Genomic DNA, 72,089 nt, shown 5'->3' with positions numbered 1-72,089 from the left:
TTTGATCAATGTTTGACCAGTTTTTATAGTATAGTTTGTTGATTACTTTTGATGCCGTAATCGTCCCCGTCCCCCCCTTTGGCATTAAAACGGTCTTAAAAGTCCTTAAATTGTCACTGCACTGTCATCTGGGGATCCCCCAAAATCATGTGGGGGGATCCCGAACCACAGGTTGAGAACCACTGTGCTAGAGCAGTGCTTCACAAACCTTTTTAAGCTTTGGATCACTAGCAATATCCTCAAGGACCTCCCCACATCTACATGTTGTGAGCTTAGATCTGCTATGTTCAGCGCAAAACACTGCATCATGCATTAACGTATATCAAGCACTTACAGTAACAGTCATCAAGATTTTCATGCATAGGGTAGGAAAAAATCTTGAAATTAGATATTAAATAATCTTTCTTCAATAATTAAAGAAAACATTTGAACGTATATGTAAGTTAAAAAATGTTCTTGAATTTGAAGGACTTATATATGTATTTGATATATTTAAAGGGGAGCGAAACCCCAGGCTGGTTTTGTAGTTTTTTTTCCCAGTTTTGGTTAAAAACTACAGCAGATTAAAAACAAGTAAGCAACACAGCTGCGATTAAAAAAATAAATAATGAGTGTGTCAGATTTTCATAGGTGTGTCAAGGGCCACGGGCATGCCAATGTGCAAGAATGATGATAGACGGTAGCCTGACATTCAGCCTGAATTTTCATTTGGTTTCACTCCATTATTCAGTCTGAAAGCCCTTTCAGTGCAGCCGTTTTGGGGATGGGGAGATGGGGGCGTGGCCAAAGGGGGACTCTTTGGCGATTGGTTCATACTGGATTATCCAATCCCGATTGGGCCAGGTAGATTTTCACCCAAGAAAACTCCGCCTTTGACAGCGTCACCAGACCCTGAATGCAGTGGCGCTTCTCCCTACACGCACACTACGCACGCTGCGTAGGGCCCCGCCTACCCGCCGATCAAAGAGGCCCCCTCTCCGTCCCCACCCTTCAGCAGAAAATAACGTGCATTACCGCGTTCACATCCGCGCAGGCTGCGCAGCACACTAAAACCCAAATAAAGTAACAAAAAAAGTAACTTTATCCGCGGTAAACCCTAAAAAAATCACGCGCGCGCGGGAGGGGGACACATGCACGCGCGCTGCGTGCGCGTGCATGTGTCCCGTATCATGCGTAGAGCCCCTGTGGAGTCTAAAGCGGCACTGCCTGAATGCGAGGCTACCGATTCAGGGGCTGAAGCCAGGCTAGATAGACAGTATTGACACACCTAAAATCTAACACAGCCATTATTTATTTGATTAGCTGCAGGTATGTTGCTTACAGCACGGTGTACTTTAAAGTCAGTGTGATGCAGCCTGCCCATGCTTTACGCTGTATAGTTTTTATACTTTTTTTTTTATAGTGGAAAACAAACTACAAAATCACCCTATGGTTTCATGCCCCTTTAACAATGGTACATTATAATATACACACTAACTGTTTCCCATGGACCACCTGTAATTATGCCATTGACCACTAGTGGTCTGTGGTCCACTGGTTGAGAAACGCTAGGGAGTTAAAAACGGCTGATATCAGTACAGTTCTTGATCTGTTATTAGCACAGCATCTTTGTTTTAACACGTGTTTAAAACACATTTATTGTCACCCATTTTCTTTTTGGATGTAGGAATTACGCACTGCCTTTGAAGCGGAAGGCGAACTCAGTGGAGAACCAAGATTGCTGCTCACAGCTGCAGTTGCTGCTGGGAAGGAAAACATTGACCGCGGATATGAGATCGCTGAAATCTCTAAGTGAGTTTAATTGTCTGACAAAGCTCCTCATTCCACAATCGCAAGATTTATATTGTCATCCTTAACTCTACTGCCAAAGGGGAGAATTCTCCCCTTTTCAGTCAATGGTGTTAACCGCCAAAGGGGAGAATTCTCCCCTTTTTTTTTTTTTTTCTAAAATGTTTCTCTAATTTTTGAGTATCATTTTTTTTCGTTATTCACAACGAATTAGGAGAAAAAATAATAATAATAAAAACCCATTCACTTCAATGTTAAAAAATAGTAATTCACATTTTTTCTATAGAAAATGATAAAAAAAAATGCTGGCAGTGGGTGGGTACATTATGAATAAACTCTGGCAGTCAATGTGTTAAACTCTGCGCCGTTGTGTGTTCTGACAGGTACCTAGACTTTATCAATGTCATGACTTATGACTTCCACGGAGGATGGGAGAAACACACTGGCCACAACAGCCCTCTGTACCACAGTGCTTCGGAAGAGGAAGGCAGTAGCCACAATGTGGTGAGTAGAAATCTCACTACTGAGCAGTGGTGGAAAAAGTACTGCAACGTAGAAATGCTCTGTTACAAGTGAAAGTCCGGAATTTTAAATTTACTTGAGCAAAAGTACAAAAGCATTGGTATCAAAATGTACTAAATGTACTAATGTACTAAGTACCAAAAGTAAAAGTACTAAAATGTTTGAAAATAGACGATCGACAAGCTCACAACGCGTCGCGATGCGACGCGTTGTGAGCTTGTAGATCGTCTATTTTCAAATAGCCTAGGTATGAAAATGGTTAATGTATGTTTTATAATGTAATAATGTATATCTGCAAAGTAACTAGTAACTAAAGTTTTCAATTAATTGTAGTGGAGTAAAAGTACAATATTTGCCTCTGAGATGTAGTGGAGTAGAAGTAAAAGACTAATACCTCAAAATTGTACTTGATTACAGTACTTGAGTACATGTACTTACTAGTTACTTTCCACCACTTCTACTGAATCTACCTGTTTTCGATGTAACTCATTGCTTCCAATATATATGATGGACTCAGACAGCTTGTCTGCAAAGGGACACCACAGGGCTCAGTGCTTGGTCACCATTTTTTGATCTGTCCAGTGTCTTTGTCTGTTCGCCTCAGCTTATCATACTTGTAGAGGTTCATATAAAACTCCAAACACACACCACAGAGAGTGATATTCTCAGTAGGATGACTCATCACGCTGGCCACCTGTAAGCCTATATTCACTGGTACGCCTTCATCTATAATACGGCTATTCTTGGTCGGTCTGCATGCTTTCATCTTGTGTATACTAGTACACTCTGGGGTTTCTCTCCTGGTAAAACAAAGGCTTAATAAAAAGTATTAAAAGGAATCGTCCATTACACACCAGAGGAAATAATCTAATCACATACTGTAGGCACTTTAGCAACCTAAGTACATGGCAACTGATTAAGTACCGTACATGTATGTTTTAATTTCCCCTCCAGGACTTTGCTATGAATTACTGGAGAGATCAAGGAGCCCCTGCTGAAAAACTCATGTTGGGTTTTGCTACATACGGACGCACATTTCACACGGCTTCAGCAGATGCTGATGTCGGTGCATCAGCTGTCAGGGGGGGCTCTCCTGGAAGCTATACGCGGGAAACTGGATTCCTGTCTTACTATGAGGTCAGTGAATGTTGAATTTCAACAGAACACAAAGTCGGCCTGTGATTCTAACCTTTTCGCCGATACTTCGGCTTTCCTCGTCTCTCATTGTGATAAATTAGAGGTAATAAAATTAGGTAGTGCAGAACTCCACAAAACAAGCATATGGTTATTGGACTACAGTATAAGTTGTGTTTCCATTTTAGCAAAACAGAGTCTTGCTGTAGTGTTCCGTTTACAGTACCCATGTTGTCCTTAGCTTTACTTGTCTAACAGGTTGAACTTGTATAAATGTATTTTATACACACACACACACACACACACACACACACACACACACACACACACACACACACACACACACACACACACACACACACACACACACACACACACACACACACACACACACACACACACACGTTTGCACTCAAAGGACCTCAATGGCAATAGGCTCTCGATACAGATGTACAAAGACTGTACAGACTGTTCATTTATCAGATTTTCTTTAATGCTCTAACAAGCCTAAGAACACGTTAGAGATTGCAGTTATTAATATAAATCTAAATATTGAATGAATAGAAATAGATTACATTGCCACATCTTTTGGATTGTATTTAGGCCTGAGATTTACATTCTTCCAACAGATTTGTACCTTCCTCGAAGAGGCCAATGTCAACTGGATTGATGAGCAAAATGTGCCCTATGCTACCAAAGGCACAGAATGGGTTGGATATGATAACAAAGAGAGTTTTGGACACAAGGTAATATACAGCATAGCTCTATGATCCAATATTGTACAGATAAATTAAAGCTAGGATTGTAATTCATTAAAGTCATTGTTAGACTGATGATAGGTTATTGGTTTACTTATGGTCCTAGAGACTATTTCTAAGCATTTGATGTGTTGTCCTTGCTTACTATAAATCGCTCTGGATTAAGAGCGTCCGCTAAATGCCTAAATTGTAAATTGTGTTGTGTTGTTATTCCACAGGTGAAGTACCTGAATGACAACAATTTTGGAGGAGCATTTGTATGGAGTATTGACCTGGATGACTTCTCTGGGGAAGTCTGTAGACAGGGCAGGTACCCCCTCCTCAACCACCTACGGTCTCTTTTGGATTCAGGTAAACAAAAATAAATAAATAAACAAACAAACAAACAAACAAACAGACATCACTGCATCACCATGAGGCTTCACATGGAAAATCCCTTTTCTGTATTATTATTAACATAATAATATTAACCTTTGGTTAACATGAACCAACAATCCCTCAGATAACAACACCACGGTTGTTGCTGCCACTACCACAGTTGCTGCGCCTGTAGCCACAACCACGGTTGATGCTGCCAATGCCGCTGCTGCCACCAATACCACGGTTGCTGCCACCACTACCACGGTTTCTGCCACCACTACCACGGTTGCTGTGCCTGCAGCCACAACCACGGTTGCTGCTGCCAATGCCGCTACTCCAGCCACTACCATGGTTGCTGCCACCACCACTACTACTGCCGCCACCACTGCTCCTGCCACCACCACTGCTCCTGCCACCACCACTACTACTGCTACCACCACCACTGCTCCTGCCACTACCACCACTCTTGCACCCGGCAGTAGCTTCTGTGAAGGGAAGGCTAGTGACCTCTATGTAAATGTCGAGGACACCAACTCCTTCTATCAGTGTGCCCATGGAATGACCTACCTCCAGAAATGCGGCGCTGGCCTTGTTTACAGGGACAGTTGCAAATGCTGTGACTACCCTCGCAGTAGCTTCTGTGAAGGGAAGGCCAATGGCCACTATGTAAATGATGAAGATACCAACTCCTTCTTTCAATGCGTCGAAGGAATATCCTACCTCCAGAATTGCGCCGCTGGTCTTGTGTACAGAGACAGTTGCAAATCCTGTGACTACCCCCGCAGTAGCGTCTGTGAGGGGAAGGCTAATGACCTCTATGTAAATGACAAAGACACCAACTCCTTCTTTCAATGCGTCGAAGGGGTATCCTACCTCCGGAATTGCGCCGCTGGTCTCGTTTACAGAGACAGTTGCAAATGCTGTGACTACCCTCGCAGTGGCTTCTGTGAAGGGAAGGCTAATGACCTCTATGTAAATGCTGAAGACAACAACTCCTTCTTTCAATGCGTCGGAGGTGTATCCTACCTCCAGAATTGCGCCGCTGGTCTCGTTTACAGAGACAGTTGCAAATGCTGTGACTTCGCTCGCAGTAGATTCTGTGAAGGGATGACTGACGGCTTCCATGTAAATGTCGGAGACACCAACTCCTTCTATCAATGCGTCTATGAAATAACCTACCTCCATAAATGCGCCGCTGGCCTAATTTACAGAGATAGCTGCAAATGCTGTGGTGTGACTGGCATTTAGATAAATACGTCCAAGGTATACATGATATGATGAAACTTGTGTTTGTTTAATTATATCTCTGTTTACTTTACTGTACTGGCATTAGCCTATACTGTATCATATGTCATAGAAAGCTATCTTTTTCCCTTTAAAATGTACGTCCCCTTGTACATTTGTAATGAACATGCATTTGTTGGATGAGCAGCACAACTGCTTACATGTAAGTAATAAATGAATACGGTAGATCATAATACAAACATATTGTGGTCTTTTGTTTTGACATAATCTCTCAAGGTAGATTCAGAGCTCCACAAATTCAAAGGAAAAAACGTTTTCCCCCCTTTTTTATGTCAAAATTATATTTGCTGCTGACCACCATCTCAAAATATTTTGTCCTAGGGACCCCCAGAAGCAAAGATTTGAGTTACAAATATTCGCTTAAAAAATATATATATTCAAAGATTTGGCCACATTTTCATGATTTTTCAAAAATAGCAGATCTACAAGCTCATGCTATGAACTTGTAGATCTGCTATTTTTGAATAGCCAAAGTATACAATAATGGTTAAAGTGGTTGCACTACTGTTTTATATATGTTTTTGTTTATTTTTTATCTATTCCTAGATCAGTGGTTCTCAAACCTTTTAATTTCAATGACGCCTGCAAGTTACATACATGTAAGGGTCTATTTGGAACCCCCTCAAGGAACCCTGAGAGTCCCTGGACTTAGTTCACTTTGAGAACTACTGTCCTAGATAATTTGAGTGGTGCCAACCACTCCTATATCCGACTTTGTCCGTGTGTCCGTCCGTATGTATGTATGTCCAATAAACAAACATTGATGACAACATCAATACAGGGCTCATCAAAGGCACCACTCTCTTCACACAGGGTGTGATTTTTGGGGCGGTGTAGCCGCCCCCTATAAGTGAGTTTTGGACACCGACCAAAAGATTTGTATACCCCCTAACCCTTCCATTGTTAATGCAAATCGATACTTTTGCAAAGTCAGCCAATCACATTACAGCTAGTGTCATCACCACTAACTGTAATGTGATTGGCTGACTTTGCAAACTCAGGACTGTGATTGGCTAGCGAAACACATGACACATGTGCAGCCCTATGAATAGCAGTATGGACTTTAAAAAAAGTAATTTATCCTTTTTTTAAAGTGAGTCATGTTGTGATGACCACACACCGCCCACTTCACACTGGGTGTGATTTTTGGGGCGGTGTAGCCGCCCCCTATAAGTGGGTTTTGGACACCGACCAAAAAATGTATGTACCCCCTAACCCTTCCATTGTTAATGCAAATCGATACTTTTTTCATATCAGCCAATCACATTACAGCTAGTGTCATCACCACTAACTGTAATGTGATTGGCTGACTTTGCAAATTCAGGACTGTGATTGGCTAGCGAAACACATGACACATGTGCATTCCTATGAATAGCAGTATGGACTTTTAAAAAAGTCATTTATTCTTTTTTAAAAGTGAGTCATGTTGTGATGACCACACACCGCCCACTTCACACTGGGTGTGATTTTTAAATTACACACTAGTATCGGACAGGTACTCGGTAGAGACCATGGTATAGACCGATACGCAAGTTATGGGTATCGGAGTCGGTATCGGGAAGGAAGAAATTGTGCATCTCTAGTCTAATCCATGATGTCGCACTGTGCATGACATCATCAAAAAGCACCAAATTCTGAGTCTGTAAACAAAAGTACAGAATGGATAGGCAGCAGTGGTGGATTTTTTTATATTTTTTTTACTTAAGTAAAAGTATCAATACTGCAATGTAGAAACATTTTTACACAAGTAAAAGTCTGGTAATCAAAATGTACTTGAGTAAAAGTACAAGAGAATTGGCATCAAAATATACTTAAATGTCCTGTCTCAGAAGGTATCATATGTTTAAAATGTATTGAATCTTTTGAAAATAGCTTAAAGTTTAAATAGGGCTGAAGTAGTATGTTTTGTAGTAATAATCAAAATCTACAAAGTAACAAGTAACAGGTCGACTTCAAATAATTGTAGTGGAGTAAAAGCACAATTTGCCGTTGAGATGTAGTGGAGTAAAAGTAAAAGTATTGAAATGGGAAATATTCCAGTAAAAGTACCTCAAAAGTGTACCTAAGTGCAGTAGGCTGGCTCGAAGTGATGCTTAAATGGGCAGTAGACAACATTCAGCCACTAGATGTCGCTATAAGACCAATTATTTGTTTACAAACATTGAGACTGGACGCACAGGTGACTGTTTCATGTAATCAATTCCCAACAGATCCCGTTATATTATACCTCTATGACAGATCCCCAAACCTGCTGTTTTGGGGTGAGCTTGTGTGTAGACTAGTGGGGTGCGCCCTGGCACGCAACGGTATTGCGCACCGAGAACAGCTGACATACAAGCTCACAACCGCGTCACGGATGCGACCGCTGTGAGCTTGGAGATCTGCTATTCTCGGCCGTCCTCTGCGCGCAACACCTTCGCGGGACGGAGCATAAATTAGTCTTGACGGGCTGCAGCTGTGCGAGCCAAGCAGATTCTGATGCCATGATCATAGAGCGCTCCCTCCGTTCTTATGACAGTCACTGGAGGTGGAGTTTTGAGGACAACTGCTTTGAATTGTTATTATTGTTTACACACAACAGAAACCAAGGATTATATATTTCAAGAGCGAGAGATCACGTAAAAATCCTAAGCATTCTTCCTCCACACTGGGAGAAAAACAGCATCTGAAAGTTTGATGGGATGCATTTTTACACGTGAGGCTGTGACCACTTTTACATTGCATCTTATGAGCGGTGGGGTTCTTTTGCTGCCGACCTGCGTGCGCATACTGTTTCATATCAGTGTGACGTCGTCTGTTAAGGCGTCTATAAGGTTTGCTAATGTTAAAGGTAGGGTAAGTGATTAACTTTTGTTAAAATAAGTGTTGAATAGCTCTATATTGTGATAGTACTCATTGCTTTAGAGTGTTTGTTCAGTGAAATGAGTCCCATGTGTCTCCAGCTCTTTATCAAACAGAAAATGCATTTTCAGAGCTCTTTCCTGATTGGCTTAAATGTTGTCACCTACCTGAAAATGTACTATATTCTGTTTACTAAAGAGCTGGAGAGACCCCTGTGACCGAACAAACGCTCTGTAGCAATAATTACTATCAGAATATACTCTAACCTTAAAATAAAAAAGGCAAAAATATCACTTACACTACCTTTAAAGGACGACTTCACCACTTTTCAACATATCTTCATATAATAGGTCCTCACTAATGCTGATGATACAATTATACCATTTTTTTCTAATCAGTCTGGGTCTCAGAGGAGGGCTGTAGACAGTTCAGAAACCCGTCTACCAGTGACATCATCGATGGGGAATCCAAGTTAATAGAAACTGCAGGCTTTGTATTCCTGGAAAGTTGCAATGCAATAATAGATCCCATGGTTCTCGCCTTAATAAAAATCTGAATACAAAAATTGTAATCTTTTTGGGGAAAAAAATCCTGCCTAACGATGATGTCACTGGTAGACGGGTTTCTGGACTGTCCACAGCCCTCCTATGAGACACAGACCAAGTCGAAAAAAATGGTATCCTTTTATCATGAGCATTAGTGAGGACCTATTATATGAAGATATGTTGAAAAGTGGTGAAGTCGTCCTTTAAAGTTTCAAAGGCAAATATACCTGTAGCCTACAACTATTAGTACTGTACCATGATGGCTGCCTTCCAAAAAATATATTTTGGGTGAATATTAAACTAAAACAATGGCATCATCTAATTAAAGACTTTCAGCCAAGTCCAGACAGTTCTCTGACAAGATGTGTAACACTGTTAAATGTTCCAAGCATGGAAATGTCTACATTTCAAGGATTAACTTGATGACAAAACCCCTGCAATATATACACTAAACCCCCTTGACTATCAATGAAGTGAAGGATATAACATGTAAAGCAAGCTGTGACACTTAAATGGAATGTTACATTATTAGTTACATTGTTTGTTTTGCTTACTTTGCAACTGTCTGCTAGTTTAATGGTTTTATTGGCTTAAGAAGGCTACTGAGTACCGCTTTTATGTTCCGTGTTCATAATATGTTTATAGGATGATTTATTTGCACTTTATTAGCCCCATACTGGTGACAGTAGATTAATAGTGTTGTCTCTTGACAATTTGCTGATCTGTGAGCCCAGCCCACCTGCTATTTACAGATACAACTTCCTGCTTGACTCAGTTCCTTATGCAACTCTCTGGATTCTCTGACTAGTATTGTTTTCAATTCTATAGTGTGAAATAATACCAGTCAGAGTTCCAGATTTTTGGAGATTAAAGTCTGGGTCATTTTATCTCTATTTGTGAGTTTTATCCAACTTTATACCTTCAAGCCCTACAGTAACAGAAGGGATGTGCATACAATTCACCAGGGAACTAAAAAGGAGAACTAAAGTTTGTTGACTTTGCTTTATTGGGTGATAGAATCATACTTGTATACACTAATGACTATAAATAAAGTCACTCCTACACAGAAAGTTTCCACTGTCAAACATGTGCCTAAGTTATACTATGTAAAAACATTAAACAGTGTGCAGTTAGCCGTAATCAAAAAGCCTGTGTAGAAGATATCGTCTGGGTTCAGTGCAAACTGGAGTGTAGTGTTTCTGTGAACCTCCATGTGCAGGTGGAGCAGGGAGTAAAATGGCTATTTGCAGTCATCCTCTTGCTTCTCATGAGAGCACATATCTGCATGCGTCGCCCCAAACGCTCAAAGCAAAGCCTCATTATTTGTGGGTCTTATCTCTTGTTAAGGCCCATGTATTTAACTTTTTGCTGTATCTATTTCAACATTTACACATTCACTACTGCATTAAAGGTAGGGTAAGTAATTTACTTTGGTTAAAATAAGTGTTAAATATCTCTATATTCTCATAGTACTCATTGCTATCGAGTGTTTGTTTAGTAAAATGAGTCTCCCATGTCTATCCAGCTCTTATAAACAGAAAATGCATGTTCAGTGCTCTCTCCTGATTGGCTTAAATGTTGTCACCTACCTGAAAATGTACTATATTCTTAACAAGGCCAGCTACAGTATATATATATATATGTACTATATATAGTTTACTAAAGAGCTGGAGAGACCCCTGTGACCGAACAAACGCTCTGTAGCAATGATTACTATCAGAATATAGTACTTTAACCTTTAAAAACAAAGGGGAAAAAAGATAATTTACCCTACCTTAAAAGTTTCAAAGGCAAATATACCTGTACAACTATTAGTACCATGATGGCTGCCTTCCAAAAAATATATTTTGGGTGAAAAATAAACAATACGTCATCTATGGCATCATCTAATTCAAGATTCAGCCAAGTCCAGACAGTTCTCTGACAAGATGTGTAACACTATTCAATGTTCCAAAGCATGGAAATGTCTACATTTCAAGGATTAACTTGATTAGGCTATCATTAAGTGTGCCTGCCATGCCAATGGCAAAACACTTATTGTAATCTGCCATACTAACAATAATATTTATTTATTTGTTCCCGCAAATTTCAGCACGTCATGTCGCCCGCTTGACAAAACCCCCCGCAATATAAACATTAACACCCCCTTGACTTTCAATGGGAGGAAACAGAAAAAATCTGAAAACATCACCTCTCTTTGGAGCCACATTACTGGCAGACTGTTACGTAGAAATCATTTAAATGTGAAACAGCAGACCATAACAGGGACTTTATCGTGGTTCAAACGGTATTCGAATACATCACACGTTTTTACGCAATCACATCATAATATTAATGTGATTAGACATTAACAACATGTTGAAACCAAAGCTCAGAAAATACATTAAAATGATTCAAAGGCAGTTGAGTGCAGATGCAGTATGTGAATTAATATTTATTATGATATTGTCTCATATTGATAATGTCATAACTTGGTGTCAGACAAGCATTATAATTATAACACTGTATAAAGAGTTATAATCAATAAATGCTTTATAACAATCGTAACACATTATATTTTTTACAATAGTATCATAATTAATTAATTAATACATAATTGCAAGGATCATAGTGTATTATAATAATTATCATAGTTGTAATACATTATGATGACTAACATATTCTATAATCACTGTTATAACGCATTAATGAGTGATTGCTGAACATTTGACTTTTATCAGGGCGGCAGTGGCTCAGGAGTCAGTGTTGAAGTGCCATTGAGCAAGACACTGAACCCCCAACTCCTCCCGATGAGCAGGTTGGTGCATTGCATGGTTTCCTCTGGTGTGTGTGTGTGTGTGTGTGTGTGTGTGTGTGTGTGTGTGTGTGTATGTGTGTGTGTGTGTGTGTGTGTGTGTGTGTGTGTGTGTGTGTGTGTCCTGCTCTATTTGAGGCATTCACAGTGGTTAGCGTGGCCTGAGTGCAAAGGTCACGCCTATCGCTCTGCGTGAATGTTACTGGGATCAACATGTCTCCTCAGACAGGCAAGTCAGTGAGTAACCAGCAGTTACGAAGTACACTTGACCATATAATTACAAAATGCTTTATTATGCATTACGATTATTGTTCTAAACCACAATTATTACCACCATAATATTATTAAGAGGTATCATTTTCGGACATTTGAAAATATTCTGTTCATGTCTAATGTGTGTATTGTATAGAATATTCCTTCTTGTCCCTCCACCAATCTATAACAAACTGCAATACTGGCACACGGTCGTCAACAACAACAATTGTCCATTACAGGGCACTGTTTTGTCAAATTTAGATGTACTAAGTTCTACACAGTGGCGATTGTATAGGGGGAGCAGGGGGGGGGGGCACTTGCCCCCCTGATTGGCCAGCCCAGTTCTGATCTATTGATTAATAATAATACAAAAAAATCTAGCTATTTGAGTTCTCATACGGATTTGTCATTTGCATACAAGTGGCATTAGGCATTGCATATATGAAATGAAAGCATGCTAGATACTTATAACAAGGCATTAATAAAGTGACCACCATGAATGGAGCTCGCTCCATTTGATCTCTGCTCTGCCCTGCAGGAGTTAACAAGCATAGTTTTTTTCCTCTGAAAAACGATCAAACTACAATAATAAGGACTGTATCTATCACCCTGACATGTACGTGAAGGATATAACATGTAAAGCAAGCTGTGACACTTAAATGGAATGTTACATTATTAGTTACATTGTTTGTTTTGCTTACTTTGCAACTGTCTGCTAGTTTAATGGTTTTATTGGCTTAAGAAGGCTACTGAGTACCACTTTTATTTTTCCGTGTTCATAATATGTTTATAGGATGATTTATTAGCCCCATACTGGTGACAGTAGATTAATAGTGTTGTCTCTTGACAATTTGCTGATCTGTGAGCCCAGCCCACCTGCTATTTACAGATACAACTTCCTTAACTGTAGCAGTGTAGCCTATGCTTGACTCAGTTCCTTATGCAACTCTCTGGATTCTCTGACTAGTATTCTGCCCTGCCACGGTAAAGAGCAGTAACTACGTTTTGGGACACGCCGACTTATTTTTGTATCCCAAAGGTCAAATTAGCCTTTGTGATTTTGGGGGATAAACAATTACCTCAAGAACAGATGCAAAATTAGTGTAACTAGACCATACCCGGTGAAGGGCGCAGGCGAAAGTAGTTGCAAAGTTGGGGTTAATGCACGTCCTGTCGCGCGGTTTCTCCCCCGTGCGCGCCCCGTCGTGGCGCCCCCCTATTTTTAAGTATTTTTACTGTTTTTCTCAACTTTTAGGTATTTTTAGTGTTTTTATCAATCTTTAAGCAGTTGTACTTTGTTTTTCAACTTTGAAGTATTTTTACTCATTTTCAGTACTTTTAAGTTTTTTTACTCATTTTGAGTACTCTGAATTATTTTTACTCAAGGTATTTGAGTATTCTCTCCGTCCCTCTCTCTCTCTCTCTCCATCTCCCTATTTTCACAACGCATTGCGAGGCATTGTGAGCTTGTAGATCTGCTATTTTCACAACGCATGGCGACGCGTTGTGAGCCTGATGATGAGCTATTTTCAAACATTTTAGTACTTGTACTTTTGGAACTTTTAAGTATATTTTGATGGCAATGCTTTTGTACTTTAGGCCTTTTACTTGTGTCAGAGTACTTCTACATTGCAGTATTGATACTTTTACTTAAGTTGAAAATGTGAGGACTTTGTCCACCACTGGGCGTTTTTTTAATGTTATAGGGGGGTGTTGTGATTTATTTCATATAAATGTAATTGCAGGAGTAGTTAAAACAGTTAAAAAAGGAATGTATTAATTTAGAGTTTAAGAAACGCATATGATTATTTCATTGCATGGTGTGTGTATTTGTTGCAACCTTTATTGTGAAGGAACCACCGGAAGTGCTAAGCTATTCATTCCGTGTTTACATAACACTCTGAGATGGTACATCCGGTAGATGTGTTGTTGTCGTTCGTGCTGAAAGCACGTTGATTGGGGGACAGGGCCACTACCATGTTCCGAGGCTTCTGGTGGCGCAGTAGGCCGCGATTCCCGCGAGCTGCGTCCACGACATCGTGACATTGTGTCACAGTCAGAAACCCACAGAAGTCACCAAATTAACACTGTTCGACGTGCTAATTAGTTAGCATTGATGACATTGACCACACTGACGTTCATACAGGTTGTTGATAAGATGTTTAACGTAGCCGTTTGAGTGACGACAGCAGCGTTGGTTAACATTAGCGTTAGGCGCATGCTAATGCTACCCGTGGCTTGGCTTAGCTACATGCTAACGGCCCATGGATGAAATGGATTCACTTATAGGTTCTTGCATCGTCTAGTTCTCACTTCATGACTAAATAAGCGATTTAAACGGGTAGTTTCGCTGGCGACCTCAAATATTATGCAGCCGACCAAACCTTAAACATCCGTGCGGTTTAGAATCTACCATTAGTTTTGGGATACGATGTATACAAAAGGGTAAACAGCGGAGCCTTGGCGGACGTTCGCCCGATCCTGGAAGAGAACGACATAGAACCGTTCTTTATGGAGCTAATGTGCATCGTGTGTGGGGAAAAAATCTGGAGTGTTTACTTTCCACAGTAGAGAGTGGGCGGGGTCTATGGTGTAGCGTCGGCGTCGGTGTTGCCATGTCCGCCGATTGTAAGCGCTTTAGGGCCAATGTTGGTGTTATAGGGTTCGTTTGGTTTGCCCTCGTTATCATAGACCTTGCTGCTTGTTTCTCTCGCGAAACCTGGCAACGACACATGCGCAGTTTGATGAAGAGTCGAAACCTGGCAACGACGCATGCGCAGTTTGATCAAGAGTCCACCCTACCACCAACGAAGACACCACCACCACCACCACCACCACCGTGAGCTTACTAGAATTATAATAGGATATCACTTATATGCCGATATCTCATTTGGCTGACCAGTTGAATCACTTTTAATTTTTAATTTTGAATCACATTTTTCAGTGTTTTTTTTTTTTCGTAGTTACTGCTCTTTACCTTGGCAGGGCAGTATTGTTTTCAATTCTATAGTGTGAAATAATACCAGTCAGAGTTCCAGCTTTTTGGAGATTAAAGTCTGGGTCATTTTATCTTTATTTGTGAGTTTTGTCCAACTTTATACCTTCAAGCCCTACAGTAACAGAAGGGATGTGCATGTACAATTCACCAGGGAACTAAAAAGGAGAACTAAAGTTTGTTGACTTTGCTTTATTGGGTGATAGAATCATACTTGTACACACTAATGACTATAAATAAAGTCACTCCTACACAGAAAGTTTCCACTGTCAAACATCTTCTATGCCCAAAGAGGATGTGAACTAACTGGTGCAATGCTACCTACAGCATACGCATTATCATTGTCCCATACACTATTGAATAGATAATAATATATTATAGCCCCCTCTATGTTTTTGTCTGTATATATGTATTTCTTTTTTTGCTCTGCTCCATGTTTGTTGTCCTCATATGTTTTGAATTTATGGAGATGGACTCCAAACACTATTTTTAAGGAAGTGTCCAAGTCATAGATAAACAAATGTCAAAATTGATAAAATAAATTATTACATTGTTGATCCAAGGCCAGGTTTCCTTATGCCGAAAAGATAGTCCATTTACTTCTGATAATTACATCACTGCATATAGGTCGGTCGGTCGGTCGGTGCCTACTGTGGCTCTGTGTGGGCGTCGACTTGGCTTCCAGCTTTGGCACACCTGCCTATGGTCACCTCGTCTCCCTCAGCCTGGTAACCCTGCCTCCCCTTTCCGGAGGGGGGGGGGGGGGGGGGGGGTTACCAGGCTAGGGGTACACCTAATGACTATAAATAAAATGAATTATCCTCCGTCTGTGCCAAGGACTGCGGACCGACAGCCAGCACCGTAATCAGTGTCTGAGTGCAGTTGTGTATACAGTGTGTGTATGCATGAGTTATACAGCCTACCTGTACTGCTGCTTCTGTGTTATCGCCGACCTGTGAAGTGCTGTTATTGTGCCTGTGACGAGTACTGTAATCTGCCGTTCTGCCAGTAAACGTCCTGACTGGATATTCTCTTGTCGTGGCATTATTCCACTCACTCGCCTCCAACACCACACAGAGTGTACTCATAGAAGCCAAAGTAAGTCCACGACAATATCATAGTTTTGTTTTCAATTGTCTAGCCTTGACGACCATGCAGTCTTATGCAAAGGTTAAAATGTAAATTAGATGGCATGTTATTTAGACCGATGCCAGGTTCATTTGTTGACTTGGCTGGCATCCTAATAGTTTGTATATTATGTATTATGTTTCAATGTACATATTATTTATTTTTTGATATTATAATAATTAGACTGATGCTAGGTTATTGGTTTACGTATGATCCTAGGTTACTCTGAGGCACTACACTTCTCTATGCATTAGATAAATGCAGGTAATCTAGTGATTACCTTGCTTACTGTAAATCGCTCTGGATAATGCTAAATGCCTAAATTGTATGTTGTAATTTGGCTTTTGTATTTTACACAATGTCCTAGTTATTTGTGTTTGTGAAATAGCCTTATTTATTATCAAGTAGTTTATGGGGGTGGGGGGCCAGGTAAAATCCTGCCTATAGGGTACCAAATTCCTCAGGGTCGGCACTGCGTCAGTCTGTGTACAGGGGTTTAAGGAGGGATGAAGGTACCGGTGTAGAAAAACATGGGGAGGCAGAGGACCAGTGTTCATTTTGACAGCAAATTTGTACTTAGCTTTAGTCATAGTCTTTTGAATAAAATGTCATTTAGTTTTAGTCATATTTTAGTCATCTGAAACGTTTTAGTTTTTGTCTAGTTTTAGTTGACTAAATATCATAAGTTTATTAGGTCACAACGGGTCGCGGCACAACGCATTGTGAACTGCTATTTTCAGAGCGCAACACCCGAGTGCAACCAAACATAAAATGACTTATCTTTTAGTTCTACTGGATCTCTTCTCCACTATAGTCCCTCATTAACACTTTAGTCTAGTTTTTATTTGATGACGAAATTGGCAATATATTTAGTTTTAGTCATCACAGCTTAGTTTTTATTTAGTTTTCGTCAGTGAAAAAAGGTAGTCGACGAACATTTTTCGTCATAGTTTTAGTTGGCGAAATCAACACTGCAGAGGACTGAATCTTAGAGCAATAGAAAGAGGACTTAACAGTGTTGTAAGAACTCTTGTTTTATTGGATCTTGTTTATTCGATACACTTGTTTGTTTTAGCTCTTGCTCATTTGATTTGATTTTCCTATTTTGTCTAATCTGTTTATGAAAGTAGGTAGCTGATATATTGCACTTTTACTTTAGCGCTAGGTATACTCTTAGTTGCTTGTTTTAGAAGAGAATGCACTTCACTCTGGTGATTCGTTTCGTTCCCTACCTATGCACTTATTGTAAGTCGCTTTGGACAAAAGCGTCTGCTAAATGACTGTAATGTAATGTAATGTAATGGATGAGAGGGGAAAATGCATCACTGTAAGCATTTGATTAAATATGACATTAACTATGAAGGAACACTTTTCTTTATACTCATCAATTCATTTCCACTCTCTCTCTCTCTCTCTCTCTCTCTCTCTCTGTACTTTTTACTCCACCAAAATGTTTGAAAACTTTAGTAACTATAGTTACTTTATAGATTTTGATTATTATTACAAAACATACATTAACCACTTCAGCCCTATTTAAACGTTGGCTATTTTCTAAAGATTTTTTTTATAAATGTTGATGTATAAATACATAGAACTTGTGAAACAGGATATTTTGCAAAATGAGAACCTTTACTTTTGGTGCTTATATACTAAGTATATTTTGATGCCAATACTTTTGTACTTTTACTCAAGTAAATTTTTAATACTTGGAAGTATTTCTACATCGTGGAATTGATACTTTTACTTAAAGGGATATTTCACTTTCAAAAAAACTTTTGGTCATTTTATGGTCTACTCAGGGTTTTGTGAACCCCCCAGACAGTTTTTAAGTTGCTTGATTCAGTATTTAGATATTTGATATTCATTTTGCCAGCCACGCCCCCTTCCTATACAAACCCATTGTAACTTCAAACTCTATTTTTTACCCGTTTAACCATCAAAAACACCCGTCCTTGGTTCTGGTGACTCACCCTGCCCTCCTAATGCATGAGAGGGCCGTGTTTTTTTGATAACTTTTTTCATTTATTTTTAATATTTTTTTTTCGGAAAATAAAAAAATTAAATACAAAAAATATATATTAAAAATAAATGAAAAAATGTATCAAAAAAACACGGCCCTCTCATGCATTAGGAGGGCAGGGTGAGTCACCAGAACCAAGGACGGGTGTTTTTGATGGTTAAACGGGTTAAAAATTGAGTTTGAAGTTATAATGGGTTTGTATAGGAAGGGGGCGTGGCTGATAAAATGAATATCAAATATCTAAATACTGAATCAAGCAACTTAAAAACTGTCTGGGGGGTTCACAAGGGCCTGAGTAGACCATAAAATGACCAAAAGTTTTTTTGAAAGTGAAATATCCCTTTAAGTAAAGAAATGGCAGTACTTTTTCCACCACTGCATAACACTTACTTTTACTCTTTTCTCCCTCATCTAATGATCCCACCGGTCAGATCGGACTTCACAGCTTCACAGCCAGTTTGACAAGACAAGGTAAGGCAAGTTTATTTGTACAACACAATAATTATTTGATATCGCTATTTCAACAAGACAATTCAAAATGCTATATCCAAAAACATATAGAGCATTTTAACACATTATAAAATTACATTTGAATACAATTTAAAAAATATTATTGAGGAATTAAATAGGAATAAGCCAAAATAAAATGTTTACATATGACAATACAATTCAGGGGGTCAGCTCATAATTCCGACATCCCATTATTCCGACCATTAGGTTAGTATGAGGTTAGGGTTAGGGTTAGCGATAGAGTTAATTACAATGGGGCCAGGGGGCCCGCTCAGACAGAGACAACATTATGCCAAATCTTATTATACCTGTAATGTTTAAACACTGTGCTGAATAACAAACTACACAAGGAGTGTCAGCTACATCATAGGGGTTGGGGGACCTATAACACAGCATAAGAGACATTCATGTAGATACACAGTGTGGACCTTTTATAGGTGACACTACAGTGAACTGAACAGTTTCCATTTGAACATGACAGGACAACAGTGAACTGAACAGTATGGACTACATGTTGACATGAAACAACAAACAGAAGAACCACAGCTTACAAGTTAATGTAAGGTAAGTGTTTATCCCATTAAAACCGGGAAAGTGTCTGTGTCATTCTATACTTTGGCTATTCAAAAATAGCAGATATACAAGTTCATAGTGCGTCACTTCGTGCCACACTATGAACTTGTAGATCTGCTGTTTTTGAGAAATGTTTGCAAATCTTTGAATATATAAATGTTTCAAAGTGAACACGTTTAACTCCAATCTTTGCTACTGGGGGGTCCCTGGAACAAAATATTTTGAGATGGGGTCAGCGGCCAAATACATCATACATCATTTTGGGGGTTCTTGACATGAACAGTTTGAGAACCACTGATATAGCAAAATATATTTTTTCAGAAAACGTTTTTTTCTCAGTATAACCATAATGGGTTATACTAGAACCACTTGGTTCACACCAAAACACTTCTCAATTCGGTTTTCTGCTTCTTCCCCTTCCCCACTCTTCCCCTTCCTCTCTCATTGTGATCGTTATTATATGAAAAAACAGTGAAAGACAGAACAGAGTTATCTAATGTTGACATGTGGTATACAGTAAGTTGGTTTACAACTGTCCACTCTACAAGAGTCACCTTGGCTAACTGCGTGTCAACCGGCACACACGTGCACACGCGCACAGACACACACACACACACACCCCGACACACCCCGACACACACACACACACACACACACACACACACACACACACACACACACACACACACACACACACACACACACACACACACACACACACACACACACACACACACACACACACACACACACACACACACACACACACACACACACACACACTTCCCGGTCTGAGCTCTGCTCTGTTTACTGTAAATAACGGGACTTTATAGGGGAAGTTGGATGGAGGGAAGTTATCTTTGGGGCAGAGGTGGGCAGCATTTATTTACAGAGGGCCATACTGACTTCGATAAAGTGTGTGAGGGGCCACACATTGTACAATTGAAACTTGAAACACATAGTGCTGAATTATGTTCAAACTGCTTGAATTTGGCAGACATGCCAGACTATCTTTACAATAAGGTCCTTGCTTTCACAACAACAATTTTCAGTATACAAAATTATCTTTTTTTTTTCTTCCCAGCTTCACTGTACTGTATCACTCTGTACTCTGTAGGTGAAGGTTACAATGAAAAGATTACTGACATAAAACAATCCACGTCAATGTTGTATCAACTTTTAAATGAGCCTATAAATTTAGACAGTATCTTATCTTAACTGATATGCACCACTCCAAAGGTCACTGAGAAAACACATTGTATTATGTTATAATACATAGTCTCCGCCAGGCCGAAGGCATGGCGAGAGAGTATGTTTTGCACCCTGTCCGTTCGTCCGTGTGTCCGTCCGTCCGTGTGTCCATCTGTCTGTGAACAACTAATCTCCGGCACCGTTTGGCCCGCTCGCTGCGAAACTGTGCACACACTCTCCCTGAATGCCAATTCAGAACCTCTGCCCCAAATGTTTCACTTGGGCCTGTTATAGCGCCACCAGGAGGCCAATTTGTGCGAAACACATTTTTTTATATTACTCCTACAGATTTTAACCAAACGTCACGCAAATCGGTACACAGTCAGTATCTGAGTAGTCATGTGACCAACACGGATCGGTCCGATTTTCCATATTCCATCCTGATTGGCTAAGATTGGCTTCCAAAGTTTGCAGCATTAGTTCGTTTTGAACAAAATGCCTCAAATCATGAACGCATCATGCGGTTTCCGTGACATTGTGCACGCACATTCCCTGACAGAAATACCACTTAAAAATGTTCAAATCAGCCTCATGGTGGCGCTATAACAGGCCGATTTGTGTTTTTACCTATAACTGCACCGATCTGCGTTTACACGCACTCTCCCTAGAGGCCAAGGAAAAACCTTTGACATGCTTTTTCACATTTGCCTTTTAGAGCGCCACCAGGAGGCTGACTTTTGTAAAACAGATTTTTTGCTATTACTCATTCAGATTCTCTCCATAAATCACGCAAATCGGTACACAGTATCTCTATAGCCATGTGATCAAGATGGAAGTGTCCGATATTTCATATTCCATCCTAATTGGCTAACATTGGCTTCCAAAGTTTGCTGAATAGGTCCGTTTGAACAAAATGCCTCAAATCATGAACGCAACGTGCGATTTCTGTGAAATTCTGCACACACATTTCCACTAGGCCAAGGAAGAAATGCCACCCTTTTCACATTGGCCTGTTATAGCGCCACCAGCAGGTCTAATTTAGCAAAACACATTTTTCGAACAAAATGCCTGAAATCATGAATACAGTGTCAGATTGCCGTTCAAGGCTTAAGAAGAAATGGCGCCTCTTTTCACATTGGCTTATTATAGCGGCACCAGGAGGCCACAATAACCTACCTGACCTGGCGGAGACCTGTGGTCCGAGGAGCACTTTTTCTAGTTTGATTTTGATTTGATTGTCCTATTTTGTCTCATCTGTTTATGAAAGTAGGTAGCTGATATATTGCACTTTTACTTTAGCGCTAGGTATACTCTTAGTTGCTTGTTTTAGAAGAGAATGCACTTAATACTTCTGATAAGTAGTTTCGTTCCCTACCTGCTAAATGACTGTAATGTAATGTAATGTAATGTAATGGATGAGAGGGGAAAATGCATCACTGTAAGCATTTGATTAAATATAACATTAACGATGAAGGAACACTTTTCTTTATACTCATCAATTCATTTCCTCTCTCTCTCTCTCTCTCTCTATCTCTCTCTCTCTCTCTCTGGCTCTGTACTTTTTACTCCACCAAAATGTTTGAAAACTTTAGTAACTATAGTTACTTTATAGATTTTGATTATTATTACAAAACATACATTAACCACTTCAGCCCTATTTAAACTTTGGCTATTTTCTAAAGATTTTTATGAATGTTAATGTATAAATACATATGATAACTTGTGAAACGGGGTATTTTGCATAATGAGAACCTTTACTTTTGGTGCTTATATACTAAGTATATTTTGATGCCAATACTTTTGTACTTTACTCAAGTAAATTTTGAATTCTTGGAAGTATTTCTACATCGTGGAATTGATACTTTTACTTAAGTAAAGAAATGGCAGTACTTTTTCCACCACTGCATAACACTTACTTTTACTCTTTTCTCCCTCATCTAATGATCCCACCGGTCAGATCGGACTTCACAGCTTCACAGCCAGTTTGACAAGACAAGGTAAGGCAAGTTTATTTGTATAACACAATAATTATTTGATATCGCTATTTCAACAAGACAATTCAAAATGCTATATCCAAAAACATATAGAGCATTAAAACACATTATAAAATTACATTTGAATACAATTTAAAAATATTATTGAGGAATTAAATAGGAATAAGCCAAAATAAAATGTTTACATATGACAATACAATTCAGGGGGTCAGCTCATAATTCCGACACCCCATTATTCCGACCATTAGGTTAGTATGAGGTTAGGGTTAGGGTTAGCGATAGAGTTAATTACAATGAGGCCAGGGGCCAGGGGGCCCGCTCAGACAGAGACAACATTATGCCAAATCTTATTATACCTGTAATGTTTAAACACTGTGCTGAATAACAAACTACACAAGGAGTGTCAGCTACATCATAGGGGTTGGGGGACCTATAACACAGCATAAGAGACATTCATGTAGATACACAGTGTGGACCTTTTATAGGTGACACTACAGTGAACTGAACAGTTTCCATTTGAACATGACAGGACAACAGTGAACTGAACAGTATGGACTACATGTTGACATGAAACAACAAACAGAAGAACCACAGCTTACAAGTTAATGTAAGGTAAGTGTTTATCCCATTAAAACCGGGAAAGTGTCTGTGTCATTCTATACTTTGGCTATTCAAAAATAGCAGATATACAAGTTCATAGTGCGTCACTTCGTGCCACACTATGAACTTGTAGATCTGCTGTTTTTGAGAAATGTTTGCAAATCTTTGAATATATAAATGTTTCAAAGTGAACACGTTTAACTCCAATCTTTGCTACTGGGGGGTCCCTGGAACAAAATATTTTGAGATGGGGGTCAGCGGCCAAATACATCATACATCATTTTGGGGGTTCTTGACATGAAAAGTTTGAGAACCACTGATATAGCAAAATATTTTTTTTCAGAAAACGTTTTTTCTCAGTATAACCATAATGGGTTATACTAGAACCACTTGGTTCACACCAAAACACTTCTCAATTCGGTTTTCTGCTTCTTCCCCTTCCCCACTCTTCCCCTTCCTCTCTCATTGTGATGGTTATTATATGAAAAAACAGTGAAAGACAGAACAGAGTTATCTAATGTTGACATGTGGTATACAGTAAGTTGGTTTACAACTGTCCACTCTACAAGAGTCACCTTGGCTAACTGCGTGTCAACCGGCACACACGTGCACGCGCGCACAGACACACACACACACACACCCCGACACACCCCGACACACACCCCGACACACACACACACACACACACACACACACACACACACACACACACACACACACACACACACACACACACACACACACACACACACACACACACACACACACACACACACACACTTACACTTCCCGGTCTGAGCTCTACTCTGTTTACTGTAAATAACGGGACTTTATAGGGGAAGTTGGATGGAGGGAAGTTATCTTTGGGGCAGAGGTGGGCAGCATTTATTTACAGAGGGCCATACTGACTTCGATAAAGTGTGTGAGGGGCCACACATTGTACAATTGAATTGAAACTTGAAACACGTAGTGCTGAATTATGTTCAAACTGCTTGAATTTGGCAGACATGCCAGACTATCTTTACAATAAGGTCCTTGCTTTCACAACAACAATTTTCAGTATACAAAATTATCTTTTTTTTTCTTCCCAGCTTCACTGTACTGTATCACTCTGTACTCTGTAGGTGAAGGTTACAATGAAAAGATTACTGACATAAAACAATCCACGTCAATGTTGTATCAACTTTTTAATGAGCCTATAAATTTAGACAGTATCTTATCTTAACTGATATGCACCACTCCAAAGGTCACTGAGAAAACACATTGTATTATGTTATAATACATAGTCTCCGCCAGGCCGAAGGCATGGCGAGAGAGTATGTTTTGCACCCTGTCCGTTCGTCCGTGTGTCCGTCCGTCCGTGTGTCCATCTGTCTGTGAACAACTAATCTCCGGCACCGTTTGGCCCGCTCGCTGCGAAACTGTGCACACACTCTCCCTGAATGCCAATTCAGAACCTCTGCCCCAAATGTTTCACTTGGGCCTGTTATAGCGCCACCAGGAGGCCAATTTGTGCGAAACACATTTTTTTATATTACTCCTACAGATTTTAACCAAACGTCACGCAAATCGGTACACAGTCAGTATCTGAGTAGTCATGTGATCAACACGGATCGGTCCGATTTTCCATATTCCATCCTGATTGGCTAAGATTGGCTTCCAAAGTTTGCAGCATTAGTTCGTTTTGAACAAAATGCCTCAAATCACGAACGCAGCATGCGGTTTCCGTGACATTGTGCACGCACATTCCCTGACAGAAATACCACTTAAAAATGTTCAAATCAGCCTCATGGTGGCGCTATAACAGGCCGATTTGTGTTTTTACCTATAACTGCACCGATCTGCGTTTACACGCACTCTCCCTAGAGGCCAAGGAAAAACCTTTGACATGCTTTTTCACATTTGCCTTTTAGAGCGCCACCAGGAGGCTGACTTTTGTAAAACAGATTTTTTGCTATTACTCATTCAGATTCTCTCCATAAATCACGCAAATCGGTACACAGTATCTCTATAGCCATGTGATCAAGATGGAAGTGTCCGATATTTCATATTCCATCCTAATTGGCTAACATTGGCTTCCAAAGTTTGCTGAATAGGTCCGTTTGAACAAAATGCCTCAAATCATGAACGCAACGTGCGATTTCTGTGAAATTCTGCACACACATTTCCACTAGGCCAAGGAAGAAATGCCACCCTTTTCACATTGGCCTGTTATAGCGCCACCAGCAGGTCTAATTTAGCAAAACACATTTTTCGAACAAAATGCCTGAAATCATGAATACAGTGTCAGATTGCCGTTCAAGGCTTAAGAAGAAATGGCGCCTCTTTTCACATTGGCTTATTATAGCGGCACCAGGATGCCACAATAACCTACCTGACCTGGCGGAGACCTGTGCTCCGAGGAGCACTTTTTCTAGTTTGATTTTGATTTGATTGTCCTATTTTGTCTCATCTGTTTATGAAAGTAGGTAGCTGATATATTGCACTTTTACTTTAGCACTAGGTATACTCTTAGTTGCTTGTTTTAGAAGAGAATGCACTTAATACTTCTGATAAGTAGTTTCGTTCCCTACCTGCTAAATGACTGTAATGTAATGTAATGTAATGTAATGGATGAGAGGGGAAAATGCATCACTGTAAGCATTTGATTAAATATAACATTAACGATGAAGGAACACTTTTCTTTATACTCATCAATTCATTTCCTCTCTCTCTCTCTCTCTCTATCTCTCTCTCTCTCTCTCTCTGGCTCTGTACTTTTTACTCCACCAAAATGTTTGAAAACTTTAGTAACTATAGTTACTTCATAGATTTTGATTATTATTACAAAACATACATTAACCACTTCAGCCCTAATTAAACGTTGGCTATTTTCTAAAGATTTTTTTTATAAATGTTGATGTTCAAATACATAGAACTTGTGAAACAGGATATTTTGCAAAATGAGAACCTTTACTTTTGGTGCTTATATACTAAGTATATTTTGATGCCAATACTTTTGTACTTTTACTCAAGTAAATTTTTAATACTTGGAAGTATTTCTACATCGTGGAATTGATACTTTTACTTAAGTAAAGAAATGGCAGTACTTTTTCCACCACTGCATAACACTTACTTTTACTCTTTTCTCCCTCATCTAATGATCCCACCGGTCAGATCGGACTTCACAGCTTCACAGCCAGTTTGACAAGACAAGGTAAGGCAAGTTTATTTGTACAACACAATAATTATTTGATATCGCTATTTCAACAAGACAATTCAAAATGCTATATCCAAAAACATATAGAGCATTTTAACACATTATAAAATTACATTTGAATACAATTTAAAAAATATTATTGAGGAATTAAATAGGAATAAGCCAAAATAAAATGTTTACATATGACAATACAATTCAGGGGGTCAGCTCATAATTCCGACATCCCATTATTCCGACCATTAGGTTAGTATGAGGTTAGGGTTAGCGATAGAGTTAATTACAATGGGGCCAGGGGCCAGGGGGCCCGCTCAGACAGAGACAACATTATGCCAAATCTTATTATACCTGTAATGTTTAAACACTGTGCTGAATAACAAACTACACAAGGAGTGTCAGCTACATCATAGGGGTTGGGGGACCTATAACACAGCATAAGAGACATTCATGTAGATACACAGTGTGGACCTTTTATAGGTGACACTACAGTGAACTGAACAGTTTCCATTTGAACATGACAGGACAACAGTGAACTGAACAGTATGGACTACATGTTGACATGAAACAACAAACAGAAGAACCACAGCTTACAAGTTAATGTAAGGTAAGTGTTTATCCCATTAAAACCGGGAAAGTGTCTGTGTCATTCTATACTTTGGCTATTCAAAAATAGCAGATATACAAGTTCATAGTGCGTCACTTCGTGCCACACTATGAACTTGTAGATCTGCTGTTTTTGAGAAATGTTTGCAAATCTTTGAATATATAAATGTTTCAAAGTGAACACGTTTAACTCCAATCTTTGCTACTGGGGGGTCCCTGGAACAAAATATTTTGAGATGGGGTCAGCGGCCAAATACATCATACATCATTTTGGGGGTTCTTGACATGAACAGTTTGAGAACCACTGATATAGCAAAATATATTTTTTCAGAAAACGTTTTTTTCTCAGTATAACCATAATGGGTTATACTAGAACCACTTGGTTCACACCAAAACACTTCTCAATTCGGTTTTCTGCTTCTTCCCCTTCCCCACTTTTCCCCTTCCTCTCTCATTGTGATGGTTATTATATGAAAAAACAGTGAAAGACAGAACAGAGTTATCTAATGTTGACATGTGGTATACAGTAAGTTGGTTTACAACTGTCCACTCTACAAGAGTCACCTTGGCTAACTGCGTGTCAACCGGCACACACGTGCACGCGCGCATAGACACACACACACCCCGACACACCCCGACACACACCCCGAGACACACACACACACACACACACACACACACACACACACACACACACACACACACACACACACACACACACACACACACACACACACACACACACACACACACACACACACACACACTTCCCGGTCTGAGCTCTGCTCTGTTTACTGTAAATAACGGGACTTTATAGGGGAAGTTGGATGGAGGGAAGTTATCTTTGGGGCAGAGGTGGGCAGCATTTATTTACAGAGGGCCATACTGACTTCGATAAAGTGTGTGAGGGGCCACACATTGTACAATTGAAACTTGAAACACATAGTGCTGAATTATGTTCAAACTGCTTGAATTTGGCAGACATGCCAGACTATCTTTACAATAAGGTCCTTGCTTTCACAACAACAATTTTCAGTATACAAAATTATCTTTTTTTTTTCTTCCCAGCTTCACTGTACTGTATCACTCTGTACTCTGTAGGTGAAGATTACAATGAAAAGATTACTGACATAAAACAATCCACGTCAATGTTGTATCAACTTTTAAATGAGCCTATAAATTTAGACAGTATCTTATCTTAACTGATATGCACCACTCCAAAGGTCACTGAGAAAACACATTGTATTATGTTATAATACATAGTCTCCGCCAGGCCGAAGGCATGGCGAGAGAGTATGTTTTGCACCCTGTCCGTTCGTCCGTGTGTCCGTCCGTCCGTGTGTCCATCTGTCTGTGAACAACTAATCTCCGGCACCGTTTGGCCCGCTCGCTGCGAAACTGTGCACACACTCTCCCTGAATGCCAATTCAGAACCTCTGCCCCAAATGTTTCACTTGGGCCTGTTATAGCGCCACCAGGAGGCCAATTTGTGCGAAACACATTTTTTTATATTACTCCTACAGATTTTAACCAAACGTCACGCAAATCGGTACACAGTCAGTATCTGAGTAGTCATGTGATCAACACGGATCGGTCCGATTTTCCATATTCCATCCTGATTGGCTAAGATTGGCTTCCAAAGTTTGCAGCATTAGTTCGTTTTGAACAAAATGCCTCAAATCATGAACGCAGCATGCGGTTTCCGTGACATTGTGCACGCACATTCCCTGACAGAAATACCACTTAAAAATGTTCAAATCAGCCTCATGGTGGCGCTATAACAGGCCGATTTGTGTTTTTACCTATAACTGCACCGATCTGTGTTTACACGCACTCTCCCTAGAGGCCAAGGAAAAACCTTTGACATGCTTTTTCACATTTGCCTTTTAGAGCGCCACCAGGAGGCTGACTTTTGTAAAACAGATTTTTTGCTATTACTCATTCAGATTCTCTCCATAAATCACGCAAATCGGTACACAGTATCTCTATAGCCATGTGATCAAGATGGAAGTGTCCGATATTTCATATTCCATCCTAATTGGCTAACATTGGCTTCCAAAGTTTGCTGAATAGGTCCGTTTGAACAAAATGCCTCAAATCATGAACGCAACGTGCGATTTCTGTGAAATTCTGCACACACATTTCCACTAGGCCAAGGAAGAAATGCCACCCTTTTCACATTGGCCTGTTATAGCGCCACCAGCAGGTCTAATTTAGCAAAACACATTTTTCGAACAAAATGCCTGAAATCATGAATACAGTGTCAGATTGCCGTTCAAGGCTTAAGAAGAAATGGCGCCTCTTTTCACATTGGCTTATTATAGCGGCACCAGGAGGCCACAATAACCTACCTGACCTGGCGGAGACCTGTGGTCCGAGGAGCACTTTTTCTAGTTTGATTTTGATTTGATTGTCCTATTTTGTCTCATCTGTTTATGAAAGTAGGTAGCTGATATATTGCACTTTTACTTTAGCGCTAGGTATACTCTTAGTTGCTTGTTTTAGAAGAGAATGCACTTAATACTTCTGATAAGTAGTTTCGTTCCCTACCTGCTAAATGACTGTAATGTAATGTAATGTAATGTAATGGATGAGAGGGGAAAATGCATCACTGTAAGCATTTGATTAAATATAACATTAACGATGAAGGAACACTTTTCTTTATACTCATCAATTCATTTCCTCTCTCTCTCTCTCTCTCTCTATCTCTCTCTCTCTCTCTCTGGCTCTGTACTTTTTACTCCACCAAAATGTTTGAAAACTTTAGTAACTATAGTTACTTTATAGATTTTGATTATTATTACAAAACATACATTAACCACTTCAGCCCTATTTAAACTTTGGCTATTTTCTAAAGATTTTTATGAATGTTAATGTATAAATACATATGATAACTTGTGAAACGGGGTATTTTGCATAATGAGAACCTTTACTTTTGGTGCTTATATACTAAGTATATTTTGATGCCAATGCTTTTGTACTTTACTCAAGTAAATTTTGAATACTTGGAAGTATTTCTACATCGTGGAATTGATACTTTTACTTAAGTAAAGAAATGGCAGTACTTTTTCCACCACTGCATAACACTTACTTTTACTCTTTTCTCCCTCATCTAATGATCCCACCGGTCAGATCGGACTTCACAGCTTCACAGCCAGTTTGACAAGACAAGGTAAGGCAAGTTTATTTGTATAACACAATAATTATTTGATATCGCCATTTCAACAAGACAATTCAAAATGCTATATCCAAAAACATATAGAGCATTAAAACACATTATAAAATTACATTTGAATACAATTTAAAAATATTATTGAGGAATTAAATAGGAATAAGCCAAAATAAAATGTTTACATATGACAATACAATTCAGGGGGTCAGCTCATAATTCCGACACCCCATTATTCCGACCATTAGGTTAGTATGAGGTTAGGGTTAGGGTTAGCGATAGAGTTAATTACAATGAGGCCAGGGGCCAGGGGGCCCGCTCAGACAGAGACAACATTATGCCAAATCTTATTATACCTGTAATGTTTAAACACTGTGCTGAATAACAAACTACACAAGGAGTGTCAGCTACATCATAGGGGTTGGGGGACCTATAACACAGCATAAGAGACATTCATGTAGATACACAGTGTGGACCTTTTATAGGTGACACTACAGTGAACTGAACAGTTTCCATTTGAACATGACAGGACAACAGTGAACTGAACAGTATGGACTACATGTTGACATGAAACAACAAACAGAAGAACCACAGCTTACAAGTTAATGTAAGGTAAGTGTTTATCCCATTAAAACCGGGAAAGTGTCTGTGTCATTCTATACTTTGGCTATTCAAAAATAGCAGATATACAAGTTCATAGTGCGTCACTTCGTGCCACACTATGAACTTGTAGATCTGCTGTTTTTAAGAAATATTTGCAAATCTTTGAATATATAAATGTTTCAAAGTGAACACGTTTAACTCCAATCTTTGCTACTGGGGGGGTCCCTGGAACAAAATATTTTGAGATGGGGTCAGCGGCCAAATACATCATACATACATCATTTTGGGGGTTCTTGACATGAAAAGTTTGAGAACCACTGATATAGCAAAATATATTTTTTCAGAAAACGTTTTTTTCTCAGTTTAACCATAATGGGTTATACTAGAACCACTTGGTTCACACCAAAACACTTCTCAATTCGGCTTTCTGCTTCTTCCCCTTCCCCACTCTTCCCCTTCCTCTCTCATTGTGGTGGTTATGATATGAAAAAACAATCAAAGACAATGTCCACTCTACAAGGGTCACCTTGGCTTACCGCGTGTCAACCGGCACACACACACACACACACACACACACACACACACACACACACACACACACACACACACACACACACACACACACACACACACTCTGCTCTGTTTACTGTAAATCACGGGACTTTATAGGGGAAGTTGGATGGAGGGAAGTTATCTTTGGGGCAGAAGTGGGCAGCATTTATTTACAGGGCCATACTGACTTCGATAAAGTGTGTGAGGGGCCACCCATTGTACAATTGAATTGAAACTTCAAACACATAGTGCTGAATTATGTTAAAACTGCATGAATTTGGCAGACATGCCAGACTATCTTTACAATAAGGTCCTTGCAACAATTTTCAGTATACAAAAGTATCCTTTTTTGCCCCCAGCTTCACTGTACTGTATCATTAGTATCATGTACTCTGTAGGAGGAAGTTACAATGAAAAGATTACTGACATAAAACAATCCACGTCAATGTTGTATCAACTTTTAAATGAGCCTATAAATTTAGACAGTATCTTATCTTAACTGATATGCACCACTCCAAAGGTCACTGATAAAACACATTGCATTATGTTATAAATATGGACTCAAGGCAGACCGTTAAACTGTTACATTGTAAACATAAAACATTTGAGTACATATGGATGGAAGAATGCAGGTATGTACTCAAATGGTAAATATTAATTACTATTAATTTGGGTCGAGTTAAAAACCATTAACATACGGCAGCCTTTGAGAATGTAGATTCTATACATTCTAGAGGGCCATTTTCTTTTTCTTTGAGGACTTGGTGGGCCGAATTGAGATGGTCAAAGGGCTGGGTCCGGCCCCCGGGCCGTATGTTGCCCATGTGTGCTTTAGATTGTTTTTAGTCCTTTTGCATTTGTGAATGTCGTATTTTTCATGTAAAATAAATAGTTACACAGTCAATATAATTTTATCATAAAACATATAATGTCTCTTTCTTCTAAAGGAACTGTTGGACCAGTCAACATCTTAAATTCAACAACTTTGTTTAGTGAACAAAACATTATTTTAACCATGGTAGATTTTAATACAATAATCCAGCCACTGCTGTTGTTTTAGTTATAGTTTAAGTAATAGTTGACTAGTTATATTATAACTAAATATTATAACTAACACAACAGGATGGTTGTATCGTATGGTTTCCCTGCTCTTCTATTGAGACATTGTGTGGTTTGGTAGGACACCTACTGGTTGAATAGAGGTATTGCATATTGGATATGACGTCGATGATTGCCTCATACCAGGTTTAAAGTTAATATTTCTGATGTAATGTAATCACCCAAATTCCAAGTCTTTAAAAAAAACACTGCTACAGTCACGTTGTTTTGCAACCATACATTTATTATGTCACTTTTTTCACACCGTAAAGCTTTTCCCCCTGAAATTTAAACTTTTACTGGTGTAAAAAGTGGGTGAAATCTTATGTAGAGATGAATGTTTGTGTGCAACTGCATCCAGCATGATCTGTTTTCTGATCTAATGTATTGACTGTAACGTTGACATGTTTAATAAAGACCAAAAGATGAGTCAGTCTGTGGAGGCAGAGGAGGAGGGAACTGACAAACAGCACATCCATGGACGAGAGTCTCCAACACCCAGCTGTGTATCTATGAAAAGTGATGGGTCTAAATGTGAACCTCCTAGCTTCAGTGACAAACATGGACCTCCAGACTCAAAGTATGTATATCCTGAATATCCTCCTATCAATATACACAACACTATAACATGAAAAAACTCATATCAACATAAGTTATATGTGCAATTTCACCAAAAAACTACAAAAAAAACTAACCAAATAAACAACACAGTGTCTAATAACAGTGAAAAAAGCAAATTAAAAAGCCACGACCAAGATCAGTCACCAGATCAGTCACCAGACGCATGGACGTGTGTTTTCAGTTTAAAATGGTTAAAATGTAGTTTAAAGTTACAATAAGTTTGTAGGAATGGGGCGTGTCTGATAAAAAACAAATATAAAATATCAAATATATATTTGATATTTGTTTTTTATCAGACATGCCCCACTGTTGTCTGGGGTGCTCACAAAAGCCTGAGTAGTTAAAATCACCCATAAGTGTTTTAAAATGAAATATCCTTTAACTAATAATGTATTACACTTGGTTAAATTCACTATTAGTTAATGGTGAGGACCAGGAATTAATGATGAGTACATGATACATTTATGATGAATTGATGTATTGAGTTCATAATGAAATCATATTTAATTAAGGGTTAAAATTACGCGTATGAATTTGCATGCTCAAGTAAAGCGTGGTACCTATCTCTTATACTTGTATAATGGGACGTAATACACATGTATACACATTTTTATAATTCCGGACCTCTTTGCAGAGAGCAGAGTCTCCAACACCCAGTTGTGTGTTTATGAAGAGTGACTGGTCTAGACCAGGGGTCTTCAATAGGGGGTCCTCAGAGTTAATGCAGGGAGGGCCGCCAAATCTTTGTGTGATAGGATTTCTATCTTTTTTTACATGGACCACTTGAACCCTTTAGCATTCATATTCTGAGGGAAAGTTAGCCAAAAATAGCAGATCTACAAGCTCTCACACTGTGAGGTGTTGTGAGGCGTTGTGAGCTTATAGATCGGCTATTTTCGGCAAAGAGGTTTGGTGGGGAGGGAAAAAAGAGCAGACCAAGTACAGAGTGAAAGGTCAAGTTTACTTAGTATTGACGATTGAAGTGGTTAAATTAAAAACATTAACACAAATCCAACATGACTGTGCTGTCAAACAAGTCTATGAAACCATCTATGAAATCTATGAAGAGTTTAATCTGCAACACAATTTTATACAATATGTGGTGGGGTGGTCCCTGCTTCCTCTCTCTCTCAGCTAAGGGGTCCTTGACCTGAAAAATGTTGTACACGTCTTGTAGCACTGCTTTGAGCTGCATTTCATGTCATGAAAGGTGCTATACAAATAAAGTTTTTAAATGTATTATTTTTGGCAAAATTCAGGGTTCAAGTGGTTAATAATAAAAAAAAAACTCATATCACACAAAGATTTGACGGCCCCCCTGCATTAACTGTGAGGACCCCCTGTTGAAGACTCCTGCACTATGGGATATTTAGGATTATTATTGCACTACATTGTGTGTAAAATGATGAAACGCCGCCAGCCTGACTTCGGCTTGAGGCGCGGTGGAATCCCTTTAATAATGGTTAAAATGGAGTTTGACAATGGGTATAGGAAGGGGCCGTGTCTGTTAAAATGAATATCAAATATCCAAATACTGAATCAAGCAACTTAAAAGCTGTCCGGGGGTTAAACACAAAAGTCTAAGTAGACGTTAAAATTACCCCAAACATGTTTGAAAGTGAAATATCCCTTTAAGTATAATGAATTTAACTTAAAAGGGTTAAGATGATTACATTTTAATACAGTAAGTGCAGTATAACTATCAGAAATATATATTTCACAAAATAATGTATTGACAAATTACCAATTTCTGTACAAAGTCATATTGGTCTCAATATTTCTCACATTCAGCACTGCACTTCATTGATTGAAGTAAGGGTCACATGAATCACATGAGCATTCACAGATTAAAGGTTTTATTGTATTTTTTTATTTTTCATTATGAATTATGATTGGACTTGCAGTAATGAATGACTTGAGTCGATTTTGACGATGAGTTGATTTTACATGATTTAGGCTACATTTTTCATAATATATTTCTCTCTCACTCACTCGCACGTGCGTGCGTGACACACACACACACACACACACACACACACACACACACACACACACACACACACACACACACACACACACACACACACACACACACACACACACACACACACACACACACACACACACACACACAACCTGTCCCCAGGTTGCGGAGTTAAATCTATCTATCCATCCTTCCATCCATCCACACACTATGGAATATACGGTATATCTATCTATGCAACAAACTATGGGATATCTAGGATTATTTTTGTACTGCATTATTGTTACTATATTTAGCTTTTTCTATTCTTTTTTTGTTGCCGTTTTGCTTGTAGCTGTACTTAAGAGAAGCTGAAACCCAATTGTAATTTCCTATGCATGTCTGATGGGATGTATACAGGATCTTGAACAAACTCACTTTTCATTCACATGATAATTGTAGAAACATTTGTATGATTCCAGAAGTCTTTTCCTCAGACCAGAGTCTCCAACACCAAGCTGTGTGTCAATTAAGAGTGACCGGTCTAGAGTTATCCCGCCTTTCTTCACTGATGAACCTGGACCTCCAGACACAAAGTATGTGAATCCTCCATATACACAACGCTATAATCAGCCAATCAGCACAGGCCTATCTCTTATACTTGTATAATGGGACGTAAGAATTAATATAATAATTCATGTATGAGTTCATAATGAAATCATCATTAATTAAGGGTTAATTGTGCGTTTGAATTTGCATGCTCAAGTCAAGTGTGACCCCTATCTCTTATACTTTTATAATGGGACGTAACAATGAAGAATTTCGAACAATCTGACTTTCATTCACAGAATAATTGCAGAATATTTCTTTATGATTCCAGACCTCTTTACCAGAGAGCAGAGTCTCCAACACCCAGCTTTGTGTCTATGAAGAGTAACCGGTCTAGACATATTCCTCCTCTCTTCAGTAATGAACCTGAACCTCCAGACACAAAGTATGTGAATCTTACAATATAGACAACACTATAACATGACAAACTTATTTCATGCTCCAATCACTCATAACAGTGATATATGATCTGATCTCCAATCAGCACAGGCCTATTTATTTTACTTGTATAATGGGACCTAATAATTCATGTAATAATTAATGTATGCGTTCATAATGAAATCATCATTAAGGGTTAATTGTGCGTTTGAATGTGCATGCTCAAGTCAAGTGTGACCCCTATCTCTTATACTTTTATAATGGGACGTAAAAATGAAGAATTTCGAACAATCTGACTTTCATTCACAGAATAATTGTAGAATATTTCTTTATGATTCCAGACCTCTTTACCAGAGAGCAGAGTCTCCAACACCCAGCTGTGTGTCTATGAAGAGTGACCGGTCTAGACATATTCCTCCTCTCTTCAGTAATGAACCTGAACCTCCAGACACAAAGTATGTAAATCCTCCTGCAAAATATACAATATACATAACCAGGGCTGGACTTTCATCATTTTAGGGTCAAGGCCACTTGGCCTTTGGTGTTGTCCAACTTTTGAGGGCACAAAGGCCAATTACCAGGGCACGAAGGCCATCAAATAACACAATGATTTGAAATGGATATTTCACTTTCAAACATGGTTGGTGTCATTTTAACGTCTACTCTGGCTTTTGTGTTTCACCCCAGACAGTTTTTAAGTTGCTTGATTCAGTATTTAGATATTTGACATTCATTCATTCATTCATATGACAACATTTCCATATAAGGTTACATCATAGGGTTACAGATGACCTGACGAAGATGTAACCTTACATCGAAACGTTGCCGTTTTTGTTCTGTGCTTTGCACCCTGTAACCTAAATAAAAAAGGCTCAAATCGTCCGAGTTGCTCCAGAGCCAATTATTTATTCAGTTATACGTGTCCGCTCCTGAGACGCACCGGACTAGCCTGTAGTTCGGCTTGAGGCGTGGTGGGATATCCCTTTAATAATGGAAGGGGATATCTAAATACTGAATAAAGCAACTTAAAAACTGTCTGGGGTGAAACACAAAAGCCCAAGTAGAGTAGGTTAAGGATGATTACATTTTAATACAGTACAAGTGCAGTATAACTATCAGTAATATATAACCTCTTTATTTCTCAAAATAAGTCATATTGGTCTTAATATTTCTCACATTCAGCACTGCACTTCGCTGATTGAAGTTAGGGTCACATGAATGACATGAGCATTCACAGATTCAAGCTTTTGTTGTATTATTTTTATTTTCATTGAAGATGAATTGTGATTGGACTTGCAGTAATGACTACTTGATTATCATGATTTAGCCTAAACTATAGTATTTGTTAATTATTGCTTAACTTTATTTTCATTAATTTGGTTAGCCTAATACACATTAATATTATCCAACAAGGTTTTTATACATTTTTGGTGGATATACATTTTTGGGGAGAGGGAGAGAGCGACAAGACAGAGTGAGACGAGATAGCTAGAGCTGCTGTTTGTTTAACGTTAGCAGCTTAAATGAAACAATTGTAACAGACAAGAATTTTGACTGTAGCCTACCTGTATTGTATTGTATGTGGGTGTCACGAGTCCACGAGAGTGACATTATTATGTTTGAGGGGGAGCGCCGGGAGCGAGGTCCATACGTATGTCCAGAACTTCTCTTTGTCAAACTACGCGATTGATAATTGTAGAAACATTTGTATGATTCCAGAAGTCTTTTCCTCAGACCAGAGTCTCCAACACCAAGCTGTGTGTCAATTAAGAGTGACCGGTCTAGAGTTATCCCTCCTTTCTTCACTTATGAACCTGGACCTCCAGACACAACGTATGTGAATCCTCCATACAATAATACAACACTATAACATGACAAAATTATTTCATGCTTCAATCACTCATAACGGTGATATATGATCTGATCGCCAGTCAGTCTCTTTTACTTGTATAATGGGACGTAATGATTAGTATAATAATTAAAGATTTCATGACATTCATTTTCATTTATCTTTTTTTTTCTTTTCGTTTTGTTTTGTTTTATTACCTCAATTACACCCACAAAACCTGAACTTTGAACATTCAGTGGATTTTCTGTGGTCTGGGGTTTTCTGAATTATTAGGCTAAAAAGTTTAGGCTCTCCTCCTGATTTTTCAGTTAAAACATTTTAATACATGTTTGAAGGACCATGATAAAGACTTTTAATGTGTTGTAAAACTGAATGTCATGAAACCTTTAATGTATGAGTTCATAATGAAATCATCATTAATTAAAGGTTAATTGCTAGTTTGAATTTGTGACCAGTCTAGATGTATTCCTCCTCTTTTCAGTAATGAACCTGAACCTCCAGACACAAAGTATGTGAATCATCCTACAAAATATACACTATACACAACCAGGCCTGGAATTTCGTCATTTTAGGGGCACGGCCACTTGGTCTTTGTTGTCAGGGCACAAAGGCCAAATGCCAGGGCAGGAAGGCCATCAAATATAACAATGATTTTTAATAATAATAATAATAATGTTTATTGTCCCCAAGGGGAAAATTGTCTTCACAAGGTCTGTTCACAACAAAAACAACATAACAACAAAAACAACATATCACAAGACAAAGACATGAGGTAAAACCCTCCTATGGACGGGGCAGTTGGTTTAATGCCGCGATGGCTGAGGGGACAAAACTCCTGCTAAAACAAACCTTTTTCCACTTTAAGGTTCTGTATCTCCGACCAGATGGCATGAGGTAAAAGTAGCGATACAGGGGATGATCAGTGTCATTTGTTATTGAAAGTGTTAAGCGTGTGATGGCCTTATTGTTCATATCAGCAAGTGTGGGTATGGGAAGTGAGATGATTTTTGGAGGCAATCCGGGTGATACTGTAAAGTTTGTTCCTGTTAGGCATGGACAGTATGGTGAAAAAACATGCGGAACAATACAGTAAAACGGGCTGAATGATGCTTTTGTACAGTAATAGCAGAAGATGAGGGGCAACAGATAATGATCTTAACTTGCGGATCACATAAAGCCTTTGCTGAAAACGTTTATGGATAGATGTAATGCGTTGATCAAATCTAAGTCTGTCGTCCAGTGTGAGTCCAAGATATGTGAAACTGTCAACCTGTTCTACTGTTTTACCATGGATGAGGAGTGGGTTGAGTCCAGTTTGAGTTGTGTTAATGACCAGTTCTTTTGTTTTGTCCACATTCAACTCTAAGTAGTTGTCTGTGCACCACTGTGTGAAATGGGAGATGGTGTTATGGAAGTCCGTAATAGAGTTATTGTCATTGAGCAGTCCAAGAATGGCAGTGTCATCAGAGTATTTAAAGTATGTAATGTTGGTGGGTGAGGGGCTGAAACAGTCATTTGTGTATAGTGTGTAAAGGAAGGGGCTGAGAACACAGCCCTGAGGGGCACCTGTGTTTGTAATGACAGTTGATGAACATGATGAGCCTACTTTAACTGTTTGTGGTCTATTACTCAAAAAATTGTGAATCCAGTGGATGAGGAGTGGGTGGATGCTGAGGTGATGCAGTTTCTAGATTAAGTACACGGAAATAATGAATTTAACTTGAAGGTTAAGGATGATTTAATTTGAAAGAATATAATACAAGAATAGTATAACTATCTGTGAAATATAACCCATTTATTTCACAAAATAATGTATTGGTAAATTACCAATGTTTGTACAAAAGTCATAGACTATTGGTCTCAAAATTTGTCACATTCAGCCCTGGACTTCACTGACGGTAGGGGTCACATTAATCACATTAGATTCACAGATTATAGCCAGACAGGCTAAACCTGCACTAATTTGGGATTTAGGACTGTGCAAGGGGCGTTCCCCCGCAAAAGTTTTTGGGACACCTGCCTTACCCGCAAAACACCTGCACTACCTGTTACATTATGCATAGGTGTGGTTTGGGCGTACAATGATAAAACCAATCACCGTGCCAGATGCCATTGCCTTTTAGAGAGATTATCCCCAATGCAATCTTACGCTCTCCTATCTCCCTGTCTGCAGTGTTGCCAGGTCTGCTTATTATAAGCCACATTGGGCTTGTTTTTCTGTAAAGTTGCTTGTAAATAATGGTAGAACGGTTGTGAGCTTGTAGATAGACTATTTTCAAATAGCCAACATATAGATATACACATTGTTTAATGGCCGACATATATAGGTTTGAAGCGCTCACGTGGCCTATTATAGTCGCTTCTTTTGGGCGTGTTTTCATAGACCTGGTTCCTTATTCCTCTCGCAAATTCTGGCAACACAGCTCTTCAGCTCTGCAGCCGCACCATGGGGATTTAACATACACCCAACGTTTGGTTTCTAAGCTCTGGCCTTTGTTTGCCTTTAAAAAAAACACATTTGACAAACGTATCACCTATATTACTGATTAGAGAGAATTTAATATTGTTGTAATCAGTTAATTATTTCCTGCGTAATCGATGAATACAACTGAAGTGTGTAATTTGGAGAGCATATTGCATTGCGCGACGCACAAATTGTCTTCTTTGAATAGACTATCATCTTATATAAACACAATTGACACAAGGAATTGACACTCTCACTTCACAAAATTATAATCACAGAGATTTGTTGAGAATGAGGAGAGAGGGAGACCTCGAATGTTGTGCCACTGTGCGCCCTGGCTGTCTGTCCATTGCAGGCACGCCCTACCAAACCAAGTTGGCATTGTGAGTGGTTTTAGATTCCACTATGCGCTGTCCCAAGTGTGTGTGGTCAAAATAGCAATTTTGGGGATAATGCACTATATAAATAGTGGAGTCGGCATACTGAATAGCGGGTATGGCGGCCTCAAAATAGCATTTAGGGACAGTGCCAGCTCCCTTATCCCTAATTCACGGCTAATGGGCAGAAATTCACGGCTAGTGGGTCGTATAGCAGTGGCAAAAAAAGGGGCCCATATTATGTATTTTCCCCACAAGTTATTTTCATTCAAATGAAATGTGATTGAACTTGCACTAATAATGACTTCAGTTGATGTTTCACTATTTAAAATATAATATTTCTTAATTTTTTTAAATAATAATTCTTCCACCGACAGCGACAATATATCACTTGATGTTGAATATCAACCAGACAATGTGTCTACCGTATTGACAGGAAAATCAGCGTGGGCAGTGCAGGCAGGGGGCACCACGGCCACTGTGGCCGTAAGGCATGTAATTGTGGCCGCCGTGAAATTCCTGCCCTATAACACAACAAAGTGATCTCCTGCTAAGTTAAATGTGTAAAATTACTAAGAACAAGTAAGTCTAATAGCGTGTATATAGTGTGTGTGTCCTCCCTGTCCTTTTATAGCACCACCAGGAGGCCGACTTATGTAAAACATTTTTTTTTATATAAGCCTACTCCTTCAGATTTTATCCAAATATCACACAAATTGGTACACATGATCTCTATAGTCATGTGATCAAGACGGATCTGTCAGATTTGCCATCTTGATTGGCATTTAAAGTGTGCAGGAGTGCCTCCTTTTGACAAAATGCCTCAAATCATGAAAGCAGCGTCCGATTGCTGCAGAACTTTGCACACACATTCCCACTACGTTGAAGAACAAATGCCACCTTTTTCACGTTGCCCTGTTATAGCACCAAACATCACGCAAATTGGTACACATTACCTCTATAGTCATGTAATCAAGACGGATCTGTCCGATTTTTTATATTCCATCAACATTGCTGGCCCACAATAACCTACCTGACCTGGCGGAGACCTGTGCTCTGAGAAGCACTTATTCTAGTTTTATTTTATTTTATATAGCTGTACTTTGTACCCAATCATTGTATTTCCTTGTACATGTATAATGGGATGTAATAATGAATATAACATAATTAATGTATGAGTTCATTATTAAATAATCATTAATTAAGGGTTAATTGTGCGTATGAATTTGCACACTCAAGTGAAGTGTGAGCCTATCTCTTATACTTGACAAATGGGACGTAACAATGAATAATGAACAAACTGACTTTCATTCACACAATAATTGTAAACAAAAAAATTATGATTCCAATCTTTACCACAGACCAGAGTCTCCAACACCCAGCTGTGTCTCATTGCAGAGTGACCGGTCTAGAGTTATCCCTCCTCTCTTCAGTAATGAACCTGGACCTCCACACACACAGTATGTGAATCCTATACCATATGCAACACTTTAACACAACAAAATTATCTCATCAACACATGCTCACTCCCAAGACGGCAAGCGGGTGACGGCTTGGGCCGGATTTGACCGTGTCAACATGTGTCCCTGTGGGGATACCCGCAGGACCACATGTTGACTAGGGGGAACGTGAGATACAATTCTGTCCCTATCTGGACATAATCTCGAACCGCTCTGAGTCGGCTGAAGCGGACTTCGCAACACTTGGCACGGCGTCTCGCTCACCTAACGGCTCTGCAGGTGGTGCCTCTCGTGGCTCAGGTCCGCTTTAGACGGAGCCGTCATCCTTTTACGTCTTGGGTTTGAGAACGGCACTTCCACATTCCTGGAGTGCAGGACGTCGTCAGATGTCATTTGTCACTATAGGCCGTTTTGGGAGTGAGAGTGTGTTGCACAGACAGCAGAGCTAGTGACACTGCAGAGTTCCGGACCCTGATGCTGGCTAGGAGGGACTGGAGGGCAGTGATCCAGAAGTCCTGAGTTGGTGTCGGCTAGTCCACACTCTCGCATCTCATCACAGTCTAGTACTAAACCGTTTTAATAGTAGTAGTAGCCTAGTACTAAACAGGTTCAAAAGGTAACACACCTGGACCAAGTCCAGCCTGAACGTTGGACGATATTATTTTTTTTAATTTAGTTTTTGGTTGCACAATCTATCAAAAAGCCCCTCGGGATCGACTCATCCTCAAGACACAGTAGCCGACTCCTGATTTTAAATTAACTCCATAAATGTCCTATGTTATTAAAACATGAAATTAATACATAAGTCTACACGTTCAAAATTGCCACTTTTTAACTGTAGAATGTGTGCATAGACATTGGCCGGGTTTCCCAATAAAGTACTACTTAGGGAGACACAGTAGAGAGTTAAGTAGTACTTAACCGGTCGGAGCTGTCCCATCAATCGATACCATTCTAACCAATTGTTCCATGCAACTTCCGCAAGTACATGCTCGCAAATGAAGTTTGGCTGCAACAAGTGGGATTGTACTCGGCCCATTAACAAAATAATGCTGAAAATGAACAAGCTTTAACCGCTGTTGGTAACTTTGACTGCACAATACCCTTGTTTTATTTTTTAAACGCTTTAAGACTTCCTCTTTCGATATCAATGTAGGCTATAATATGAACCTATATAGACAGAGGTGTAGGGGAGGGCGGGGACAAACGGCGCACCCTTTTCTATTTCCCTCCCTGCACAGAGATTAATTAATTTCTTGTAACCATACTTTTTTGTGAACAAGAGACACTTGTCCTCTCCCATTACCCGCAGTCCATTTTAATTTTAGTGAAACGAGTCGAACGCAATCGGTAAGTTAAGTGATGCCACGATACTTCCGCACACGGCCGCCAGTCGGGACGAACGGTGCATACGGTGAGATGGCTTTCGACGAGGACAGTCGCACTTTTCCTGCTCTCCTGCATTCCACCCCGCACTCTATTCTTCGACGGCGAAAACAACATCTTCGCCTTAAAAGGATTATCACAGCCAGCAACTACCTGGTATTGTTCTACGCTGCTATATTGCAAGGATTCATTTTCATCGAATCCCACAATGTGCAGCTTCAACGGAGAGCGAGTGCAAACGGAGCTACAGTATACCACAAGACGCAGCGACATTACTTTTTAAAGTTTTCGACACGCGTAAATCGGTACAAACACGGAGAAGAACCCCAAGCCAGCTTGACGGCCTTACAGTAAGAAAGATCATTTGGTTGAGTCTATTGTTATCAGGAAATGTACATCCTAATCCCGGCCCAATGACCGTGAAGAGCACCACGGCGACTCGCTATGATCACAACTTCAATGGCCAAAACAACATCACAGCTGATTTCACACGCGACGGAAGCGCCCGACAAAGCCCGGTCCACAACATGCAGACAAATAACTTTGTTTGGCAACGGACCACCTCACCTGATGATAAGAACGAACCCCAGCAAAGAGCTGGAGAAACAAGGATGGATTATTTGTCCCGGTTAACGTCCGTGCTGGTTCCAAGACCTGCGTTCCCGAGCATACCACCGCCTGAAGGAATGTGGCCGGTGACGAGACAAGGGCTCCCCCAACAGCAACGTCATCAAGAGGATTTCCCCATGCGCCACATGGGCCCAAGACAACCGCAGGGTATCTCTCAGAGGGAAACACAGGAAAACGGTGTTTTTTCCCCTGTTTCTTCTATTCCCTGGCACCACTGCTTGGCGTTGACGCAGGACAAAGGCTTCACCCCTCCCCCACCCCCACCCCCCCTCCTCCTCCTCCACCACCACCACTGTATTTCAAGCGGTCACTGGTCAACTACATGGTTTTCCCCTGTGGGATCAGCGTGGAGATTTTTTTCTCCCTGAGTTTCCCATTCTCCCAAACAGTCCTTTGCCTGGGGGAATTTGGCAGAGATCGACACAAGGGTTTCCCCACATCACCCCTCCCCCTTCTTCAAAATCTTATACCCACATGCAGAACCACTGATAATTGGCGCCATATACAGACCCACAGATCAAAATGTTTTTTATGACTTGATTGAGGAACATGTGGCGGGTTTAGGAAACTCTGAGACGGTACTAATTGGTGACTTTAACACCTGTGTTCTGAAGGAAGACGCAGCTACCTTTAAGTCCCTCAGAAAGTTCTGTGACCTGCACAGCTTTACCCAGCTGATAAAGCATTTTACAAGGGTGGGCATTGCTTCTCAATCAATCATAGACCTAGTGTTGACGACGGACCAGTCCAGAATTTCCAGGAGTGGTGTGATTGAGTGCAGCTTAAGTGATCACAATATCATTTTCTGCACTCGGAAGATTCACAGACCTGGAGCTCATTGTCACAGGACAATCAGCTGCAGGTCTATGAAACACTACTCAAGTGATCTTCTAACAACAGCTCTTGAAAAAATGGACTGGTCCCATGTCCTAAATTGCACCTCTGTGGAGGAGTCCTGGTCCTGTTTCAAAAAAGCTTTTTTTGTGTGTACTTGATAACATCGCACCCACAAAGGTGGTGAGGGTCAAAGCAAGCACAGAACCTTGGATGAAGGGTGACATTTTGAATGCCATCAAACTCAGGAACAAAAGCTTCTCCGAGTTCAGGAAAAACAAAAGTGAGCAGCTACTTGAAAAGTGCAGAAAACTACGAAACGTAGTTACTAATTTGATCAGAAATGCCAAAAAGAATTTCTTAAATGAGAACATAGAGGCAAACAAAAGCCACACACAAAAACTGTGGGAGGCACTAAAACAATTAGGCTGCAACGGAAAAATTCAGACAAAATCTACAAACATTTACATTATTTCAAGTGGCTCGCTCACTACCGACAAGCAATTGGTAGCGGACTGTTTTACCAGTTTCTTCACCACAGTTGCAACCCAGTTGGTAAGCAAACTCCCTCAGCATTCAGGTCTGTATGGCCCCGACCACATTCAAGCTCACTATGAGAAACTAGGGGCTAAAAAAGATTCTTTCTCTTTCAAACCTGTATTGACTGATGATGTGCAAAACAAACTCCTCGCCCTACAGCCAAACAAGGCCACCGGCCTTGACAACATCCCCACCAGATTCCTCAGAGACGCAGTGGTCTCCATTGCTCCCATAGTAGCCCACATTACAAACTTATCCATAAGTCAGTGTCACGTCCCACAAGAATTCAAGTTGGCAAGAGTAATCCCTCTATATGAAAAAGGAAGCTAACTAGATCCTGGCAACTATAGGCCTGTTTCCATCCTTTGTTCCATCTCAAAGGTTATAGAGCGATCAATCCAAGAACAAATCAACAGCTACCTCAGCGAGCGTAAACTGTTGTTTGAATTCCAATCGGGCTTCAGAACATCCCACTCCACTGACACATGCCTACTGTATTTGACCGATTACATCAAACGTGAGGTAGACTCGGGCAAATACTGCGGCATGGTCATGCTGGACCTCTAAAAGGCGTTTGACACTGTAAACCATGAAATTCTACTTGGTAAGCTTAAGGCGATTGGTTTTGATTGCACATCACTAAATTGGATGAGATCTTACTTGGAGGGTAGAGAACAAGTGGTTGACATCAACGGAAACATGTCCTCATCCCTCCCGGTGAGCTGCGGGGTTCTTCAAGGCAGCATTCTAGGGCCGTTACTGTTTCTTCTTTACATTAACGACATGAATGCTGCCTGTAACTGCAAACTGTTCCTGTTCGCTGATGACTCGGCACTCCTGATCTCGAGTGAGGACAAGTTGCAAGTAGAGGAAGCTCTCAGCTCTGAACTCTCAAAAATCCGTACCTGGCTTACCGATAACAAACTGTCACTACACCTTGGGAAAACTGAATCCATCATATTTGGGACCAAACATTCCCTCAGTAAAATGAAGGTAAATGACTTCAAGGTCAAAGTCGATGACACAATCATCACTAGCAAAGAAGAGATTACCTATTTGGGATGTATTCTTGACAAATACCTGACAGGTGAAAGCATGGCAACAAAGGTGGTCAAAGGAGTAAACCAGAGAACCAAATTTATGGGCAGAGTTTCCTCTTTTGTCAACCCTCAGGCACTCAGGACCCTCTCAGGGGCCCTGATTCAGCCCCTTTTTGACTATGCTAGCTCCTCTTGGTACTCCAACACCTCAGTGTCACTAAGCTTCAAACCTCCCAAAACAAACTGATTCGACTACTTCTCGGACTGGGGCCCATGACCCACCTCTCTCCCACTCACTTTGCCAGCCTAGGCTGGCTCAGGGTGGAAGACAGGGTTAAACAACTAAAAATGGGACTGGTCTTCAAAATTGTAAATGCAGATTTGCCCGAAATGCCCCCTATACCCGCATATCTGTATAATTACCTCGAAAAAGTTAGTGACACCCACAGTCACAAAACTAGAGGGAGGGTAAACAACAATCTGGTACCACCTACGCATAAAACAAACATGGGCAAATTCTCCTTCTATAGCACAGCCACCAAGGAATGGAATAGTCTAACCCCATCCCTCAAAAAATGCAGTTCGCTGGGCTCATTCAAAACAGCCCTAAAAACTCATCTTTCTGGAGGCCTAAAGAGGAGCTAGTATCAGTTTCCCTGTAGACAGACGACCCCCCTCCCCTTTTTTTTGTACATATTTTTTTTTCTTTTCTAATGCTTTTTTTGTATATAATTTTTAATTTTCTCATGCCTTTTCTGTACATACTGTAGTGGTATATATTTTCCCCCCTATATTCTTATGTTGATTTTCGAACTGTTTGGTTGCTACTATATATGTCTATGAAATTAATTCAAGGACCCCAATGGAAACAAGCCCGCAAGGACTTTTTTGGCCGGACCTTTTAGACGAAAGCATTATAAATGTAACTGTGTAACTGCGCTGTTCGTCCCTCCCTGCTATGCCCTCCCGGATGTTTTGCTAGCTAGCACAAAAGCTAATGAATATTTTTCAATGGAACCTTCACTGAGAGTTAGGCCACAGATTAGCCTAACAGACAAATCCATTTACAATCGGCACCAAATAAACACAGCCGTACAAATGGAAAACACTCAAATAGGGTATTTTTTACTACAATGTGGATGTACACAAAAGTGGCTTCAACTCTGCCAATCTTGATCAGAACTGGGAAAGAAATCATCTCTGATGTTTTCGCCCGAAGAGGAAGAGGGTGGCGGCGCCGCATGTGACGAATTTTAAGTGTAGCATGAAAAAAGGTCCGACTTGCAACAGTCTCTCCGCGCCGTTCGTCCCGGTTATCCCCTACTCTGGATTTATTTTACTAGTGGAGTGCCACGTCGCGTGCACACGCTCGCGCATACACGTGCACATGAGCCATCGCCAATTAAAATAACCTCTGGTCGGTCATTCCTATCATGTTAATTCACGCTGTTGACACTCGGCAGCTTTTCAAGCATTGGTAAGAGGTGTGAATGGTTGTTTTTGATCTATACGCAAGGTAGACGCACTATCACAGGTTCGCACGTGCATGTCCATGCATGTGCGAGCATGCGTGCAGCTCAAACAAACTAGTCATCTGTATCTATCTATCTATCTATCTATCTATCTATCTATCTATCTATCTATCTATCTATCTATCTATCTAATTATCTATCTATCTATCTATCTATCTATAGGGGCGGCCATAGCTGAGTGGTTAGTGAGCCCGCCTAGGGAGCCAGAGGCCCTGGTTGCCCCAGGTTCGATGCCAGGCCAGGCCAGCATATGTGTCGATGAAATTAAATTTGTCCCTGAGCAAGACTCTTAACCCCTAATTGCTCACAGGTTCTCATTGGAAACAAGACCGCAAGGACTTTCATTAACGACCTGTTAAAAGGAATTACCTTTATCTATCTATCTATACATGTATATATATAGCCTATATACTGTATATATATATAGGCTACACTAGATTTTCAGGCCGCTGTGCAACCTATGTTGCATAGTACTATGTTGCACTGATAAGAGCAATGGTCACCGAAGTATGGCCATTTGAAGTGGTAAAGACTGCTATAACACTGCTGTGGAGCAGTAATGCACTTGGCAGCACCCAGGTCCACTGTCATACCTGTGCAACCTTGCGTTCGGGAGGTAGATGCTACCAGTAGGCAAATCCATTTAATTATATACTTATACAAATATACTATATAACATAATATAAATTAACCTCATTTCTACAGAGAGAGATTCAGAATCACACCTGGACTGGAGACACCCAATGAAACCAGAAGTGGACAAAGTAAGACTGGACACAATCCTAACCCTAACTAAACATCTATCAAAAACAAAGACAAATTATCACATTTTATTTTGTTTACTGGTTTTCCTGAAACAATTGAATATTGTTTTCATTGAATTAATATGTAATCAATTCATTGAAATGATACTGTACTGTATATTATGCGTTATATGATAAGTTAAGTTGAATTGTGTAAAATGTTGCCATTCTGTTCTCATAGCAGGTGACAGTCTGCAGGAGGATTTAAAGGATTATAAGATCAGTGTGAACAGTCTTGATCGTGTGACAGACTTCACTGAAGTGCCCTCCCTCACCAGCATCTACACAGAACTCTACATCACAGTGGGAGAGAGTGAAAGTGTTAATAACCAACATGAGGTGAGGCAGCTTGAGACTGTTATCAGGAAAGAGAAGACCCTCCATGACAAACCAATCCACTGCTGTGACATCTTTAAACCCCTCCCTGGCAGAAATACACCCATCAGAAGAGTTCTGACCAAGGGCATTGCTGGCATTGGAAAAACATTCTCTGTGCGCAAGTTCACTCTGGACTGGGCAAAGGGTTTGGAAAATCAAGATGTGATTCTCCTGGTTCCCTTTTCCTTCCGGGAGCTGAACATGGTCAGAGATGAGCAGTATAGTCTTCTCACACTGATCCATGTTTTCCACCCAACATTAAAGAAGATCACAGCGGAGCAGCTCGCTGTTTGGAAAGTTGGCTTCATCTTTGATGGTTTGGATGAAAGCAGGTTTTCACTGAACTTCCTCAACAATGACATTGTTTCTGATGCCACAGTGACATCATCAATGGATGTGTTGTTGACAAACCTCATCAATGGGAATCTGCTCCCCTCAGCTCTCCTCTGGATAACTACCAGACCTGCAGCAGCCAATCAGATCCCTCTAGCATGTGTTGACATGTTGACAGAAGTACGAGGGTTCACAGACCCCCAGAAGGAGGAGTACTTCAGGAAGAGATTCTGTGATGAGAAGCTGGCCAGCACAATCATCTCACACATGAAGAAATCGAGGAGCCTCCACATCATGTGTCACATCCCAGTCTTCTGCTGGATCAGTGCTACCGTTCTGGAGGACATGTTGAGGACAGACGAGACAGGACAGCTGGCCAAGACCCTGACTGAGATGTACTGCCACTTCCTGTATGTCCAGACAAAGAGGAAGAAGCAGAAGTATGATGAGACACATGAGCTGAATCAACAGCAATCAAGCTCAGTAAAGGGTGATGGTGACAGGAGGCAGAGTATGATAGCGATGAGTCAAAAACCAAGAGCAAATTCTATGCAGGGGAAGATGAAGACCTGGTTCAAAACCATGTCACAAAGATTTCTGGTAAATAGAGCAACAACTAGCAATCTTCCTATCGTCCACCAATCTTCCAATCCTGGTTTGTCCAATAGGTGGAAAGACATGGAGTCTGAGAGGGAGGTTCTTCTGAAGCTGGGCAGGCTGGCGTTTGAACATCTGGAGAAAGGTAGCATCATGTTCTACCAAGAAGACCTGGAAGAGAGTGGTGTTGATGTGAAAGAAGCCTTGCTGTACTCAGGAATGTGCACAGAGATTTTCAAGAGAGAGAGCGTGAGCTTCCACAGAACGGTCTACAGCTTTGTTCATCTGACCATCCAGGAGTTTTTGGCTGCTGTCTACCTGTTCCACTGTTTCACAGAGAGGAATATGAAGGTACTGAAGACATTCCTGGGATATGATAAATTGTACGATGAACCCATATATATGACATTGTACGATGAACCCAAAGATGATGAATTGTACAAGGAACCCGTCGTACAATCACAACGTACAATTGATGAATATGAGAGAAAGATTAATCACATGTCTATGGATGACTTCCTGGACAATGCCATCGAAATAGCCCTTTGTAGTAAAAATGGCCACTTGGACCTCTTTGTCCGTTTCCTTCATGGCCTCTCACTGGAGTCCAACCAATGTCTGTTAGGAGGGTTGTTGGGTCAGACAGAGAACAGTCCACAAAGCACCCAGAGGACCGTCCAGAACCTGAAGAAGGTTCTTGATGGAAGGGAATTATTTCCTGACAAAAATATCAACATCTTCCACTGTTTGATGGAGATAAACCACTCAGTACATCAGGAAATCAGGAGATCAAAGACAGAACTATCTGAGTACCAGTGTTCAGCTATTGCCTTCATGCTGCAGATGTCAGAGAAGGTTCTGGATGAGTTCGACCTGGACTCATACAACACAACAGTGTGGAGGAAAATAAAACTGATCCCAGCTATGAGGAACTGCAGAAAGGCTCGGTTAGTACTCATGTGAAAACTTGCTAGAAGAGTCAATCTACATTCACACCCAACACTATATAAATAAATTACGGCTAACCTAAAAGATCCAATAATAATACTGTTCAAGTCTCAAAAAAGGGCCAAATAAAGCCAGGTAAAAACAAGACGAAAGCTGGGATCAGACTACACAATTTCAGCCCGATTTTGCCACCACTGACCAATTTCCTGCGTCAGGCTCGATTATGAATTTCCTCTTGTAGTGTGACATGTCAGAAGACCAGCGATTAGGTGTCTGCGACGACCCACAACACCATGACAGATTTTTTTTAATAGTATTTTCTCACCTAGTGTGACAACGGCTACAATCCATTTATTGAGTTGATCCCTAGATGACCATAGAATGACATACTAGTGCCCAGGTTTACATACTGACTAGAAAAGTGGAATTGGAATGGAATCTGATCAAAATGGTGGAAAATCTAGTCTGGCACAAACCATATGATATGTCAAGATATTACAGATGTCTCTTGAGGAGACATTAGGCTATGGTGATTCTGACCACAGCAGCATGGCAACTGTTGGAATTTCCATGTGATGTTTTGGTGAGCGGAGATGTTTTGTTTCCCTCGCGTCTCCTGACATCATTACATCACATTTCACGAGTAAGAGACCAGACCTCTACTTAAGTTTAACAACGTTTATTGAATGAAATTAGTTGAATGTGAATTGGAGGAGGAACCCAAGGAAGGGCGATACTATAGGCTGGGCGTAATCTCAGGAGCTGGCGGCCATCGTTGCTCTACTCTGGGAGGGGTCGTTCATAGGTGGTGTGTCTCTTACCTTTCCTGGCTGTGCCCCGGGTTGGCTCCCACAGTGTCAGTGTTTGCTTGCCACTAGTTCCGGGTGCCTGACACAGTGCCCTGCCAGCCTCATCCTTCTGGACATCGAAGCAAGGATGCGTAGTAAATGATCTGAAAGGCCTTGCCTGGATGCAGTGGAGGTGGCACCGAAGTGGAAAGAGTGGCCGGAGTAGAGCTGAGGTGGAAGGCTGGACAGGGATAGGATTTGGCAGAAGGGATGGTAAAATCAGATGCGGTTGGCTGATGGAACCAGTCTCCGTGATGAAAAGGGGGTATTGAGGTGCAGCAATGAGGGATTGTCTCATGGAGATGTAACAGAGGATGGGTTCGTATGGCCTGAGGGGTGAGTGAATCTTGAACAGGTGAATGGTGGACGCCCTTGTTGATTCGACTTGCTCCGCTTGAGTGTGCAGGTGAGGGATTCAGAAGAGTGAAAGCGGAGGAAGTCTTGAACTCTCAGCAGCATAGGAAACCGAAGAAAGCAAGCAGAACATACTTTTAAGGTTGAGACGATCAGAGAGGATAAGTAGCCAGCGTGGAGGGTGCGAAGGCAGTTAAGGAGTATATCGGCGGTGAGAAGGTGGTGTCTGGGAGGAACCAGGGTTGTGCTGCGTTGGATTGATTGATTGATTGATTGATTGAATACTTTAAACAGCACTTGGTACAGTAAAACATTCAACAAGTTAAAAGGATAACACAAAAAAGTCCTGGGGACTTCAAATTGGGAATTCAATTCATCAACATATACGAAATTAACACGATGATACATGTCATCAACAAATATAAACACTATATGTACAAAAGAGATGGGAAAATTACATTTATCTCCCCTTTTGGTCTCCTGATAGATGTTTTTTCAGACATCAAAGCAGCATGGAGATATGGGGTGATAGATGGCTGAGCATGGAGATCCGCTGATTAGCTTGTGGAAGACATTTGCACCACCGAGGTAGACGTGCAGGGTAAAGGTGCAGAGATTGAGGTGAGAATGAGAGTAGGTGAATGCTGCAATGACTGTGACGTTAGTGGAAGGGAATGTGATGCCTGTGATGTGTGAAATTTCTCGAATGTGTTCCATGCAGTGAGATAGCTTGAGAGGGTCCTCGGTGTGAAGTCATTTAGGATGTGGTGACGTGCTTGGATGACGAGGTGTTGGAGCTGAGGGTTTAGGTGAAAGTAATCTCTCAAGACAGATTAAGAGCTCCGCAGCTGGATCTGTCGGCAACTTCGTTACAACATGTAGAGTTTGTTGTTAGTAGGAATGAAAACAAAGGAAGAGGAGGGCTGAAGGCGAGTGAACGGGCCAACATCCGGTCTCTACGCATGATCGCGGGTGATGCCCCCAGAGGCAAATTCAATGGATTCTTTTTCTTTTTTTTTGCCGATGGGTTCCCAGATTGAGGTGAAAGTAGTCTTGGAAAAAGGAGGAACTGGTGTAGGGTGAAGGTCTGCATATGGAGCCAAAGGTCTAAACCTATAGACCCCTTAAAGGGACATTTCGCCGATTTTGCAACCAGATCTTATTTTAATGAAGTTTAGGACTCAAGAAACAAGATCCTGTTTTTTTTGTGTGTATAATCTGTGTTTTTAGATATCTAGTAATCTTCGAAGATCTCGTGACGTCATTTACGTCACGACCATATGGTCTCATTCCTTTACGCACTACATGTTGTCTCGACGCGTCTGGGGTGTCCCCAAGATTTGGTCCAACCGTGAACCGTCTTGGACTCCACCCCATAGAGTTGAGGCAGCGGCGGATGCTGCTCATGCAGCCAGTGGGCAGCAAATGTCATACTGGCTCCAAATTAAACCCATTCTGTCAGGTCTCGCTAGGACGCGCTTCACTAGCTAACACACAAGAGGGGGTTGGGGTGGGCTGAAACCAGCGCACCCCAACGAAAGAGAATCAGTGATTAGGTTGTGGTGACTAGGGATATGAGCTGCACGGATAATGAATTGGTGGGCGACGGAGGTCGAGATGAGATGGCAGACGAAAGTCATGATGTCAGGGGATTTGGAACGGCCTTTATTCATTATATCAACTGCAGCTGTGCTGAGTGGATGAGGAAGCTCCTTCGGAAGCATTTGGGAAGCGTGGTTACTACTACTGGGTAGATTTTGTGGAGTGCAGAGGATGGGTTTTTTGTGGAGTGAGTGAACGTGTCAAATTCAGGGGGGCATGCAGAGGCGAACCAACGGCCATGGTAGTAACCACTATATTCAATGGATGGAGCTGCATCTGTATACAGCTGGACGTCGTCACAGTTGGTGATGAGGGTGTTGTAAAAAAAGTGATGAGGTGATACCAGTCTGTGCTGCAGGAGTCATCGATGGTGAAGTGATCATACAGGGAGGGTACGGGCAAAATTATGGCGAGGAGTTGAGAGATCCAGGGGGGCGGCCTTAGGGAACAATGTGGAGGGCGAAATTGAGGTGACAGAGGAGAGCTAGGAGTTGACGTTTGTGCAGCTGTGTGCTAGGAGGTATTTTGTAGCAGGTGGGTGATGGGTGAAGGGAAAAGACTTCGAAAGTGTTTGTTAAATGCTTTGGACAACATGGTTCCATGGCCTACAAGGTGAATGACGTTGATGGAGTGCATTGAAAAATCGTGACCGGGGACGAGGCTGTTAATACTGGGGATTAATGACTAGTGAGGAGAGGTCCAAGATGAGGCGCTTCTTCCCTGAGTACTTTCGTGTAGCTATTCCTATTGGATTCATGCAGTACACAGGAAATTGAGGTTTATCGAAAGACCCCATCATGAACCCCTTCTTGACCTCCTTAGCAAGCAAGGTGTCAACTGCTTCTGGGTCGAGGATTGTAGACTGAAGTTTGGACATGTGTGGGAGGTGGTGGGTGACGAGTATACCGGGGTGGAAACCATTTGTAAAACAATTTATGAGAAAGTTGACAAAGGACTGGTCGGGGTGGTTACGGATGGTGGTTGGTGAGGGCTAGAATTGTTAAGATGACGGTCATGAAGTAGGGTTGTGCTGGCAGGTGGGCTGAGAATGAGCTCCCCTGCAAAACGAACAGACATGCTGGAACCTGCACGTGGAAAGGGTGCAACCAAGAGGGTTATAATTGTTGCAATTATTGTTTGGTAGAGAATAGGTCTTCCCTGTTTGTCGGTTGCATTTAATGGCGTGATAAGGCGAGTGGAGTATGATGTGGGGGCTGGATTGGAGACAATGGAGGGGGGAGGGTCTGCGGAACAAAGGCGAGGGAATAGGGGTGGAGGATGGGCAACAGTGGATATGAGTTTAGCTTGGGGCTTCTGAACAGTCTTGGTCAGGGTGAGAAAGGGTTCCGCACATATCACATGATAGGGAGGTCCTGGCCGCAAACATTAGCCTTGATTAAACTGTCGGATGCATGCGGGTGCTTGTGTAGCAAATAAGATGTTATAGTTATGGAACCCCTGTTCAGGGTGGAGGTGCACCAAGTAGGTGCTTAACACGGTCTGTTTGCTGGAATGGGATGTGCCTTGCCAGCGAGAACCTGCTGCAAGGCAGCCACCATCCAATCCGATATGGACAGCAGGGGCACGGTATGCCCATGCCTACGGCTGCTGACAGCAGGCACATCGCGGTAGGGCGCGGAGGACCGACCGGATGGTGAAGCGAAACTGCTGCGCTGGTGTTTTCCCGATCGTCATCCCGCCTCGGCTGGGCTGGGGGGAGGCAACGCTCACCATCCGTTCCCTGGTGGACTGAGCCGAAATGGCTGGACTCTGGTACCATGGCCCATGAAGCGTTGAGAATGAGCTCCTGCTCATCCATCGCTGACAGGGCGAGCTAGTTGGTACTGTATTTCTGATTGCGCTATTGATTGCAAGCAATTGTAAAAATAAAGAACCAAATTAAACAGTAACTATCAATTTCAAGATCAAAGATAATGATGAGAAGGCAACAATAGCTACTACGTTCCATTCTAAACCACGTTAAGCAGTACAAACAAGTAAGTTGAACAATCACAGGTGTATTTATACTATGGTGATTGCGACGAGGATTGGCTGTGAGATAAGTGAAGGCAGGTGTAGTTGATATGGTGATTGCAAGTGGGGAGTGGCCGTGATAAGAGGGGTGGTCTCCACTCCTGAATTAGCACTGATCACAACTTAATTATTAATGCTGCTCCCTTCATGGGGGAAGGCAGTTTTTCTCAGCAGTTTGTGTCTCCTCCAAATCCATAATGTAAAAACCATTTGCGCTATGATGAAGGCACAGCTGTTCTTAAAGGTGATTGGACCCGACATCTGATTGGTTTAATTATGTAACGCCCAAAACACACCCACGACTAATTCAGAGCCTTAACACCACCCAGTAGCCACCTCGTAATTATGCAAAACAATGTGTCACCTAAAGAGTCAAATTTTAGCAAGAATATATGACCTACATTATTTTCTTTGTTCACTTTCTTTGAAACAAACTGAGAACCATTATTTATTGATTTTAAAAATGGTTAATTGATAAAACATATTTGTTAGCATGAAATATGACATTTTCCAGATGTTAAATGATGTCCTGAGATCCCATATGAAGTTAGTATTGTGGCTGTGGGGCAGAAATTTCTTTTATCTCCATATTTAAACTTTGTTATGTTTCTTCGTAAATGAATGCCCTTCTTCGTCATACTACAGTGTCACACAAAAGTAGCAAAAAATAGCCAATTGGTGCCAAATGTAAATGGAAGCACTGAAATCGATTTTTAAGTGGATGCCCCGCCTCCCCCCTCTTCCGTTTCATCTTTGAAGTTGCACAAATTTGTCTTAATGTAAATCTAATTAATCTAAGCATTTATAGCTTTGCTGCTTAGCAGAACGGACATGACAAACATACAAACTTCCTGTTCTCAGGAATAGTTGTCTGGCTATGCAAGACTATTCTAATGTGAAAACTGATTACATCATTAGTGGTAATTACAACAACATTTCAAACTTTGGAACAATGTTGACTTTCCAGGGAGACAAAGGCTGTAGTTTCCATTAGCTTAGAATCCCTATCAATGATGTTATTGGTAGGCAGTAGTGATGCACGGGTCGGGTTTTTTCATAACCCGTCCTGCCCACCCCGCCACGGAACCCAACCCACCCCAACCTGTCCTGCAAAACAATATATAAATTAATGACTCGGCCCGCCCCGCAACCCGCGGTTAAAAACCTACAGCTTTTATTTAGTTTTGTTAATGTTATACATGAATGATGGCGCAAGGGAGGTTGATTGCTTGCCTTAGTTGCCTGCACCAACGTTTGCCATTATTAAACACTTTATTCATTGCAGACAGTCACTGTGCTTGCTTGTATAATATCCACGACCCATACCCACCGAATGCGTTCTGTGCGTGGTTTTGACGGGTTTTATTATCGTCAATTGGGCCCGGCTTGGTTCAGATTCTATCACTTCGAGACCCTGGTTCTGTTTATCATAACACCCAAGCGAACCAGCCGTATGCAGCGCTGATTAGGAGGTGACGCAGCTGTGTAAAGCTTCATTTGTGCTTCACCGTATGGCGGTGTTGTTGCGTATCGAAAATAGCAGACCTACAAACTCTCAACGCGGTGCGTTGCGACGTGATGTGAGCTTGTAGGTCTGATATTTTCAACGTGCAACACCATGGTACGAAGAATAGGCTGATCTATCAGATAACTGCAGCAGGCTGTCGGGAATGAAACCACACTGACATTGTCAGATCATGATAACAACTTTAAATGATTATGATGGGTTTTAATGGTTGTACTACTTTATCCAATATTCTTTTTTGCGTGTGAGAGTGGTGTTGACCCGCTACACCCGCAGCCCGCATAATTGCCTCTGAAATCTTGACTCGTCCACCCGTACCGCGGGTTGACCCGTGGGACCTGCGGGTTACAGGTCGGCCCGCGCATCACTAGTAGGCAGGGTTCTGAACTGTCCACAGCCCACCTCTGAGACACAGGCCAAGTAGATGGAAATGGTGACATCTTTTGTTGAGCACAAGTGAGGACCAATTATGGAGATGGGGTTGAAAATGGGTGAAGTGCATCTTTAACTTACTTAACTGTGAACTTGGTCTAATCTGTTTTGATAATATCTGATCATACATTTAATCTGTAATTACAGACTTGTTGGCCTGACTGACTGCCTCGATGATACACACTGTGAAGTTGTGGCTTCAGCTCTGAGCTCTAATCCTTCCCATCTAATAGAACTGGACCTGAGCTACAACAACCTACATGATTCATTTCTCGAGCTTCTCTCTGCTGGACTGAAGAATCAGCATTGTAGACTGGAGATTTTAAGGTCAAATTAATTTACCAACCTTTTTTATTTTTAATTGTTCTGTTCTGTTTTGTTATTTATTGTGGATATAACATGAATTCTGTTTGATTGAATGATTGTCTAAAAGGTCCGTCCAAAAAAGTCCTTGCGGTCTTGTTTCCATTGGGGACCTTGGTATTCAATTCATAGACATATATAGTAGTAACCAAACGGTTCAAATATCAACACAAAAATACAGAAAAAATAACACTTTATGTACAACAAAATGGGGGTGGGGTCGTCTGTCTAACGGGAAAATGGTACTACCTCCTCCTTTGGCCTCCAGAAAGGTGAGTTTTTAAGGCTGTTTTAAATGAGCCCAGCGAACTGCATGTTTTGAGGGATGGGGTTAAACTATTCCAAACCTGGGTGGCAGTGCTGTAGAAGGAGAATTTGCCCATGTTTGTTTTATGGGTGGGTGGTACCAGATTGTTGTTAACGCTCCCTCTAGTATTGTGACTGTGTGTGTCACTAACCTTTTGGAGGTATTTAGACAGATATGCGGGTATAGGGGGCATTTCGGGCAAATTTGCATTTACAATTTTGAAGACCAATCCCATTTTTAGTTGTTTAACCCTGTCTTCTACCCTGAGCCAGCTGAAAAAGGTTGACATCGTGGAATCCAACATTGACTAGAATAATTATACGGTACAATATGTGTACTGTACTAAGTATAAGGCTGCTAGGGAATACAAAATCCAGTTATGGAATCATTTGACTCTAAAACAGGTGTAAATGCAGGCCACCAGCGCAAACTGTATGATGAATTGTGATCTCTCTTATGTCTGTAACAGTGTTTGTGCCATTGTTCCAGGTTTCGTTATATCAACATCCCATAGTTTTGAATATTATTTATAATGCTATTAATTCTTAATCTCTCAGAGGAACCATCACCTTATCATGGTAGAGAGGAGTGTTTGTCCCAACTTGGGAGCTGTGTTGTCTGGAGCCTTGTGTTCCTGAAACGGTCTTCCATTGCAAATTGGTCTCGGGGGAAGGGCTGGCTAAGAAAGGTTCGAGAGCAACCAATAACAGAATGAGGAAGAAGACAGAGTAAGATCAGTGCCCTTTTCTGTACCTGGGACTTTTTTTTGGGACCCAGAAAGAGGGCTCGACATCGAGTATCTGGTGGCTGGGCTAGTCTGTGGCCACGGCGCCCAGTCGGGCACAGTCCGAAAAAGACCTGTGGCCTTTTCTCCGTTCTGTGGGTGGCAGAGACTGACTTTGGGAAAATGGAAGTCACTAGCTATCAAATAAAAATATGATTGTATTTTGCCATTTTAAGATAAATTAATAAAATCCCATTGTTGAACCTCTGCCACTTTGATCCACATTTTCATTCAGACCAGTACAGGCGATCACAGGTCAGAGGATCGCACTCAGCATTTAGAGCAGGTTGTAGTTGAACAGGATGTGGAAGAGAGAAATGATCAAGTAACGTGAGGTCTGTGTGTGTGTGTGTGTGTGTGTGTGTGTGTGTGTGTGTGTGTGTGTGTGTGTGTGTGTGTGTGTGTGTGTGTGTGTGTGTGTGTCTGTCTGTCTGTCTGTCTGTCTGTCTGTCTGTCTGTCTGTCTGTCTGTCTGTCTGTCTGTCTGTCTGTCTGTCTGTCTGTCTGTCTGTCTGTCTGTCTGTCTGTGCGTCGTTAATTCTTCATGTAGACTGACTAACTGCTGGTTGTCACTGAGATGCTGTGAAATTCTGGCCCCAGCTATCAGCTCTACTCCCTCCCATTTAAGATACCTGGACCTGAATTTCAACATCCTTCAGGATTCAGGGTTGAACCTCCTCTCGGATGGCCTGGAGACTCTCAAGTTAGTAGACGTTGATGGGGGTTGATTGAATGAATTCAAATGTATGTTCTCCCCGTCCATTTTAGTAGGGCTAGGAGAAATGGCAATGAAAAAGTATCACGATGATTTATTTATTATTTATACGTTTTTTTGGGAGGGACAGTAGCCTACATATTAATGGACACCACACATATAATCGAATGTAAATACGCCAGATTTAGCAAGAATGCTAATTTCCATTCGTAGTACCCATACAGAAAACAAGTAACATTACAAAAAGAGCACGTATAAACATTACTATAAGAGGTACAAACAGAAGAGAAAAAAAGTAACGTAAAAAGTAAAGTAAAAAGGCATTTTTTTAATATTGATCGATATCATATTTGATATCATGTTTATTATTATATTATTTTAAAGGCTATCCTAATAATGTCTAAATGCTTTAAGGACGACTTCACCCACAGCCCTCCTCTGAGACACAGTCTGAGTAGAAGAAAATGGTACCATAATATCATGAGCATTAATGAGGACCAATTATATGAAGATAGGTTGAAAATGGGTGAAGTCGTCCTTTAAGAAACCAGAGGGTCCTTTATGCATTGGTTCTCACGGCTGGTTCTCCCAGGGAATCCACAGGTCAATGTAGATCAGTAGATCAGGCTTCAGTAGGAAATAGGCGTGTACTTTGACATGCAAGACCAAAAACAGCAGCTGTAACTGGAGTTAATTTCTGCTGTTTGATTATATAAAAACTGGTCTGTTGTCATGGTCCCCACTCCCGTTTACTTTTTATTCCCATCCCGTCCCAATCACGAGATTAATGCAAAATGTACTCCCATCCCACGGGAATCCCGTGACCTGTGGGAATACCGAAAAAATGTCATCCTCTAGTGAACAGCACATCTGTAGTGCTCTACCTTTGGCATAAACCCATACTGCTGCTTGTGAATTGTCACCATTCCTCCTAGCCTAGCTTCCACTACTCTATAGGCTTTATACCTGTGTAGTGTAGTGTGTACTACAGCACTGTACATCACCCTAACAAAAACTAAAGAAAAAGAAAAGAAAAGATCCAAGCTGGACATCACGTGCGTTTAGCCAGGTGGGCTGCCTGGTCAAGATAATGGCATATTAGGTACTCCTGCCAGTGCCCTTGACCAAGGTTCTGGAAGTTGGTCCCCGAACTTTGCACAGTGGCTGCTCACTGCGGGTCAAATGCAGAGGACAAATATCCCCAAAGGGGATAAATAAAGTACACTTTTTCACACCTTTTTAGGTAGTGGAGATGTTGTGTCAGTTGGATGTTGATGCATTGTTGTTCTACTTCCTACAGTGTGAATCATGGAGGAGAACTCTGGATTAAACCTCAACTTCTTACACAATGTCAGTATCTGTCTGTCTGTGTCAGTATCACTCATTGATATTTTACACACTGTTTTATCCTCTGTTTGATTGATTGCATAGCTTATTAACAATATTCTTAACAGTACATGTTGTACAGTAAAACGGTAAGCTAAAAGGATAACACAAACGGCCCCGGGGGGCTTGTTTCCATTGTGGTCCATTGTACTAAGTTCATTATTAAGACAGATAGAATACATACATTATACATAATGGTAAAAGCTCCAGTCCCAGAAAAAAATTCCACACATCAAATAGAGTATTACCGTATTCAGATAGAGTAGTGCCGGCTGAATACCAGTACCGTATTCAAATCATCAAATAGAGTAGTACCGTATGAATACCAGTGCACACACATCAAATGGAGTAGTACCTCTGAATACCAGCACCCACATCACATAGGGGTGTGCCGATACACTAATTTCATGATACGATACCATACGATATTGGGCTCACGACATCGATACGATACGATGTATGGCACGTTCTTATTATGAAAATATATGGGGGGGGGGGGAAGCTTATGAAAATATATGGGGGGGAAGCAAATGCAAACAAATACTGTTTTTGCATTATTATTATTGCAAAAAAAAAAACTATACATATCGTCACGAAAACGTATCGCGCTATATCGCGGGACGATATATCGGCACACCCCTAAGTAGTACCATGTCTGAATACCACCACTCACATATCAAATAGAGAAGTACTGTCTGCATACCAGTGCTTGCATATCAAATAGAGAAGTACTGTCTGAATACCAGCGCCTGCACATCTAATAGAGTTGTACCGTCTGGCTACCAGCGCTCGCATATCAAATAGAGAAGTACCGTCTGAATACCAGCATACACTCAGAGTAGTACTGCCTGCATACCAGCACACACTCATCAAACAGAGTAGGCACCGTTTACTCACGGAATGTGATTTTTTTTTGTTTACTGTCTTGTTTTCTCATCAGATTTCCATCATCTCACACTGGACACAAACACAGCAAACATGTCTCTCAACTTTTCTGAGAACTACAGAAAGGTGACTAGTTGGGATGAACCTGGACAGCTTCGTATACAGTTGTATCCTGACGATCCTGAAAGGTTTGATGAATGGCCACAGGTTCTGTGTACGGAGGGTCTGACTGGACGCTGTTACTGGGAGGTAGAGTGGAGTGGAGTTGTTTATATAGGAGTGACTTACAGAGGAATCAACAGGAGAGGAGGGGGTGATGACTGTGGGATTGGGTACAATGACAAGTCCTGGAGTCTGGAATGTGAAGACTTTGAAATTGGATACGAAGTCAGACACAACAAGAAGTTAACTGGCCTTCCGATGTCTCTCTGGATCCCACATGATTCTAATGTCTACCGAGTAGCAGTGTATCTGGACTGGCCTGCTGGGACTCTGTCCTTCTACACAGTGTCCTCTGACACACTGAAACATCTGTATACCTTCCGGTCCGCATTCACTGAACCCCTCTACCCTGGGATCTGTGTTAAGGGAGGCTTTGCGTCTCTGTGTGTGGAAAGATAGTGTGAAGGCAGGCAGTGTGTCTGCTTTACGACATTTACCAAATCCATGACGTGTCGACGTCATTAACACAAGTCTAAATATTTGTATATGTTTTTTTTATTAATATAAAAATGTTTATTAATTTACTTCATATTTACAGGTCGATTTAAGCTCTGGCATTTAAGTGAATCATACCCTGGTATTTCAAGATTGTGACTGTGGCATTAACACATTGTATTTGTAGATTTTTTAAAAAGGCAGGATTTTATTTTATTATATTTTGCTGTTGAAAAACACCATCTAGCAGGAGGACTCTGCCTGGTTCAAAAGGGGCCACATACTGTATGTGACTCACCTCGACACACAGCAAGGATTTGGGATTGTTTTTCATTTTCGTTTTATTCATGTCAAATATGAAAGCAGGGAATTATAGCTACAAATGGAAATACTGGTTGTGCAGTTTGGCCCACCCGTTTTGGAGATATGGCTTACATAGTGATGTCTTGCAGAGATACAGAGATTTGAGAAACAGCCCCCAAAGAGTCAAGTCCTTGGTCTGTGAGATTTAACACGTACCCCACAATACCTTGCTGAAATGTGGGGGTCTGAGGGGGGGAGGTAAAGAACTCAGAATCTGTCCCAGAGTGTATTGTTCTCAAATGGGGGTGTAGTATATTTTAAACCTTGGATATTGTATTGTATTCCCATGCTACTCTTAGTTGATTCAGCAATTTTTACCAGTCTGTCACTTGGCCAACTTTGGCAAGACCTTTTCATATTAATCTACAGTTGACATCCCATGCAGTGTTGCGCTGACACCTATTTGTGTATTGACAGGAAAACACATGGTTGTTTTTGATCTCTAGGTTACAGACAGAAGTCTCCCCTAAAGTTGTTTGGCAGCACAGACCTAACACTTGGGGCTCCTTTGTCTCACCCAGGGGGGCTTCACTCCCTCCCTTCCTGCCGCCATGACAAAGGGACAACATGGAACAAATTAGCAAACTGATCAAAGGTTGATCCAATCACTTTGTCTGGTGGTGTTTCACCTTTCAGGGTTGACACCAACACACAGACCCGCCTCTCTTTTACAATTCCAATGTATGAACCACTGCTATATAATAGGCTAACTGAAAATGTAACTGGGTACAACTGTAGTCCGGCAGACTGTCGGCAGGAGTCTCCATGGAATGCTGTTGTACTCTGTTTTTTTTTTTACCAAATAAATTGAAAAATGATATCTGTCTGTACGTTTCAACTCTTCTTCAGTCAAGGCCGACTATTCTTTCGCATGACTCTGTACATTTACTATAGTGGGTTGGGGGGTTTCAGAGGACACATGAGGGAAGGGGGTTTCCGTGAAATTAATGAATCTGTAGAGACTAGAGAGTTAACTCCAACTAAAAAGTATAATATTTGCCTACTAGATGTAGTAGACGTTTTGCCGTTTTTCTTTTTTTTTTCTATAACTTTTATCCTGTGATTTTTGTAACCCATTTTTTTTCACCCGGTGCCAATTTCCTAAGTGATCCTGGGCGCTGCACCAGCGCTACACCAGTCCGCCACAGCCTGGGAGGCCAGGGGGCTGGGGAACATACGCCTACCAAGGGGGGGAAGAGGGAAAAAAATGGAAGGGGAGAGGGGGAGAGGGGGAGAAGGGGGAAGGAGAAAAAAGAGAAGAAAGAGAGAAAGAAAAAGAAATAGTCAAGAAACATGGAAAAGATGAAAAATGCAACAGGCCCGTCTTTTTGTGCTTCTTCCCAGTTATTCATCCAAGTTCTTTATGAGTATACATGATAGATTAATGAAAATTGGGACTTTGTCAATTTTAGGTATGCTTGGTGAGGATCCAAAGGTCGGGGCTGGTCGTGGGTTCGATCCCCACCTACGCCGTGAAAAAAAACCTGCGATGATTTAAAAAAAGAAAATCCTTATTGTTTTAACCATCTAATAGACCAAGAAATCGCCTTTCTCACCATCACCTATTTGTACAATTGTATTATTACGATATGTAGGCCTACATTGGCAAACTTTGAGAGATGCCGGTTAAGCATAACCCTTCAGAGACTAGTCTGTACTTCATTCATGACTTATTATATTGTAGATCTATTCATATATTCACTGCACTGGTGATGTACTCACTACAGTATATATAAATGTATATATTCCCTGTACATTTTATATTATATTTAGTACATAATTATTTTCACTTATTCAGAGATCCACGTCTTATTATATATTAGCTATATCTAGATATATCTAGATATCTAGATATATCTAATCTATTATTTCATCTTGGTTTGGAACAAATTTACTTAAATGTAGGCCTACCTTGTATTTCATTCTAACTAATGCTGCTGCCATTATGATAAATCTACACACTTTTTACTACTTATTTATATTTTATCTTACTCTGTATGAGATGTAATAAATAAACATCTTGAATATTATGACACCTGAACTTATCTCCCCTCCAATGGGGATCAAACAAGATTTATCTGAAGTCTCAGAACACTGTTCCAGAGAATAATTTACAGCAAATAACTAATTGAACAGTAATGTAGTGGAGCAGGGAAATAGAGGAATGCATGTTATGTTACACATTGAAGTAATCTGGATCCTTGAGGTAAAAGTATAAAATTCACTAAATAAAAAAAGGTATTCAACGGCATGAAAAGTAAATATACTGTAATAAATGTGGGTTTTCTAAGGTTACTAATTGTAGATATAATGTCAGAACCTGAAAGCACAACAAACAAAGGGTATAAAGATATAATAGAGTGATCTTTATTAAAGTAAATACTCAGTGGGCTACATAATAATAAAAGGGTCAGGCAAAACAGTGTAACACAACAGGTCATTTCATAAGCACTAAACACTATAAAATACTCTATAAAATACAGGCCTATATGTACACACTCTACACAATATATACACATGTACTTAACTCGCCCTTAGTGGCACGACCCCCTGGGGTCTGAGCTGTGACGTCGTCCAACTCCCCAGGGAATAACTTTGCTGGACGGCGTGCTGTGCTGACAACACTTGGCTTTGTCAGCTGTCGGCGGAGCGAGGCGGACGACACTCCGCTAATTTCCCAGCCCTATCTTACTACAGGAGACCTTTAGTGTAGCCTCCCCTCCTGCTACGTAAACAGCTAGCTCCCCCTGACTATCTGTCTTCTCCGTCGGCAGGACTAAAACCAGCGAACGGCCCCTCCCGTCCCCAGAGTGCCGTACCGCAAGACGTGGTGCTCCGATCCTGTGCCCATGTCCAACTGACAGTTTTATAGTGTCAGTGTCCTCTCCCCACCTGAAACCAATGCAGTCAATCACTGAGTCCCTGCTCATCTTCCACACCTGAATTCAACAGCATCAATCACTGTGTCTGTGTTCATCCATATTCATCACACTCCTCCCCCTCTTGAAAAAGGGGACTCGTCCTCGAGTCTATAGTGACATGTCGTAATCCTGTGTCCAAACTGCTGGTCTCCGGTGGCGTGCTGATCGTCCTTGGTGTCCCAGGTGCCCAGGCACATTGCTGGTTGTAGCTGAGTCAGAGGCTGTGCAATATGTTGATGGGACTCCCCGTTGTCGTCGGGCATCCTCCAAGGCAGCATCCCTGTCCCTCAGCCTTACTGGTGGCATCCTCGCTTCTGCAGATGGGGTCCTCTGTTGCCTTCCCGCTTCCTTGGTCCGCCCCGCCGGTGTTGTCCTTGCTTCTGCAGGGACATCCCGGCTAGGTGGCTCAAGGTGTCCGCAGCTGGCACCAAACGGGACCCCTGGCTGCTGGCGTCGCCTCGGCTGAAGAGGACAGTTCCCCTGTTCACTTCTGCTGGATGTCTCCACTGCCTCTGGTGGTACTGGCAAAGAAGAAGTAAAGGGTTTGAGTCGATTGAAATGCACAATAGTCTCTGAGCCTCCCTCGACTGGTACTAGCCTGTACAGGACATCTGTCACGCGGTCCACCACTCTAAAGGGACCTTTATATCTTCTCTGGAGTTTGGGACACACTCCGCTTAGCCTTGTTCCGCAACCAAACTAGTTCTCCCTCAGTATAATATTGAAATTTGGCTTTAAAATCATAGGCCACTTTCTGATGTCCTGAGGCCCTGGCCTGATGTTTCTTATAACCGCCTCCACTACAGTAGACAATGTGTCCCTCAGCCTAGCCACATAATCATCCACTGAGGTAAAGGACTCCTGGTTGTCTATGTTTAGCATAACATCCACTGGCAAGACAACTTCTTGCCCAAACAATACCCTGTAAGGAGTGAAAAGGGTGCTAGCATTTACACTACTACGATATGCCAACATAACATATGGTAAAAGGGTGTCCCAGTTAGACTGATTATCTTCCACAAAGAGGGATATCATATCTAAAAGGGTACGATTAAATCGCTCAATCAACCCATCTGACTCCGGGTGATAAGGGGTAGTGTGGGTTTTGTGCATATGTAGAAGCCTACACAATTCTCCAAACAGATTTGACTCAAAGTTTCGACCTTGGTCGGAATGTATGCTACGAGCTGCCCCAAATCGACAAACCCATTGCTCTGTCAAAACTTTAGCAACAGTACAGGCTTCTTGATTAGGCAGTGGAAAAGCCTCGGTCCACTTTGAGAAATAGTCACCGATAACCAATATATACTTATTCTTCTCTGGGGTCACTGGGAGAGGACCAAGAATGTCAAGTGCTATTCGCTCGAATGGCCTAGATGAAACAGATGGCTGTAAAGGGGCACGTGGCTGTTGTGTTTTGCGGGAAGCACAATCTACACAGTCTTTTACCCATGTCTTAACATCTCCAAACCACCCCAGCCAGTAAAATCGGTCTTTAACCTTCCCTTGAAGTTTTTGCACTCCCAAATGGCCCCCAGTGGAAACACTGTGCAGCTGCTCCAAAACCTCTGGCACCATCGAATGAGGTAACACCACCTGTACCTTGGACGCAGCATCAGAATGGGCAGGAGGGATCCTCACTAACCTGCCTCCTTGTACCTTAAGCTGAGCCCAAATTTGAGCATATTTCTGTAGGTCAGGATCGTCTGGAATTAAGCTGTCAACAGACAGATTTTTACAGCTAATAATTCGCTGCAACTCCCTGTCTGCCATCTGTGCCCGAGACAGCTCATCCACCTCACTAGCCACTGTGGCATTTGGAACCTCCTGCACTACCCGCACCTTTGGATCAGTCTTGACTAGCGTTCCCTCAGGGGAATCCTGTTCAGACTGCTGCTTCTTTTCAAGGAAGCCTGGTAGCCTAGAGAGGGCATCAGCATTGCTGTGTAGCTTGCCTGGCCGATGGATGATGGTGTATTGGAAATTGGCAAGCTGTTCAAGCCAGCGAGCCAACTGCCCCTCTAAAGCCTGAAAATTGTGCAGCCAACGCAGTGAGTTATGGTCAGTTCGCAATACAAACTCTTTACCTAACAAATAGTGTCTAAAGTGTTTAGTATAGACCACCATGGCCAAAAGCTCCTTCTTTGTAGTAGCATATTTACGTTCCGGTTTTGTAAGGGCCCTACTGGCATATGCAACCACTCGTTCCATCCCTCCCTCCTCCTGAGATATCACTGCTCCAATCCCCACATCACTTGCGTCTGTATCCAATATAAAGGGTTTGCAGGGGTCTGGATAAGCCAACACAGGGGCAGTAATCAAACTAGTCTTCAGCCGATCAAAAGCACATTGACAGGCCTCACTCCACTGGAAACGCTTCCCCTTCTCTGTCAGTTTATGCAAAGGGCTAAACGAGCTATGTCTGCAAAACCCTTTACGAACCTCCTGTAATAAGACGCTAGTCCTACAAAAATGGAAACTTCTGTCTGATTGGTACTGCATTTGTACAGATTGTACACTGCAGATTCAAGTACACAGTTGCTCCTTAGATTAACTTTTTGTTTTCAAATATGCTTTGAATGGTTCTGTTTTTTGAAGATGCACCATTATCAGTCCTCATGAGGGGATATTAAGGCTAGGCAATTTTCAATCTGATGGCGGTTATTTGCAGGAATAAATTATTTTCCCTCTATACTGTAGGCACAAGTTCCTGTTGCATTCTCCCAACAGCTCTGAAGACATCCTGAATGTTGACCTTATCCCCTGTCCCTACCAAATGGTAAATGGTAAATGGTGCATTTATATAGCGCTTCTATCCGAAGCACTTCACATTGATTGTGCCATTAACTCATTCACACACACATTCATACACCGATGGCGGAGGAAACCATACAAGGCACCAACCTGCTCATCGGGAGCAATTAGGGGTTCAGTGTCTTGCTCAAGGACACTTCGACACTAACTCTAGGGGCGCTCCCCTAGATGGTTTCCTCCGCCATCGGTGTATGAATGTGTGTGTGAATGGGTTAATGGCACAATCAATGTGAAGTGCTTTGGATAGAAGCGCTATATAAATGCACCATTTACCATTTACCATTTGGTAGGGACAGGCCACTCTCTAACTGCCTCTACTTTGGCTGGATCTGGCCTCACTCCCTCAGCAGATATGACATGCCCCAGGTAATGGACTTGTGTGGAAAATAAGTTACACTTGGATGGTTTAACTTTGAGGTTGGCCTGCTGGAGTTTTCCCAGTACGTCATCAAGACGTGTCAGATGTTCCTGAAAAGTACAGCCAAACACAATAATATCATCTAAGTAGACTAAACACGTAGTCCACTGTAAATCAGCCAGGATTAGATCCATTAACCTCTGAAAAGTGCTAGGTGCATTACAAAGGCCAAAACTCAAAACATTAAATTCAAACAATCCCTGACGGGTGGCAAAGGCAGTCTTATGGCGATCCTCTGGTTCTACTTCCACCTGCCAATAGCCACTAGCCAAATCTAAGGTGGAAAACCACCGAGTATGTGACAGGCTATCTAGGGCATCATCAATCCTAGGGAGGGGATATGCATCTTTTTTAGTAACCTCATTGAGTTTCCTATAATCCACACAGAAACGGAGGCCACCCCCCTTCTTTTTTACAAGCACAACTGGGGCTGCCCATGGACTACAGGAAGGACTGATTATCCCATTAGCCAACATTTGCGTGAGATTATTGGTTACGTCCTGCTGTAAGTGAAGGGGAACCCTTCGAGAATGCAACTTCATGGGTTGTGCATCACCAGTGTCAATTTTATGTGATGTTAAATGTGTTCTGCCCAAGTCTGTGTCACCCCGACTGAACACATCCATGTACTTGTGAAATGACTGCCTATTTGCTCTCAACTCGTCTGGGGCAAGACCTTTCTCCTCCACCCCAAAATGGCCCATAAGTGTGTCAACTGTCCACTTTGGCAATAAGGTTCCTCCCTCCCCGTCCTCAGGCTGCTCTACCTCTCCCACTTCAATATCAGTAAATAGTGTGCCTATTTTCATGCCGCTCTTTAGTGGTAGGCCATCATTAGTTACTTTAATAAATCGCACTGGTAGTCTACCCTGCTGCACACTGCAAACCACTCTGGATACCAAAATGTCACTCTGTTTAGAAATGGAGGTGGACGGTTCTAACATCCCTTCAGCATAATCCCCCCACCCACTCCGGACCTGACCCCAAACAATGGCCTCACTGCGGGGGGGTACCACTGTATCAGTGTGAACAACAACTATTTGAGGCTCGAAAGAGGGATTGAGATCAACCAAGGGAAATTGTTTGCCCATTATCTGACACCGTTTCTTTCCCAGATCAACAACAGCTCCATATCCAACAGCTCCACACCAAAAGCATATCAACAGCGTGAATTAACATATCAATGACCGACCTGGCTGGATGCATATGAATGATCCATTGTGTGACCAAAAAAGGTGTTTTCTTTAAATGGCCGATTAATGTGAGAAAAATATAAACGTGGTTAATTCGCTCATGCGTTAATGTGTCAATAACGCGCTAACTTTGACAGCACTACTTCTGTGTCTTTCCTCCAGGATCCTTCTCAGATCATGACACAGAAGCCACGTCCTAGCTCTCCAGTCACAATGACATCTATTGTATGTCATTCGTCCTTGTTTTACTTTAAAAATATTTTCAAGTTTTTGAAAATAGGGCTTAGGGCGCACTCTCACCAAAAGTTGGCTGGCCGCTGTTAAACGCAGGTTGTGCGCGGCCACAGTTTTTTGCAGCCAGCGGATTCTAAAAAAAACGCTGTAACGCACCTGTCACTCACATTCAAGACCGTCCCCGTAGCCCGCACCGCCTGATTAGGTTTTTCTTATTAACCACACCCGAACCCTAGCATCCCTATGCTGCGCATGTCATAGTCGGTGAACATCTGACGAGAATAGACGAATATCTGATGAACATTCAGCGAAAATAGCGGACAGCGTGTCACGTTGCGATACAATGAGTTTGTGGATAGGCTATTTTTGCAGGGAACTTTAGTAGTGGTTCCGCTGAAATCCCAACAAGTTGATTAATAAGATCAGAACACATCATCACAACTTGAGGCAGTTTTAAGTTCATGTTTTACAGCAGGAAACATTGAATGCCAGCGCTGTTCTAGAACACAACCAGATCGATTTGTTCAGGGAATTAGATGCAGTGTTCAGGTCAGACGACAGAACAACATGGCTATGGCTGCTGTTTAAAAAGGAATTTCGGCATTACTTTGGCTCCAAGTTATCTTTAAAGATGGATCATTCTGATGAAACTGAAAGGTCTGTGATGTCTCCATGCCGTAAAAAGAAGAGGAAAGCTGAAATGTTAACGAGAACGCATCTCCCGTTGCTTGTAAATGCAATCTGCAAAATGTCATTTATGAGCCTTTTTTTACTATATTGCTAAATGTCTGATTATGTTGTGGATATTTTTTTTTAAATTTCATTTCAGGTGATTTGCCTTTTATTTCTATGCACTGGGCTTTCAGTTTGTTAAGAACACCACCAACCATGATTACCCTATTTTTATTCAGACATTCTCAATATGGCACGTCACCGTATTGTTGCATTATTGGACCACTTGCTATGACTCTTGTTAGGA

At 41.2% G+C, this 72,089-nt stretch overlaps 2 protein-coding genes across 2 annotated transcripts in view; both read left to right on the top strand.

Moving 5' to 3' along the window:
• Positions 1-5,810, top strand: part of LOC311048613 (acidic mammalian chitinase-like) — a gene marked incomplete at both ends in the record, with an annotated part of 7,547 nt that extends 1,737 nt beyond the window's left edge. Inside the window, 6 exons of the mRNA XM_084061876.1 lie at positions 1,667-1,791; positions 2,172-2,292; positions 3,265-3,447; positions 4,074-4,190; positions 4,421-4,553; positions 4,705-5,810. Of these exons, the coding sequence (XP_083918002.1) occupies positions 1,667-1,791; positions 2,172-2,292; positions 3,265-3,447; positions 4,074-4,190; positions 4,421-4,553; positions 4,705-5,810 (1,785 nt within the window). The remainder of the gene's footprint in view (positions 1-1,666; positions 1,792-2,171; positions 2,293-3,264; positions 3,448-4,073; positions 4,191-4,420; positions 4,554-4,704) is intronic.
• A 21,219-nt stretch (positions 5,811-27,029) lies between these two features.
• Positions 27,030-63,131, top strand: LOC311048612 (protein NLRC3-like; the record flags this gene model as incomplete). Its single annotated transcript, XM_084061875.1, has 14 exons — positions 27,030-27,113; positions 30,245-30,284; positions 30,811-30,893; positions 32,952-33,114; positions 35,601-35,714; positions 35,999-36,112; positions 36,447-36,560; positions 48,923-48,981; positions 49,205-50,214; positions 50,416-51,275; positions 58,219-58,398; positions 60,075-60,227; positions 61,540-61,589; positions 62,566-63,131. The coding sequence occupies exons 4-14, from the start codon at positions 32,960-32,962 to the stop codon at positions 63,129-63,131; spliced, it is 3,375 nt and encodes a 1,124-aa protein (XP_083918001.1). The 5' UTR covers positions 27,030-27,113; positions 30,245-30,284; positions 30,811-30,893; positions 32,952-32,959.
• Positions 63,132-72,089: the final 8,958 nt, after the last annotated feature.

This window comes from Gymnoscopelus microlampas (assembly GCF_963454915.1).
Source record: "Gymnoscopelus microlampas genome assembly, chromosome: 7".
Classification (NCBI taxonomy): domain Eukaryota; kingdom Metazoa; phylum Chordata; class Actinopteri; order Myctophiformes; family Myctophidae; genus Gymnoscopelus; species Gymnoscopelus microlampas.
The sequence above is the reverse complement of the archived record's forward strand: the minus strand, read 5'-3'. Positions and strand labels throughout refer to the sequence as shown.